Source organism: Equus asinus, chromosome 11, assembly GCF_041296235.1.
Source record: "Equus asinus isolate D_3611 breed Donkey chromosome 11, EquAss-T2T_v2, whole genome shotgun sequence".
Taxonomy (NCBI): Eukaryota; Metazoa; Chordata; class Mammalia; order Perissodactyla; family Equidae; genus Equus; species Equus asinus.
In genome coordinates, this window is record NC_091800.1 from 62,649,401 (window position 1) to 62,721,489 (window position 72,089).

At 35.4% G+C, this 72,089-nt stretch overlaps 1 protein-coding gene across 3 annotated transcripts; it reads left to right on the forward strand.

Moving 5' to 3' along the window:
* The first annotated feature begins 20,485 nt into the window (after positions 1 to 20,485).
* Positions 20,486 to 41,595, forward strand: SLITRK5 (SLIT and NTRK like family member 5). 3 transcript variants are annotated; one of them, XM_044779831.2, is made up of 2 exons: positions 20,486 to 20,622; positions 23,745 to 41,595. In XM_044779831.2, exon 2 carries the CDS (start codon positions 23,753 to 23,755, stop codon positions 26,621 to 26,623), a length of 2,871 nt encoding a protein of 956 aa, XP_044635766.2. In that variant the 5' UTR covers positions 20,486 to 20,622; positions 23,745 to 23,752; the 3' UTR covers positions 26,624 to 41,595. The 3 variants fall into 3 exon arrangements, with proteins under 3 accessions (XP_044635766.2, XP_044635767.2, XP_070376136.1); XM_044779832.2 differs by lacking the exon at positions 20,486 to 20,622 and adding an exon at positions 21,014 to 21,213; XM_070520035.1 differs by lacking the exon at positions 20,486 to 20,622 and adding an exon at positions 21,860 to 21,930.
* Positions 41,596 to 72,089: the final 30,494 nt, after the last annotated feature.

Consider the following 72,089-nt stretch of genomic DNA (forward strand, 5'->3'; position numbering starts at 1 on the left):
ACATCTGTAAATATTTAAATCTCAAATATTCCTTTTCCTTCCTTCTCTTCATTATATTGGTAGATTTTCAAAATACCCATATCAGCCTCTCAATGTAACTATTGATCTACAAAAAATACAGGGAGCATTTTAAATATCACCACAGAGGGCAATCAGTGCAAGCCCCATCAGAAGATCCACATTCTTCATCAGATCTTTTGCAGGAAAAGAGCAGGAGAGAGAGAGGCAAAGAGAGAGATAGAGTCAGACAGACAGACAGAAAGACAGAGAGAGAAAGGAGAGAGACAGAGACAGAGAAAAGAGAGAGAGTGCGCACTAGGAGAAGGAACATACAGATTAAAAGAGGCTTAAAATATTAACAAATTGTTATATCCGAACATTACTTGGATTTTAATTTGAAAAACAACAATACAAATTTGTGAGAAAATCAGGAAACTGAACTTTGGTTACTTGATGACATCAAGGAATTATTGCTAATTTTTGTGTGAGATAATTCCGTTGTTATACTTTAAAACACGAATCCATCTTAGAGATGCATGCTGAAATATTTGTGAGGAAATGAAGTGATGTGTGGTTTTTACTACAATATAAATCTGGAGGTTGAATAGGTAGGAGTATAGATGAAAAATTAACTATAAAAGTTATGAAAATCATGAAAGGTCATGAGTTATGGGTAAATGTGTAAAATTTTCAATAATAAATGTTAAAATATGCTTACATCCTTAAAAGTAAAGCATTGTTAATAAAGATAATATGTGGAATTTTTACCCTAAACATGACTTCAATCTAGTTTAATAAATGATGAATCTGATTTATATATGCTAAAACAGACAGCTTAAAAAACAAAGTCCTTTGGCACGAATAAAGCATTCATATAAGTCGGCATTTTAAGTGTTTCAGATGTCATTGATCATATATCAAACATGCCTTTTTACATGTCCTATTTATTTTTCCCTTTATTAATCTGTTTATTCTTAATTTTCTCCTCCTCTGAAAAGGCCAAGGAATCCTTTACTGCTTTTAGAATATAATCAGAGAACTTTTACTAACACAACTTCAGGATATAAAGTGTAATCACATATTCGTACTTAGCCAAACCAAGGAAAGCCTACATTCTTACATTCACATTCATTCATTAGAAATTCATAGATCCCTAGGAGGCCTACAGGCTAGTACAGAAATGCAAACTGGTTTTGTTCTTTTTTTTTTTTTTTTTGAGGAAGATTAGCCCTGAGCTAACATCTGCCACCAATCCTCCTCGTTTTGCTGAAGAAGATTAGCCCTAAGATAACATCCCTGCCCATCTTCCCCTATTTTACATCTGGGACGCCTGCCACAGCATGGCTTGATAAGCAGGGCATAGGTCCATGCCTGGGATCCTAACCGGCCACCCCCAGGCTGCCAAAGCAGAACGTGCAAACTTAATCACTGTGCCACGAAGCTGGCCCCTGGGTTTCATTCTTATTACTTAAATTCTGGCATAGTTTCCACAAATATTTTTCAGAGGAAAACGAAAACCTTCTATTTATAAATAACACTAAAGCTTCACTTTCATATAAAAATCCATCTAAAATCTTAATTTTTCTAATTTAATTTATTAACAGCTTTATTTATACATTTCATTTGGATATGGTTTCTTAGATGTAACAAATTGAAGAAATATGAATCAACAGATAACACTGATAAACAAAAATATGCCATTGATACCAATTACTTGTTCTGGTGGTTATACATTTTTTGTGGCAATAATATATTTTCAAATTTTCAGAAAGATGGCTTTACTCAATGTTTTAAAAATTATATATTAGATAGAAAATCTCCAAAATTATAAATTCTAATTAATCTATATTTTCTGAAACATATTGTCACGTTATTCTGTAATTTTCATATTAACATTATTGCTCATATTAATGGTAAGATGACAATATTCATGTTGGAAAATGTATTAGGGACTCATGTATATTAATTCCTAAAAACCAAGCCAGGCTAATGTTGCAACCATCCCATGGATTGCACCTGCTTGTCTTAAGGAATAATTATGATGGAAGACGTTTATAATTTATATGAAACTTATTCTGAAAGCGAAATTATTCACTTTTTTGTCTAGTAATTTACATATGTTTTTTATGCAGTTGAAAACCTCAAGAGTTTTCAAGAGGTATTGCTGCTTGCTCAGGAATACAATATTAATCATAAGATTTTTATGTTATTGACATACACTATGAGCTAAGAATTTTAACTAAAAACATGGAGAGAAATTGAGAGGACAGATGCTTACAAATTTGTATCATTTTCCATAAATTTTTAATTCAAGGAAACCTTAAATTAGGACCACATTAAGTCATAGGAAATATATCAAGTAATATCAGGTGTTTAGAATTGTTTAAAAATTATTGTTTATTTTTTAAAAGAAGTCCAAAATCTAGCTGTCAATGTATTCTAATATCTGATTTTTAGGCCCCAAAAGTATTCTAAAACAAGTCTTACATGATAGAATCCACTAGGAGTCACCTCTTTAGATTCATCCATTAAGACTGTACAACATCCGGGTTCATTGCCATGGCTATTGATGGGGGTTCAGGGCAGGCTGCCCCAAAATATGTCACTTTGGCATATTGATTATTTTGAATTAAAGTTACTTAAGAAATAGCCAATGCAAGAAGGATACTCCGACCCTCCTTTGTCCTCCTGAAAGCAGGAAACTTCACCCCATGTGAAGGGTACCCTCCCTACCCCTGGATGGTAAAAGGCAGCTAGGGATTTCAGGGTCCAGGGCTGAGAAGGCTGCATAAACAAACCTTGTTACTTCTCTAATTTACTAATTTACTACCCCAAGCCCAAACCTCTTCGTTTTGTCAATTCTTCACAAACTGTTTCCTTGTCTAAAAGATATAAAACTGCCTGCTTTAGTCACTTCTTTGAGCCTTATATGCTTGGGGCTTCTGCATGTACAAAATTAATTTTTTTTCTCCTGTTAATCTGTCTTATGTCAATTTTATTAGACTAATCAAAGAACCTAGAAGGGAAGGAGGGAAAAGTTTTCCTCCTCTACACTATTGTGTTGGGGGTATTGTGTTAGGGACATAATTGTCCAGCATTCACACACAACCTGATTAGCAAAAACATTAATCCTCAAAATGGTTTCTTCTCTGCCATAATTTGTTCCTAAGCCACTATCTGGTGTGTAATCACTTGGTATCATCTAATTAACAAGAGAAAAACACAACATTAGGTTTGAACAATGGAGAGAGCTTTTAGGCTAGAATACAGAGGAAGTAGATTTGAGTTCTGGAACTGTTATTGGGCAAACCGTTCAACCTTCCTGAGTCCTCACTTTTCTCTGTTGTCAAATAGTGATGAAAATATTCAACATTCATAACTTGACTGCTGATTTATTGAATTTTCATCCAACAAACATTTATTGATCCTTTATCATAAGCTGCTTATATATGATACTTGATTTTGGAGACACAATTTTCATTAAATTTTAAAGTTGAAAGAACTTATGTTAGAATAAGGCACTAAGACCAATAAATCATTATGCGCTGGTGTGATAAGTGCAATCACAGGGGTATGCGCAGTTTCTCTAAAGCAAAGGAAAAGCAGATGTAAATTTTATGGAAGGGAAAGAGAATGTCTCCCCAGGGGAGGTGATCCTTTCAGGTTTAGAAGGATATTTGAGCAGAAGAGTTACCTAGATAGAAACATGGCAAGAAGACTCAGACGAAGAGGAGAGCGTGTGAAAAGACAAGAAACCTGTCCTTCAGAGCCTGAGTATTAAGTCCTAGCCTCGACTCAGCTTAGACATTTAGGTATATGTTTTTCTCAATTCTAAGGCACACATTTTTTTTCACATTTTTACATCAAGGAAATAAGGGTGCATTTTACAGTCAATGGTGTCTTGTAATCACCATCAGTCAGATGGTTATTGTTAGAAAGTTCAGTAAAAACTTCCATTGATATTTTCCATTAGGATCAAGCAAGAAGCAAGATCGATACATCTTAGATTTGGTGAAATACAAATAGAGATAGAGATGGAGATGGGAGAGGGAGATGGAAATGGGAGAGAGGGAGGAAGAGAGAGAATAGATATGTGTTGTCTCATGGTGAATTTCTATTGGATTTTCTACTATACTTTTCTTCCTTCTTGTTTACACTGGTTTACCTTTCAGCTACCATCCACAAATAACTTTTAACACATCCTGATGGACTCGTGTGCTATTTTCACCTTAAATTATTTATGGAGAAGAATTAAGTGTACTCTCAACAAAGTATTATGCTTCCCTGTAAAATAAATCATAAATTAACTTAAAATGCAAGCTAAAATTCTATTCCTTCCAGAATGGTGATTTACAAGGATATGTATAATCAACAATTGACACATCCCCTGATGCTCACTGTGCATCAAATGTTACATGGTTCCAATCCGGTTAAAAGCAAGGGCTCTGCTTTCCTAAAATACTCAACTCTAGAATTTATTCTACATTGAATTTATAGCAGGATAAAATAGAACATAGGATATTCTGGATCTTCTATTGGTTCATAAATTGTTGGAAGACTATTTTTTAATGAGTAGAGGAAGGCTAATCAAGATTTCCTTTTAACTTACAGTCTTAAAATTATTGTCTTTTCTCATATTAGCTGAACTGTGAGTAAATAATTCACTACGTTTTAAGTATTTCTTTTTTTGTACGTTTCTCCAACAGACTGTGAACTCCCTGAAGGAGATGTCTTATCCTCCTTAATACCATTTGTTTCTGAAAATTGACAAAGGACTTTTCAACATATTAAGTGATTGGTAAATGATTGTTAAATGTTTAGTATATCAGAGAATTGAATTTCTGAAGATATAGACACACATAAGCAGTGTTACTTGATAAAGAGCAGGTTAGAAATTGAGGGACTCATAAGTTAAGACTGAGAATAAAGATATTTTTTCATTCATTTCACAAATAAAACTCATAAACACATATTAGCAGTATACATCTAATCAAACTACTTAATATGGAAAGTATCTAAAGATATCTGACTCAAATGGATGTAGCAGTCAAATACATAGATATTAAAATATAAAATTTCACAAACTTTACAAAAAAGGATTGAAATAAGACAAAATTACAAAATATAGTGCATGAACCATTGATTATGTAGCTTGGGCAGTGTTCTCATGAACAATTATATATAAAACCTACTTGTATTATTCACATAACAATTTAATACAATGGAATACTACTCAGCCATAAAAAAGACAAAATTGTCCCATTTGCAACTACATGGATAGACTTTAAGGGTATTATGTTAAGTGAAATAAGCCAGACAGACAAAGACAATCACCACATGATTTCACTCATATGTGGAAGATAAACAAACACATGGATAAAGAGAACAGATTAGTGGTTACCAGAAGGGAAGAGCAGTGAGGACTGGGCAAAAGGGGTAAAGGGGCATATATATATGGTGATGGATAAAAATTAGACTACGGGTGGTGAGCATGATGCAGTCTATAGAGAAAGTGATAACTAATAATGTACACCCAAAATTACACAATGTTAGAAACCCCTATGACCTCAATGAAATAATTGAAAAGAAAAGTTTAAAATTCAAAAGAAAAGGATAAGGAAGTAACCTGATAATTTAATATTTATATTGAGGAAATGAAATAATTATATGTAATAATGAAGTACTTATATTTGAGGGGGATGCTAAGTGTCATGAATGCTAAGAAAAGTTCCTCTATAATTTGCACTCAAAAGCAAATGCAGGAACTGAGGTCGGATTAAGGATGAACTGTGGGTTTTGAGGATAAGCGTAGGAACTCCATATTAAAATCAGATGAGGCAAAATGTAAAATCTCTGCAGGATGCCTTCTTCTCGGTTAGGCAGTATCATCCAGCACTTTAGGAATATCACGTTAGAAAGAGTAAATAGTTACCACGCCTAAAGCAAATAATTTTTTGAACATTTCTCAAATTTGACCAGTGAATTTACCCAAATTTACTTCTTTTATAATCATTTTTTACTCAAATTGCATTATCTTTTTTAATATGAGTGCCACAGATTATTTTAAAATAATAAAACCTTTGCCTACTGACTCTGCTTCCTCTTAAAGAGTAAATTTCTGGGGCCAGTCTGGTGACCTAGTGGTTAAGTTCACGCACTCTGTATCAGTGGCCTGGGGTTCACAGGTTCGGATGCTGCGTGTAGACCCACACCCCGCCCATCAACCCATGCTATGGTGGCATCCCACGTACAAAATAGAAGACGATTGCACAGATGTTAGCTCAGGGACAATCTTCCTCAAGTAAAAAGAGGAAGCTTGGCAACAGATGTTAGTTCACGGCCAACCTTCCTCACCAAAAAAAAAAGAAAGAGAGTAAATTTCTTTCTATAGTCTGCATGTATTGGCAGACATCCAGCTCTTATTTTGTATCACACAGTCAGAAGAATTTTCAAACAAACAAACAAACCAAAACTCATTTCAGAGTGTTTTATTTTGTGAAAGTATTCATCAGTCTCTCTTAACACTTACACTGCAAATTCAGGAAATCTGGAGGGCAGAGCACTTTAGAACCACCTATTGCTCAAGCAGACAAGGAAGGGCTTCTAGAAGTAATTACTCTAACAGCTGCCAGAAGGTTTCTGCAGCCTTTTAAGCGGGAACAGAGCAGCTTTAACGGCCATCTACAACCTGCCTGGTCAACCAATCAGGATTTACACGGCTACGAATTTCTCAAGGGTTTCTACTGGCAGAAGCCCTCTGGGTGACTGGAAGCATCCTTGGGCCCCCCAAAATACAGCTACTGTGGCCCCAGGATCTTCCTCTTCAGTACACTCAAGTGTGCCCTGGGTTATTCTGCATTCTGCAAGAATATGGCTGGGGGTGCAGGGAGTAAAACTTTAAACAGTAAAATAAAAATGTGTATGCAAATCCTTCCACTCAGGTCTTAGAAAATATCAAGGAAGAAATAAAACAGGCTTTGGGACTGTGTCTAAACATGCCATCTGAATATTGCCCCAATATGGAACCTTGGTACACATAAGCAAAGCAACATAAATATTTATAAACATCTAAACTCCCCAAATGTGGTAAAATCTGAATCACTGGATTTTCTCCCAGCAAAAAGTGTCTATTAACTAACATTTGGATATAATAATAATTGTTATTTGAAATGATGAGCAGATGTAGCAGATGATAATATTCATGTGAAAGTCAGTCAACAAATAGCCTAGCTGCTGGGAGATATAAATATTAGTACAATATAGTTGCTACCTACCATCAAGGAAATTCCAGCTTAGTGAGAACACAGGAAGAGTTTATTTGTGTCTATGTAGTGTCTTTTGAAACCGGCAGCAAAAAAGAAAAACAAGAAAAAGCACTGCTTTCAGGATGACATTCATGGTGAGTGCATTTTATTATGCTCTGATATTTGGAAACTGGATATTCCACATGTGGTATATACATTTATCATTTTCACTCACTCTCTGCTAGTACGTGTGTGTATGTGTGTGTGTGTAAACAAGGCCATCCATCTCCAAAGCTATGAGAGCAAAGTTATTATACAGCTTGCTGTCATGTGAAAAGTAGTATCTGTAAGTCAAATACACCAAAATTAACCTTTGTGGAATCAAACAAAATACCCATGGTCAAAATATTTTCTTCAAGAGGGAGAAAGTTTTTTCTCATATGTGACTTTCAAGGTTATAATCTTGGGCTTCAAAACTGCACTTTAACAAAAGTACTTGTTTAATAGAGGCATTTACAAAAAGTAAACATATTAAATATCAGAATTCGAAGTTAGTAAGATTGTGTGCTTAAAATACAAATTCAGGGATAACAGTAGTCATTTGAAATAAACAAGCAAAAAGATATACATATGTGTATGTATGTATATATTTTAAGTAACAATAAAACCATAATATTTCTGATATACATTTGCATACATACTGAAAAAAATTAACATAATATGGTAGATCAATAATTTGAATTAATGGTATGCATATATAATGTCCTACATACATGATAAACTAAGTAATTTACATTAGAGTTTAATATCTCTAGTAACTTAAATTGACTGTCCTATATTTTTCTATAAAAGTAACCTTCACTTTCATATCTAAATATTAACTGTGGTGTTACAGACTTATTTTAAATATATCCAAATTATATATTCATCATGAAGACAGTTATAAGAATTGCTTTATAATTTCTTTAGTGTATCAAAATATTTCACATTCACACCTGACAATTTCCCTTACAATACCACTACAGGTTTTGATTATTTATGATGTTGTAAAGCTAAGATACAAGACTGTAGTTTCTCCTCTATTCTGTCCTCCAGATCTTTCAGAGCAACGTCCATGCATGAGTTTTATAAAATTCATCACTAGGAACTGCTGTCTGGCAAGCACTCCCATTTTCTTATTCCAGCAGCCAAAAAGAGCTGGCAAAATCTGCAAGCCAGCAACCACTTAATCTATGGCAGACTCCTGGTGCCATAAATCCATAACCAATCAGGATCAGCTGATAAGAAACGCAACCTGGCTAGAACGACGTCTATTCTGGGAAAAAACCTTGCTGCCATCCTATGTGGCCATCTCCAATTTTTTGCTTTACAGCATAGACTCAAACTATGTTGGTGCCTGTGAAAATTAATAATATAAGAATAAAAAAATAATATCTAACACTCATTTAGTGCTTACAACGTACTGGGATGTGTGCTGAACATTTTACATGGATTATCTCATTTAATCCTCCCAAAAAATGTAGGGATTATCTGACGTAAATAAATTAACCAATACTTTAAGCAGTCACTAAAAGGCAGCGATGGGACTGGGATCCTGGGCAATGTTTATCGAAACCTTTGTTTTTAATCACTGCCCTATCTGTGGAAAAGTCCATCAAACGCAATTAAGAGCAACAAGGCAAGCCAAAAGGACTCATACCTCTGTGTTTGAAAACATGAAATGAATGTATTTTAATAAAGAATTACTGGATAAAAATCCAATGAAAAATATGCCTTAGTTTATACCTATTTTTTTCCTAAACAATGATTTGGAAGAAAAAAAAAACCACTATACACTTCAGAATTTTGTTCAATCTCCTTATATAAAGTATCTACCCCAAACACCATTTGGAAGAAACATTCTGCATTTTGATAATGCCTTCTGTTACAATGTTATTAAATTCACAAAAAAACCTCCAAAATACAATGTCCTTATAGTGCATTTATTGATATCAGAAATGTACAGCTATGAGTCGCCTAAGAGGAATACGAGTACCCTAAGCATGACCTAACATGCATAAATTAACATGCATGTAACCAGAAATGCGGGATGCTTTCGCCACAGGCCAACTTTTTATATCCCCATAAAGTTAACCAACCTTTGGCTTGATTTTTTTCTGTCAGTGAACAGACAGGTTAAGACTACAGCTTAATAAGTTATCTACTGCTTACCTTGTCTAACAAAGTTCTTCAATAAACCAAGCTGACGTTTTTTATGATAATCCGTTTAGTACATGAAGGTCTTATGCAAATGACATGAAATGCTGGCAAAATAACATAGAACCTGTGCTTGTTAGTGTTTTATTTTTATTTCGTGCCATTCAGAACGTTAATTATCAAGTTAACTCACATTTTTGTTCACTCTAAAAATGTACACTGACCAGTGAATCAGAAAACTGGGAGACCTAATTCTCCAATAACCAGATGTGCACTTTGATTAAAACATGTACGCTGTCTAGGTCCTTTAAATTAGGTTGTAGGACTCCGTAATCCACAAGGTCTCTGCCAATTTTAAAATTTAATGAAACTACTTTCCATTTTTCTTCATTATTTCTCATACCCACAACTCCAAAAACACGCTCAAAAACTGACATTTATAAAAAGCTTCTAATTGTTTTTGCTTTTAGATGTGATAAAATCTATTTCTCTTGAAGTAAATCTTCAATAATTGATCAGATTTTAGGAACCTGATCTTTACATTTAGGACTACTGATCTGCTAAGTGACTCAGCAATTAAAAACTGATACAATTTCAAAAGGGTTTCTTCATTCAATCATAAAGCTGAACAGTTACCCAAAGATGAGCTAATGCACTTATTTCCATTTGGACCTCACCTAAACTATTACAGAAACAGAGATTTATAGCTTTGTTTAGAATTTTCCAGATATTTTCAAAAAGCATATTAAGCTTTTTTTTCCCCAAAGTAATTCAAAGTCTGGGTGACTTATTACCTCCATATGAGCTTACAGAGTAATATAAGGCTAAATATTTTTGGCATAGTAATCATTTGTCCTGAAAACACTTGATAATAAATTGAGATACATTACCCTAAGTTGAAAACCTTGCAAATATAGCTTGTTTTTCTATCACTCTGCTCAACTGGATTATACATTTCAGAAAAAAAAATCAGTCTATTCCTTTTATCAAGTATAAATGGAAACAAAATACCTGTTCATGCATGCATTTCTCCAGCTAAGTATGTCCTCACGCACTCACACCCAGGACAGCTTTGCACAATTTAGTTTATTTCTGTGATCCTAAATCTTGCACACCTGCTGCTAGCAGGTGTCTGCAGGTGTTTTCCTACAAGAAGTTTATTGACAGTTTATTGCAGCAAGAGTACTTTCTCTGGTAGTGACAATTAGCTGCCAAACCACTGCAGGCTCAGTAACATAGGACGATGATGCTTCATGTGCCATGAATGCATAACTATTTATCATCGGTCAGGCAAAGATTAATCATGCTTCTGTGATATCTTTTCCATGGAAGAACTAGTTATCAAATTCTGGTTTCCACAGATATTGTCAGTGTACTGGAATCAATGCAGCTGTACTATGAGTCTCATGGACATTTAACTTCTGACAGCTGTGAATGCTTCTTTGTGAATGCAGACATAGCTCTTTGACTCAGAGTTTCTGGAAGAACTCCAAGATGCATTCTCAAGTGCTGCTGCAGGCTCTCCGAGTGCATATTAGGAGAAGGTGGTCAGAAACCTCATGAACTGCTAACGTGGACAGATACTGGTATTTTTTCTGTACGCATATTTATTTCAACATAATTATAAAGAGATTAAGTGATAGTCAATGATGAATCTAATATTTATAAACTTTCAATATTGGACAGTTACACTTATGTCAATTCAGTTCATGTATAATTTTACTTACATTGAGGAAATACTGACATATCCAAACACTCAAATATTTTCTTTGAGTTTTATGGAGGTATTCATGTAACATCCATAGTGAAATTGGACTATTTTGACTTGGCCAGTCAATAAAATTAAGGGCGGACACTTAAAGATAATAAAATAAAATGTAGCTATTTGTAATGGATGTTAGCCATTTGTGATTAATTTCATGAAACAAAGTGGTTTATCAATTATCAAGAAATTAATTTAGTCATGAGATTATTTCATTGTACGTATTATTTTGAAAAAGTTTAGGAAATGTGTCATGCCATTTTCAATTTTTAATTATTTATATAACAAGTTCATGTCACAAAGGGCTATGGGGTTGTATCCGTAAACTTATGCGTGAAAGGGGTGATATGATTCCTCCCCAAAGGAACCATTTTACTCTCTTACTGTTGACTTTTTAGGAGGTATATAATGCTTGCTTTGTTTCCTGGTTTATTAAATATAAAATAATTATAGTCAAAATTCCAAAAATAGAAAAAAACTATTATTAGAGACATATTCTACTTTAGGCAAAAGTATACTGTATGTATTCAAAAAGTACTGTTTTATGAATCTTCTGTATTCAAGTTACTGTGACAATAATTGCTGTAGTTAATGATGTCTTTGATGTCCTTAAGGTTCATCAATATAAAGACATTTCATTTAGAAATATTTTTCATGATTAACTTAAGATATATTTTATTATTGTAATACTTAAAAGAGTAGTAATATGTACTAGTAATTTGAAATGTATTTGTACTGTTGACTTTCTCAGAATACATTTGATATTGTAGAAATGATGAACCACTTAGAACATATCTTTATTGAAGCTAATTACTAAATATTGATATACATTATTTTCACTTTTCCCTTAAACAGAAATAAAAGTCCAAAAGTGTGTTTTTGAATTACCATGATGAAGTCAAAAGATGGATACTGAGAGTGCCTGTAATTCATATCATAGTCTGCATCTTCTATGCACTGTCTGCATGAAATGTGGAATATCAACAACTACCTTGAAACTCAGTTTTCCCATTTGTAAGAAAAAAATAACACCTCATGAAATTGTTGTAGTAATTACATATAAGAAGGAGACAATCTACATAAAATAGCTAGCAAAAAATAAATGATTATATGTATGTTGTATGTATGTATACTTTTTTTACCTTTGATTTTGAATTATAAATGATGTATAAATTGCCTGTTGATGCTTGTGTCAACTGTGGCTGGTAAATCACATTATAAATTGAAAAAATCTGGGCAAACAGATGATTATTCTTTGAGACAAATCAATGTAGGCCTCCCTTTCTCTATTTCTAAATGCTACCATATCAATACTATAATGAAATACTTTTAAATGGAAATTCTTAGAAATAAGGTCATGCATATCTTCATTCAAGTAAGCGGCAGTACAGTCATTGACAAAATCTGTCTACATAGCAGTCACTGCTCATATAATAGAGTAATTAAGGACACAGATTGATTGTACGATGAATTGTTCATCTTATCCTGATGATTCAAGTCCAAATTGGGTATGTGTTCATTAGGATATGTAACAATCAATTAAAATTGCAGCATACATTGTATACGTCTTATGACAATAACTACAAACCTAGTGTCACCATAAAGCTTCATTAGCTTGCTAGAACGTGTTTGATCACGGGAAAAAAAATGCGTGATGTCATATTAAACAAAAAGGAGCTGCCACAGATCTGTTTTCTACAAATGGTAGACTATTAACAAGTTAGCACTTGATTATCAATATTTATTTAAAGAAAGATAGCTTTACCTTTTAGGATAAAGTGAATAATTTAAAGTCTACAATTTAACGAATATGTTATTTTTCTTGCAAGGAGATTACATTTTAATACTTATCATTTGATTAACCAGTGTGGTAGTCATATGATCCACTGAAGAGAAAGCGCGGTAACGTCTTCATACTTAAAATATGTAATCTACTCCAAGAGAGGTCTTCATAAATGCAAGTGCACAGCTGGTGCAAAGCCAGAGTCACGAACAGAGCTGAGATCTCTGAGATCCACTCTGCTGCCCTGGATCAGGTGGCTTCCTACTTATTTTGGACTTAAGCTCTCAAACAATTAATGCTCCTTTTGAAGCTATATTGATTTTGCCCCTGGAAGAAGTATAATAGTGGAAATATTTGTCATTTTATTAATAATATTTTAAATACATTGATTAAAAACAAACAACATTTAATCTCAAAAGTTACAGTAATTCCTTGTAACTGAGACTGGTTACCAAGCTATTACACCTTTGTTTTAAAAAATATAAATATGATCTTATTTAAACTGAGATTTATTCAGATCTTCATGGAAATTAGAGGCCATATTTGCATTCTACAAATTCATTAATTACAACTTGCTGTCCAAACTCTGTCCACTCTAATTGTACAAAATACCACTAAATTTCAAAATAGTCCTTTTGTATTCAAATAGTGGAGTGCAAGAGTTCAAGTGCAGTTTTATTACTGACTGACAGATTTCTCTGCACAAAAAGCCTATTCTAGATAATTCCTGAAGCAAAACACCCACTTAGGACTTTCTTTTCCAGTTCTACTAACATCCCACTGTGTAATCTAGAGTAAAGCACTTTGGAGAGTAATTCATCATGCATAAAAAGGCACTTATCTTCTAATAAAATTCTATTGATATAAAATAATCTACCTTTCCTTCTTTATAGGAGTGTAATGAGGATGTAATAAGGAATTCTGAAATGCCTGCAAAATGCCTTGAAATCTTTAAAGAATGGTAGAGGCCCTCAACTGAATGCAATTTAAAAGAATTGAATGGAGACCCTCAACAGAATGCAAATCACGCCTCTTGCCAAATGTGAATCATAATTGCCCTTATTTATTGAGGGTGTCATAATCACCATCATTACTTATGAGTGCAGCTGTTCCTAGTGATTGAATTTCCAAGGTATCCCAGAAATTGCACAAGAAACACAGTTTCAGCCTTCTAGGGACTTACAGTCTAGACCCACACTGTCCATATGGTAGCCACTAGCCACATGTGGCTATTTAAATTTAAATAAATTAAAATTTAAAAAATTGCAATTGTATTTCCTGTGTCACATCAACTACATTTTAACTGCTCAACAGTCACACAAACAAAGAGAACAGATTAGTGGTTACCAGAAGGGAAGAAAGTTGGGGGGTGGGCAAAAGGGGTAAGGGGGCACATGTATATGGTGACAGATAAAAATTAGGCTATTGGTTAATGACGATCATGCAGACAGAGATACTTCCATCACCACAGAAAGTCCTAGTGAAATGCACTCTTGGAGAGGCTTGGTCAATATATGCTACAAGAAATATTATTCAACTATAGAATTTATGCAAGAGTATTTTTATATATTATATTCCATTTATTTTGACTAGAGAATACAGATGATTTGTCAGAAAATCAAAATGTCTCTGAAATCACCCAACTACCCTGATATGAATCAACTATATATCTCAAACATAACAGGGTCTACCGCAATTTAGGTACGAAATAAATATTTGTTGGATGAATAAATTCATAAATGACAAGTATTTCTTGTATATGCAAAGAGTTTTTTGGAGATCACTTTTCTCACTATTGAGGGGTAACAAGTAGAAAAAATTCTCAATAAGCAACGATAATCTAGTCCAGAAGAAAATGACAACTTTAAGCAGGAAATAGAACACTGTGCTAGATCAGGTGCTAGACAATGTAAGAGAATGTTTAGATACGCAAGTCTTCAATATTGGTTAGAGTGGAGAGAGAAGATTTTTTTGGAGAAGAAGGGTTTATGGTGAATCTCCAGAACAATAGATAAAAGAAAAGTGAAGAGCCAGTTAGATGAAAGGACAGTGCAAACCAAAGTTTTGGAGTTGAGGGAAAGGCTGATTTATTTTGAGGGGTAGAGAGATTATGGGGATCTCCTGTTGAGTGAAGAGTTCCGGTTGATAAAAGTTGAATAAAGTATCACCAATTCAGACATTTTTATACAAGCAGTGGTCCTTCTGAAAATTTTGTGACAAAACTGTGGTTTAGGGTGATAAATTGTTTTTCTTTGAAAAACCAGAAAGGGTACAGAAAATGTAAGCATAACACGATGCCTGTTAGAACTTGTTTCCTAAAAATGATTAGAGATATGCGAGAACCAAGAACCAACAGATCCCAAGAGACAAATCACAGCTCTCACAGAAGGATACATAGAGAAGCTAATCTAGCCATGTAATGAAACTGCCTCTTTTCCAGTGGAATTGTGCATATTTCAATGCAAGTATAAGCCAGATGGCAGCAGCCTTGGTTCTATCAGGGCCTGATGATAGTTTGTATATTTAAAATATGTCACAATTACACACTCATGCATCTTCCTGCAGATAGCCGTAAAGATTTGCTGCTGACAATTTCAAGTATAATCACTTGGCTTCTTCTTTGATCTCACCCTTCACCCATTAGAGTATCAAATAAAACTAATGTCGTCAGTACACAGCATGGTGTTCTACACAGTGAAGAAAAGGGAAGCTAGATTCTATTAATTACTAATCTATTAGCTAATATGGACTGCTAGAATTGAATGTCACATATAAGAGTTATGAAGAGAAACCATTTTAATGAATCAATTTACACTCATATATTTAGACACATATTTGGTGTCTCCATTGAAAGCAATGTATCATAAAAAAATAGATTTGAGAACTATGGGATAGAATTAATTTGGTGAAGTCATTTTCAACTCTTCATCACCTCTCCTATCATTCTTCCAAATATTATCCTTTTTTTCAAGTACTTTACAAATTTTTCTTTTTATTTTTTATTGGAAATGTACATGCAAATTGAAAATTTCAAGCAGTGAAAAATAGAATGCATGGTGAAAAATAAATTTCCATTCTACTCAGGACTCCCCAGTTTTCTCCCAAGTGGCACACATCACTACTGAATTTATGATTCCTTCCAGAAAGATTCTCTCCTTTTTTTCTCTCTCTCTTTCTTTCTAAACAATGTATATAGATGATGCTATATACACTACTAATAATGATAGAACCATATTCCTATATACAATGTTATGAAAGGCAGAAGTGTATTCCAAGGTATAGAGGGATGTGTACCACTTTTCTTTTAGTCACACATGTAGGCTGTCCTTAGCCATTTGCAAATGCAAGCATTTGTTACAATGAATATATTCTTACATATTGTTTCATACATTGTATTTTGGTCCACTTGTAGGCTACCTTCTGAAAATATAATTGTTCAAAAGATACACGCATTTTAAATTTTAGTAGATATTTCCAAGTGGTCCTCCAAATAAGAATTTTTAATACATCATTCTGGCAAAAGAATATCAGAGTGTATTTACAAGGAACTGTATGAGGCGAGGAAGAAGACTGTCTATTTTACGTATATCTTTCTTTCATGCCTCTGAGAGCATATTTCTAAGACTGTAAATAACTAATTAAGTCTATAAGTGAGTAAATAATCTTGGTGAAATTAGTCGTTTAGCTGCCCATTTGGATTTGATAAATATCACTGCATAATATGTTTGGCTGTTGTAATTCCAAATGTATCAAACTGATAAAAAACATATGCTATACAGATATTTAGTCCAGGAATTGCAATAGAGAAACAACCATAAAGGATGACTCATGTTTTCCTTTCCAGGAGAAACTTTTCTCCTTTTAGGAATATGTGGTATTTATCATTTCAATTTCAAAGATAGTAAAAATATAATTTAGGTCTGAAAAATGTATCATTTACTAAATAAGGTTGTATAGACATTAATTATTACTATCATAAAAGTAATCTATTAGAGTTAATTTGGGGGGAGTCTGGAATCTAGCATCAGAATTCTATAATCTTAATGCACCAGTTAGGCTAACAAAAAGAAATGCAAGATCTACTAGCTTTAGATTTCAAAGATGCTGATTGGTCTTTATGAAATCTCATTATTATTACCAAAGAATTTCCTTGTTTATAATCTCTGTTAGGTTGCTTCATGAGGGACTATAATCCTCAACTTAGCATTTTAATATTCTAAAGAATTCCCACAGTGATGCACAAATGTAATAGGATGAGATATTTTAAGAAATGCATTAATACAAGAATTTCTCCAAAGAGTCCACAAGGCACACAAACAATAATTCCAAGTAATAATATATATGAATTCACAAAAATACATGGTGAATTTCAAGTGACAATTATGCTAATTGTGGTTTGAGTTTAAATTTTAATAGGCAGGTATCAAATTGTGTCCCTAATTTGCACTAATTACTGCCAAATATATTGCCACATATGAAATGTATCTATGATGGTGCTAGACCATGAGCTAATTATAATATGCATAAATATATTCTCAAACATTTGGACAAAGATTCAAAGATTCTCAGCTTTTCATATCCAGCTAGATCAAATAATGTTTAATTTAGTATTAATGACCTTAATACTGGAGAGATCTATCTGCTCAATCATTTCATTTTCTAGCTCCCAAGTGTGTTTACGCAATCCTGTGTGTTCATCTGGGTACTGCATGAATGCATGTATACATGCCACATGACTGTATATTGTTTAGTATAGACTAAAACATAGATGCGTTTGTTCTTGTGGATGAACGTCTTGGCTCAAATTCAATCCCTGTTACATGATTCATTTATTTCTTTTCTAGGCAAATAGTCAACATTCAAAGCAAATAGGAGTCTACAGATGAATAAATGAGGTTTTTCCTTATTATCCTGAGGTTTTCCTTCCCATGTTCTTATGTTCTAGTCTCTTCATGTCACAGTATTTTCTCAAAATTCACTTTCCTGCAGAGTAGTTTATAGAGACACCTAGTGGTAAATGGTAATGGTGGCTTCTCAGGCCATCCCTAATATTGAGTTCACGGTAGAAAGTTGTCATCATTTATTTATTTGATCCACAAGAGGTAAACCGGAATACTTTTAGCATCAGTGTATCTAACAAAACTATAACCTAAATTACTTGCAAATATATTTAATACTTCTTAGCTTAACAAAATTTATTTTATGAGGGTAATAAGTATTTAAAATGAAAATAATACAAAATCAAAAATTAAACTAAAACTTGATATTAAATGCAATTGTTAAGATTTAGGAAAGTGATAAAATAATGAACTAAAATAGCTATATTTCACCTGCTTTGAGAAGTCCAATAATTGAGTAAGCCATTCCACACTCTTTCAGAAGTTCCATAGTTTATCAACATTGAAAATTATGTCTATGATAGAATTTAACATTTTTATGCCCAAAGTTTCTAACTGTAATTAATATGCAATTTTAAAATATGACACTTGAAAGCTTTCATTTTGAAAATATGAAACTGCTTTTATACTTCAAAAAATAAATTTTCTAAAATGCTTATATCATGTTAGAAGGCAATGACTAAATAAAAAACAAAGTAAAAAGTGAAGTTTAAGTTGTCTGTTTATATAATGTACCTGTAGCAGGTAGCTATCATTCCTAGGCCAAATGTTTCTAAATTTAACAAAAAGTTCTATTATAAGATTTCATTTTCATTATCTGATATTACAGATTACTTCTTTTCTCCCTTTGATGTACATACCCCAAATTTAAACAAAATAAACAAAATTGTTTCCAAACAAAGTATGAATGGCTTAACTAAAAAATATTTGCTAAACAGATTCAGAGGAAACTTCAAGAAATATTGCAAAACCTCAGAAGACTACGATATTCATCACCTCTAGAACACTCCTAATTCAGCATGCTAGAGGGAAGATACATTTGTGGCTATATATATCAGAATCTATATTAATCCTATGTTTAATCAGGATATTATAACCACAATATTATCCCAAATGTTACCAAGAAGATAATATCAATTATGTTTAAGACAATTCCAAAAGATACAACACAATTAATCCATAAGAAAATGGATAAAATATATTCAAGTAGTAAAACCACACAGTTATCAAAGGAACAGGCACATGTGTACTCAGCCTGCATCGGGCCACTTATGATGATCAACTTTTTTTCTATACGTGGGATGATCTAATATTACAAACATTGGAAATACAACTTACAAATGTAAAGACCCTCTTTTGGGGAGGGAAGTGTCTGGTTTCATGGAAAGAGCCAGGAGTACTTACTGTAGAGATGACGTTAGTGGAGTTTGGCAGGTGACTCTTCAAGAAACTCGTTTTCTATCCACACTGCATTTATTTAGGGGTTTCCAGCTTTTTAATACACATCAAATATATTCACATTCTCTCTGAAAGTCGTTCGCATTCCCTTGTATCGCCCAGACATACCTATAAAACTTAATTCTCAAAAAAAAAAAAAAAATTAGAGCCCTTGTTTGCGGCTAGGACGAACCACTCCCTCTTCCGGGGTCCTTCACAGTAAGTACATGAGACAGCAGCAGGGGCTGTATTATTCTAGACGGCAGGAGGGAGGCAGACGATCAGCACAGGGCTGGAATCATCTGTCCCTGACCGCCAACAAGCCTGGCACTGGTGGGGTTATTTCCACTCCTCCCTTTTTCAATCTGAGGATTGCACAGTCCCACGCTCGTGTTACGCACATGGTCCAAGACTCCTCTGTCTCCCACGAATGTGACATCCAAGGGGGGCTCTGGTTGCGCCGCCCGAGCCCAGAGACGCCTTCGCCCTCGGCTGCCATCTATTGGCCACGGAGCGCCCGCTTCGCCCCGGGCCCATCATGTCTGCTGCAGCTTGGCTCGCACCAGCCGCGCGACAATAAACAAGTGCACTGGACGGAGCAGATGTCTCAGAGACCCCTGCGATGCTTACCGTGTTGCCACCTCCTCAGCGCCCAGGAGGGAAGACGCGACTTTCTCTGAGTTTTTAAGAGCCACCGGGCTGCCGGGACACGCCACAGGCGTAGAACAACGCTGTTCCTGCCCCCCAGGCTCCCCAAAGGATGTCAAAGAGAGAGAGTTCCAAATAATGACGATCCTGCGCAGCATCTGGGGAAGGAATAGAGAAAAACCCCTGCAAACACCGAGAGCGATGAAACGGCCCAGAGGATGCAAGAGCCTTACAAATATTAATTAGGGGCCGCGGCGGCGGGCTCGGCACGGGGACAGCGGTGGCTGGATCCCAGCGCGGTGGTCGCCGCTGCGCTGGGGGCGGAGGACGGCGCAGGAGCCGCAGCCGCCGCCGGAGCAGCCGAGGGGCCGGTGCCACCTTCGCTCGCCCCCTCACTACCATGTACAGTGTGCGCTGCAAGAAGAAGGCGGGCGATGCATGCACACCCCCGCGCCCCGCTCCCTCTGGCTCGTCCTCGGGCGTGCGCCACTGACCAGGGGGGAATGTGGTGAAGACGGCGAGGAGAGCCGAGGGGGGAGGGGAGGGCCGGCCGGCGCGAACCCAGGCCGGAGGGTGCGAGGAGCCGGAGGCGGCTGGAGGGGGCGGCGGCCGCTGCTGGCTTGGAGAAAGTTGCCCCCTATGCAGATGGCAACTGTAAGTACTCGCCTGGGGGGCGCGGCGAAGAGTGCCGGGGTCCCGGCGATCGCGCGGTGGCGCGGGTGGGAGCGAGTGTGCGAGTGAGCGTGAGTGTGAGCGGGTGCGAGCGCTCGGCGGGGCTGACCGTCACGTTGGCGCGGCCGGCGGGGCCAGGCAGCCCTCTCCGCGTCCCCCTCCTCGGGTTCCGCGCCTCCCCCCTCCAGGAGCTCCCTCCCCGCCCCGCCCGGCTCCGGTTCCCGGCCCCAACCGCGAGGCGCCTCTCCAGCCGGTCCTCCGCCGCCCCCTCCCCCTCCCTTCCCAGCCGCCGCTCGCGATCGCCCCCCTCTCTCCCCGCAACCCCGCTGCCCGCTCCGACTACCGCGGAGAGCGCCTGGGAGAGCCGTTTGGGGAGCCCCGGCACCCGCGGTCGCCTCCGCGGCGGCGGCTCCGGGCTGGCGGCGTCCGGGCGCCTCTTTTCTCCAGCCGCTCGGACCGCGCTGCTCGCCGCCTCCTTGCCCTGCCCGGGCATCAGACACCCAGTGCACACCCCAAAGAGCTATCTTTTGTAAGGCTGGCTATGATGAGTGGGCCCAGGAGATGTGAGACGGGGTAAGTCGGCCGTTTACTTTGCAAAAGAGGCTCCTCTGTGTGTGTGTCTGTGTGTGTGGCGGCGGGGTGGCTTTCTTCCCCTCTCCTCCCTCCCCTCCTTCCTCCCTTTTCCCTTCCTTCGCTATGGGCGGGGTGGGGGAGGGGGAGCCTCGCGTCCGGGAACTCCGGGTGCTCCTGCCTGGGCCGCCGTGGGAGCTTGTGTGCCGGGAGCCGCGGGGCTGGCCTGGGTGCTGGGCTCCAGCCTGCGCGGCCCCACGCCGCTGACTGCGGGCATGTGCAGGGCGACGACTCCGGGTCTCAATTCTTTGGGGGAAACGAATACAGTTCCCCCGCCTCCGCCCTCCAAAAGAAAAAATCTGATAATCTGAGAATGTGCAGCGCACCCGCGATTTACATCGGAGGTGCGTTTCCCAGTCAGAATGTCAGCCTTCCTCGGCTCATTCAACTTTATTTTCTCAAATTTTCGGGCTCCTTTGATGGCAAGGAGGAGGGGAAAGGGAGTGGGGTGAGAGGAAGCTCTTCGACCCTGGCTAAGCAGAACTGAATTAAAGTTGTAAACGCTCGAGTTTAATACTGGCTGGACACAATTTGCCAGGGGCTGTCGGAAGGGGTGGGAGGTGAATGGGGGCGGGGAAGCGGAGGGAGGGAGGGGGAGGGGACCCAACCCCCGCTGAATGGCTGTGCAGATTTGATCCAGTGGACAACCGAAATTTCAAGGTAAATATTTTGCTTTCCTAGGGGGTGTTTTGCCGCTTTTAAGCCGAGAGATGCTTGCCATTGCTTGGGGAGGTCGGGGATACTTGCGAGGTTTATACACTGTGATTCCGACTCGTCTCGACACGTCTGGGTGGCCACACGTGAATGATTCGCAGGCACACTTGCACATGTGCGTGCGAATGCAGGGGTTCTTAATAACGCGGGCTGGAGTTGGCTTGGGGATCAAGATCGAGGTCTCCAGGCTTGAACCCGTGACTCAGAAACGTCTTGGCTTTAGTTTTAGGTTGCGATTCGACATCAGCCTTCAGTGGTGGTGAGGCAAAGACAACGTTGACCAGAAAAAAGGCATTGGTTCCCCGAGCCCAGCGTTTCTACCAAATGTTCCCTCCCCCTCCCCCCAACCAACGCAAACGCACACACACTCACACACTCGCTCCATTTATGTCCTTTCCTTTATGAGTGCTGCTGTCGACCCGAAGTAGGAAGTCGAAGGAAGCCTTTAAGGGGACAAAAAGAAAGCAAGAAAGAAAAGGGGGGAGGGATCACATTGATTCTTTGAGGAGATGAAATTCGGATATTAAAGCACTGACCAATGTCACTTGCTGTTCTTCCTCCCTTCCACCTTTCTATTTTGCCCCTTCATCAGCCCAAGTACCCTTTCCCCGAGAATAGAAAGGGCGGTGGGGTGAGTAAAGCATTGACAATTAAATGCTATAAGCAACTCCAAAGATGGGGATGCTGGCGAAGTGGTAGTTCATCCAAATCTTGCTAATTCACTAGGGTTAGTTTTGCATACCATGTCAAACAGACGCGGAGCCCGAGGGAAGGGAGGCTTTGGCGCTGGTCCTTGGTTTACTTTCAGCTGATTCCGGCTAAGCGGTAGGAACGTCCTCTTTAAACTCCAGGTATCGGGAGGCGTTCCGGGATTGCGGATGCCTTCGCAGAGTTCTTTGTAATCCATCGTGCATAACTATTTCAATGGCTTAAAGATGCGGTTTGGTAGCGTCGCTGACATGATCAATGAAGAGAAGGGGACGTAGGGCGCTCTCAGGGAAGCGCTGCTAAGTGGCACCGTGCATGCAATTAGGACGCTGATGTGCTTAATAGCGTGGTAGTGGAGTCCACCATCAAAGCGAACGCGCTCTCCTTTTTCTCCATACTCAAAGCTCCTGAAGACAATTGGTGATTTAAGAGCTTCTTCTGGGTCCTTTTAATGCATTATCTTACATCCTTTTTGCCTCTGAAAAGTATTCCTTAGGTTCCCACCCTGGCATTTCCAGCGACGGTTTAGAATAGCCCAAGTATTGTGGCTCCTTGCTTTTCTGTGAAAATGGGAGAGCTTCACGGTGAACTGTTAACTGTGAAGAGGTTCTGCAAGAAAGGCAAAGGGGCTGGGTAGAGGTGAGGTGGGGAACCTTGTAAAATGGTGCTTCTTTTCTCTTAAATTAGAACCATGAAACTGAACTGACAGCCATGTTATGTATATTTATGGGTTGGTTTTGAAAAGGGGGGGAGCGAGGAAGAACACTAAAATGGGACTTTATCTAACCTGCCCTTATCTTGTAAAGAGCAGCATGTTCCTGTTGTTCTCATTTAGAAAATGAAATCAACCCTTACATCAAAATGAATATCAGATTTTCATAAAGTCTGGAGAATGTTGATGTTCCACGGGGTGCGGTGGGGGGGGGGGGTCATTCATATCCCCTCCTTCTGGATTTCAGAGAAATAGTAGTAGGGAAGAGACAGACTTTCTGACTGATCCCTTAAATTTTTGTCATATTCTGTTGTTTCCTTTTTTCCTCTCTCCCTTGCAGGAGGTAAAATGCACACTTGCTGCCCCCCAGTAACTCTGGAACAGGACCTTCACAGAAAAATGCATAGCTGGATGCTGCAGACTCTAGCGTTTGCTCTAACATCTCTCGTCCTTTCGTGTGCAGAAACCATCGATTATTATGGGGAAATCTGTGACAATGCATGTCCTTGTGAGGAAAAGGACGGCATTTTAACTGTGAGCTGTGAAAACCGGGGGATCATCAGCCTCTCTGAAATTAGCCCTCCTCGTTTCCCAATCTACCACCTCTTGTTGTCTGGAAACCTTTTGAACCGTCTCTATCCCAATGAGTTTGTCAATTACACTGGGGCTTCAATTTTGCATCTAGGTAGCAACGTTATCCAGGACATTGAGACCGGGGCTTTCCATGGGCTGCGGGGTTTAAGGAGATTGCATCTGAACAATAATAAACTGGAACTTCTGCGCGATGATACCTTCCTTGGCTTGGAGAGCCTGGAGTACCTACAGGTCGATTACAATTACATCAGTGTCATTGAACCCAATGCTTTTGGGAAACTGCATTTGTTGCAGGTGCTTATCCTCAATGACAATCTCTTGTCCAGTTTACCCAACAACCTTTTCCGTTTTGTGCCCTTAACACACTTGGACCTGCGGGGGAACCGGCTGAAACTTCTGCCCTATGTGGGGCTGTTGCAGCACATGGATAAAGTTGTGGAGTTACAGCTGGAGGAAAACCCCTGGAACTGCTCCTGTGAGCTGATCTCTCTCAAGGATTGGTTGGACAGCATCTCCTACTCGGCCCTGGTGGGGGATGTGGTTTGTGAGACCCCCTTCCGCTTACACGGCCGGGACTTGGACGAGGTGTCCAAGCAGGAACTTTGCCCAAGGAAACTTATTTCAGACTACGAGATGAGGCCGCAGACGCCTTTGAGCACCACGGGGTATTTACACACCACCCCAGCTTCGGTGAATTCCGTGGCCACTTCTTCCTCTGCTGTTTACAAACCTCCCTTGAAGTCCCCTAAGGGGACCCGCCAACCCAACAAGCCCAGGGCGCGCCCCACCTCTCGGCAGCCCTCCAAGGACTTGGGCTACAGTAACTATGGCCCCAGCATCGCCTACCAGACCAAATCTCCGGTGCCTTTGGAGTGTCCCACCGCGTGCACTTGCAACCTGCAAATCTCCGATCTGGGCCTCAACGTCAACTGCCAGGAGCGCAAGATCGAGAGCATCGCAGAGCTGCAGCCCAAGCCCTACAACCCCAAGAAAATGTATCTGACAGAGAACTACATCGCCGTCGTGCGCAGGAGCGACTTCCTGGAGGCCACCGGGCTGGACCTCCTACACCTGGGCAACAACCGCATCTCGATGATCCAGGACCGCGCTTTCGGGGATCTCACCAACCTGAGGCGCCTCTACCTAAATGGCAACAGGATCGAGAGGCTGAACCCGGAGTTGTTCTATGGCCTGCAGAGCCTGCAATATCTCTTCCTCCAGTACAATCTCATTCGCGAGATTCAGTCTGGGACTTTCGATCCGGTCCCAAACCTCCAGCTGCTATTCCTGAATAACAACCTCCTGCAAAGCATGCCCTCAGGCGTCTTCTCAGGCCTGACCCTCCTCAGGCTAAACCTGAGGAGTAACCACTTCACCTCCTTGCCGGTGAGTGGAGTTCTGGACCAGCTGAAGTCACTTATCCAAATAGACCTGCACGACAACCCATGGGATTGCACCTGCGACGTGGTGGGCATGAAGCTGTGGGTCGAGCAGCTCAAAGTGGGTGTCTTGGTGGACGAGGTCATCTGCAAGGCGCCCAAGAAGTTCGCTGAGACGGATATGCGCTCCATCAAGTCGGAGCTGCTGTGCCCAGACTACTCGGACGTGGTGGTTTCCACGCCCACTCCCTCCTCCATCCAGGTCCCAGAGAGGACCAGCTCGGTGACCCCCGCGGTGCGTCTGAACAGCACCGGCGCCCCCGCGGGCTTGGGCGCGGGCGGAGGTGCGTCGTCGGTGCCCTTGTCGGTGCTGATCCTCAGCCTGCTGCTGGTTTTCATCATGTCCGTCTTCGTGGCCGCCGGGCTCTTCGTGCTGGTCATGAAGCGCAGGAAGAAGAACCAGAGTGACCACACCAGCACCAACAATTCCGACGTGAGCTCCTTCAACATGCAGTACAGCGTGTACGGCGGCGGCGGCGGCTCGGGCGGCCACCCGCACGCGCACGTGCACCACCGCGGGCCCGCGCTGCCCAAGGTGAAGACGCCCGCGGGCCACGTGTACGAGTACATCCCCCATCCACTGGGCCACATGTGCAAAAACCCCATCTACCGCTCCCGAGAGGGCAACTCCGTGGAGGATTACAAAGACCTGCACGAGCTCAAGGTCACCTACAGCAGCAACCACCACCTGCAGCAACAGCCGCCGCCGCCACCGCAGCCCCAGCAGCAGCCCCCGCCGCCGCAGCTGCAGCTGCAGCCGGGGGAGGAGGAGAGGCGGGAAAGCCACCACTTGCGGAGCCCCGCCTATAGCGTCAGCACCATCGAGCCCCGGGAGGACCTACTGTCGCCGGTGCAGGACGCCGACCGCTTTTACAGGGGCATTTTAGAACCAGACAAACACTGCTCCACCACCCCCGCCGGCAATAGCCTCCCGGAATATCCCAAATTCCCGTGCAGCCCCGCTGCTTACACTTTCTCCCCCAACTATGACCTGAGACGCCCCCATCAGTATTTGCACCCGGGGGCAGGGGACAACAGGCTGCGGGAACCGGTGCTCTACAGCCCCCCCAGTGCTGTCTTTGTAGAACCCAACCGGAACGAATATCTGGAGTTAAAAGCAAAACTAAACGTTGAGCCGGACTACCTCGAAGTGCTGGAAAAACAGACCACATTTAGCCAGTTCTAAAAGCAAAGAAACTCCCTTGGAGCTTTTGCATTTAAAACAAACAAGCAAGCAGACACACACGGTGAACACATTTGATTAATTGTGTTGTTTCAACGTTTAGGGTGAAGTGCCTTGGCACGAGATTCTCAGCTTCGGTGGAAGATACTGAAAGGGTGTGCAATTTCCTTTTAATTTTACACGTGGGGAAACATTTGTGTAAACTGGGCACATCACTTTCTCTTCTGGCGTGTGGGGGAGGAGAGGAGAAGGGCTTTATGGAGAACAATTTGCTGCGCGGATGATTATTAAAGGTCGCAGTCATATTTGTAGTGGTTGAAAGTGCTAAGTAGGGAGGAAGATGGCAGCCCATAGATTCTACTCTTCCTCTTTTGCTCCCTTCCGCCCCTTCTTCTTCTCCCCCTTTAAGCCATGGGTGGGTCTAAATGGCTTTTGTGGAGAGATTAGCACACCCCAACTTTAATAGAAAGTTTGTTCTCTCTCTCTTTCTCCCTCTCCTCCCCCGCCCCTTTCTCTGCCTCCCTGCCTCCCTCCTCTCTCATTCCTTTCCTTTCTTTTTAAAGGATGTGTTTGTATGCATTCTGGACATTTGAATTAAAAAACGAAAGTATTGTGATCTTGAAAAGGATCACCATAGATGTGGACAAATCATTAAAATTACAGAGCTATATGATCCATAATTGATTAGTCAAAATAACTTATTGATGAAATATACAAATATTTTATTGTAGCACCTATTTTTATATGCACATTTAGCATTTCTCTTTCCTTCACTATTTAGCCTATGATTTTCACAGAGGTGTCACACTATATTAGGAGCTGCATTTCCAAAACTGAAGTGATATCAGGAAAGCATTTTAAATAATTAAAAATATGAAAAACTTAATGGCAAAATCTTAAAGCCAATGCAACCCACCCAATTGGATCTGTAATTTAAATTTAAAAAAAAAAAACAAAACTGTATTCCAATGCTTAAAACAAAAAAATTGAGGGCAATTAATTGGGCCATTCATTCGAGGGAGAATCGTGTGCAAGTTTCTGTTTTTATTAGAGAAGATTTAAAAGTATTTTTATTAGTCAACCAAAATGATGTATTGATTTGACTACTATTGTAGCCGGTTTTTGATTGTTTAACCAAACCCAGTTGCATTTGTACAGATCCACGTGTACTGGCACCTCAGAAGACCAAATGATGGACTGTACAAATCTCTATACAATGTCTGTCTCTCTGGGCAGCAAGCAATGATGATAACCACAAACAGGATCTCTGTAAGATGGGGCTACTGTTGTTACAGTCTCATATGTATTCCAGCACATGTAATTTTTTAAATAGTTTCTGAATAAACACTTGATAACTATGTCAAATATGAGGGACTGAAGTAATGATTACTTAAGGTGCAAAAAGATTAACCATGTGTGGTTGACTGAATCTCCCTTATTAACAATTTAGGGCATAATAGCTAACTTTTACGCTTGATAAAAAAATTTTCCCCTAATTATCAAATTTTAAAAGTATATATTATATATATATATAATATTACACCTTTGTTGGTTCAGGGAAATACGTTTTTCTAAATGTGTCATTTAATGTGTTTATTAATGAAATTTCATTTGTGTACTTCCTTTCCTTACTGAAGTATTCATCTAATACATGGAGCATGGTAAGTAATATATTGCATATTCATTTTTCTCTCAATATTATGTATTTTGTCATGTCAGTATTATTTATTCAGTTTACAGTTTTCCATAGTTTCCATATTTTAACTTGTGTAAAACTATCTTCAACAATTATGATGGGTATTTTATCGGAAGTTGATCTGTATCCTAAATGTGCGAGATGTTAGTGGATATAAGCTGTTCACCTCTGAATAAGGATTGCCAGTGAATTTGGTTAGTATTTAAGGGTAGGAAATCTGAAACTTAAAGAGCCATGTGCTTCATTGCTATTGGTGGATCTCCCCATAATCTCACCTGGAATGTGTACAATATCAAGGGCTGTTCATGAACTTTATATTTAAGGAACACTTCCATGGCATTCTGCCACAAAGAGGCAGCATTCACCCGTAAGTAAATTGACAGTAACTGCTTGAATTCAGATTGAACAGGTGGTAACAGTTTCCCTGAGGAATTAAAAAAAAAAATAGTAATGCTACATGGGCCAAGCGAAGTAAGCTATCCCTCATTCTGTGCAACATTTTCTCTTCCAAAAATTTTTTTCAAAGAGGAAAGAAATAAACTTAATAATGCCATGATGTTGTCATGAAACAAGATGTATCTCTTACTATTCATCTACCTCCTTCATATTAGACCCAAGATTAGAAAAGAAATAGAAATGCTAGCATTTGACTTCACAATTGGGGCTGCTGTTAATTTTTCTTCACAATGTAAGTTATTTTTCTTTTAAAAAGACAAAATCACTTCCCCAATATGATTATATGTAAATATGACAGTTGTATAAATTATAAAATATTAATGCAAAGTGGAATCCTCCATGTAACTAAGTTTTATTTCTTTATTGATGCATAAAAAGTAAGAGATGAGAATTACATGAAATGAAAGATGTAGTTTTGGACAATATAAGTAGCTTCCAAAGAAAGTTTCTTGATATATTTTTCAAAAATTTACAAAATAATAATATTATTTTCAAACCAGTCCTATTTCACATAATCTTGTCACACTCTCTTTAGGTGGCCCATTTATAACTCTACTCTTCCTAATGTGTTCAACAGTTTTTTAATCTTAAAAATAACCATTATATGAGTTATGAAAAGAGATTACTTCTAACTTTTAAATTATATTTTTCCCAACTGTATTAAGGGATAAAAGTGACTTCATCCTTGCTCTAATAAACTTGAAATTTTTTTAACATGTAGAATTATGAAATTGTAGAATTGAAAATGAATTCTTCTCTCCTTATACATGGTTTCCTGCCAATACATTAAATATGCAAAGGAACATAAGTTGTGTGGTTCCAAATATTGATTTTTAGTTTTTCACTTGTTCACTGAATAAATAAATTGGATATATCAGAGGTATATGATTAAATTAAGGAACCCTGCAAATTCTCTCCATAGAATTTTGGAGAACAACAATATGTAATGTTTCAGGCATCAATTAAAGTTTGGATGCAAACTAAGCTTACTCTTTGTGCTTGTTCTATTTGATATATTGCATAATCTTATACAAATATATTTCCAGGTAGATATTGCAAAATTTTCTTTTTATCTATATATATGCCTATGGTGTAAATACTTAAATTATCTCAGAGAAAGTAAGTACATTCCATGTAAATGTAGATAATTTGTATGTTAATATTCAAAATAATTTACAGCTAAACTATTGATTGAAGTTATGAGCTAATCAACTTTAGCATAAATTTCATACTTGGAACACATCTTTTGTTTAGGCAAGATTACCAACTTTACACATGTAATGTAGAAAATTTTGGTATCCAGATCTGTCCCTCACCACTGTTCCCTCAACCTCGAGAGGAAAAGCAGTCTAGTGTGTAATGAAAATATCCACACATAATATAGAAAAACGTTAAACTTAATCTAAGATACCAGTGTCTTGCCCTACATTAGTAATTCTATCCTTGGTAATAAGCATATTATTCAGATTAAATATATATAATTTTCTTTTCCTATTCAGTTTTTTCTGACTCTCTTCCTTTTTCTTTACATCTCCCCCTTTCCTCCTTCCTTCTCTCTTCTTCTTTCTCTTCATTATTCTTCAGTAGAGCAAGGGAACGAGTAAGAATAGTTCAGTCCTTGTCTGAAATGCCAGAAACTGGCTACTTAATTTCAAGAGCTCATTGGATTGTTCCCAAAGTCATGCAACTCCAAATTAATGAAAATAAAGCAGACCACAACTATGCTTCTGATTCATTTGGAAATACGCTCTTGTTGAACTTTTCAGATGGCTCCTGATTAAGATATTTGCAGGAGTGGCAAAATATTTGGTATAACTAATTTTAAGAATAAATTTTACTCTGAAAAAGAGGAATTAAGAACAACAAAAGAAGCAATTTAAATGCCAGAAGACAGAAGCATTTAATTAATTGATTTTCAAAAGGAATAAAATGTTGTGAAAGTGGTAATCAAATTGTTATCAAATTAACTGTTTAACTTACAGATAATGTTCCTCAAACCTCTTGAAGTTCTCTATTGTTTTGCAATACAAATATACGACAAAATTAAAGTAGTTGGATGGATATTAGTCCTGTACATAAAAATAATTATCTAACATCTATATCCAAAAGAACCTCGTATCACCTAATATTGCATTTGCCAACTGTGCACTTTATCATTAATTTTATTTTAATTTAATTTAATGCCTTTCTATAACTATCCATATATATTTCCTCAATATATGTAGCATGTATATGGCATACAAAAATATGTATTATCAAAGAGAGCATTGCATACTCAATTTTCTTCTAGAGTTCTTTTAAAATTTATTTCAAATTATATTTTCATGTTCTATGGTTTAGGAATGTTAGAGTGGGGAAAAGAAAAGAATTTTATGCAATATAATAGTTGAGTGTGACAATAAATACAATACTCTTTTCTTCCCTTGTTCATAGCAGACCATTTGGCTTATAAGATATACGTCAAACATTTTTCATGGTAACTCTATCAGTATTATAAAATGAATAGTTTTTATACCCATTTTTTAAAAGAACAAAGTTTAAACTTAATTTAGTTTAAGAGTAATTTAGATTACTTATGAAAAGTACTTTGGAAGCTCAAAACATACATATTTCATAGAGAATTGAGGTAATGGAAATATAGAATAATTTGACTTTCTCATTTTCTATTTACTTTCAAAATAAAAATGCAATGATATATTGCATAATGATAAGTATATCAGACATATTTTTATTAGACACTAGAAAAACCATTTTATAGAAGAAAAGTAATAAAATATGTTAAATGGAAGTCTTTCACAGAGTTTTTTTCATAATTAGGTATCTTTGTCAGTGAATATGAAGGAATATTATATATTTCTACTATAAAATAAATGTATACTGTTTCAAAATTACACACATGTAATTCTAAATGTGGAAATTATGAAACAATGTTTTCAAGGATAAATTTTTTTTAATTTAACATAAAGAAATGAAACTGTGGCTTTATCAAATTGAAAGCTCATTAGTATCTTGGTCTACTTTTTTTTTTTTTTTTTGAGGAAGATTAGCCCTGAGCTAACTACTGCCAATCCTCCTCTTTTTGCTGAGGAAGACTAACCCTGAGCTAACATCCATGCCCATCTTCCTCTACTTTATACGTGAGACACCTACCACAGCATGGTGCTTGCCAAGTGGTACCATGTCCACACCCGGGATATGAACAGGAGAATGCTGGGCCACCAAAAAGCGGAATGTGCTAACTTAACTGCTGTGCCACCAGGCCAGCCCCTATCTTGGTCTATTTTTGACAAACTTATTTGCAGATCATTACATTTTAAGAAATATTTTCAACATATCACAATATAAATTCAATTCAAATTGAATTGTACTAGTTCAATATAGAATTATATGTATGGATGTAGCAAAATTGTGTTGCTTTTCAGTGTTCTGGAATATGCATATTTTAGGTTTTCTTACAAATTTATTCTACCACCAATAATAACCTCTAGCATTTCCAACTAACACCTTTTTTAAGAATCTTCATGTATGGTTCATTAAAAAAAACCCTTAATATTGGATATTGAAACCAAAAGTTACTGTTTATTTTCAATTTGTGATTAGGTACATGCCTATTTAAGTAAAACATGAAGGATGGCAGTAACTCCATGTTAAGTGATTAAGAAAGTTCTTTGTCAGATACTACAATAGAGACTTTGACCAGTGTGTTTTATCTATGAGAGATTCATCAGGTTCATGTAGACTAAAGTTTCAAATATTAAATATAAAAATTGATATGCAAAAATGAATACTTGATCAGTAAATATCTTATACTTGTAGCCATCTATCTACATAAATTATCTGTACAAAAGTCATGCTTTTTAACATTACAATAGAATGTTTTTCCTATTTTTAAGTCTAAAGTCGAAAAGGGCATTTCACTTCTAGAAATCCTAATAATACTGCAAAATTTATAGCTCTCAAGTTTACTTAAATCCTATTTTAACATTGACTTTAGATCTCTGTTCCCAAGTGCAAAGTTCGTGGTACGTGTGTTTGTTTATATTACTGAAATCTGCCCTTATTAAAGTCCCCTTAAAGCATACAAATATACATAATACTTTTCCTTCATGTTTTTCTTTTTATTTGACATGTAGGTAGCAAATATGAAAATAAACAGTTATGAACTAGCACTTGTTAAATTGTAAATTAAATTTCATTTCACTCTAACAGTATCCCTCAATTTCATAATTATTCCAAATTTTTAAAGCTAGTGAATGGTGTATTTACATAGAAGCCTCTATATGTGATCAATCAGATCAGAAATTACTCATATATGTCAGAGAATATTCAAAATCATTCACCATACCATCATTTTAACTTGTTCGATCAGTACAATGATCTTTTTGTTAGCTGGTTATGGATAAAGACCTTCAAGTCTTAGATGAAAATTAAGTATCTCATTAGAAATTTTAATAAAAAAATGCAAAAGATCAATATTGAGTATTTGGATTCTAAATTTACAGTATCTTCTACAAAGCTAACAAAATCGTATATACAGAAAACACTTACAAAGGGTCTTTGTTTAAAATTATACATTTTATGAAATTGCTAATTTCATATGGCTTGCATAATCTTTTGACTTTAAAGTTAATGAAGAACTCTTTCTTCATTTGAGAATTTTTATCTGAGAGACGATATTTTTTGCATAGGATGCCCTTGAGTCATCTTGTTGTCCCACTATGTCTTTGGCCTACACTTTCATTTAAAAGCTCTGTGCCCAATTTTAAACATAGTGAAAATAGTCTCTATTATTATGTTTAATCTTTGCAACTCAAATCGTTTTCCTACCCCCCAAAGAATTGAAAAGAAAAAGTTGGTGTATTTTCCCCATTTGCTTTAATGAATTTTAAATGTATCCTCAGTCAAATAAACAACATTCCCTCATATTGTTAAATTAAAAATATAATTAACCCGCATCATTCCTACTGTAACAATTCAAGTACTATGTAAGCATGACTTAATGTGAATGTGAAAATGTGGCTATTAGATTGTCACTATGGACTTATCACTCATTAATAATCACCTTCAATACACGGCATCTAAATAAAAAGTAAAAATTTCTTTGAATGTGAATGTAATTAAAATTTCACACTTCGATTAACTGGGTAGCTCATATAGTTTAGAAAGTTCCACTATTGTATGCTTATAAACACTAAAGCTATGCTTGCCAAGTGGCAATCCACAGGCTAAATTCTGAAAAAATCCATGTTTTGTTTGATCAGAACAATTCTATTTCCTTTTATAAAATAATAAATTTGAATTTGAGTGCCTTTAGGCTGAATAAGCACCCCCCTCCATATTATCTTAACCTAGCAGCTTCATATAATATTATATTGTCTGATGGACCATGAGGGCATTTGCACTTTCAACCATATTTAAATAAAATTTGTTCCTTTAATATTAAAATTTATGTATCATAATCATGGGCTTTCAGGCATTGTTCTCAAGGAGCTCAGATTTATTAATGCTTTATATATAATATATGAAGTAGCAGATTCCATGTAGGTTTATATTATAAGGAAGTCAAAATTAAATATAGGAAAAAATCGGAATGAATAATTTTACAACCAGAGGAAATTGGTTTACTGTATATGAATGTTCTATTGGAAATGTAGTTGTAAGCGTTAAAGATTTACGGTGACTTGGAGTCTCCCAGAGCAGGTTTTGTAAACTGCTCTGACTCTAACAGGAGGCCCTGGACGTCCTAAGGAAGGGGAGCTGGAGTAGTAACTTAAGAAGTATGTTCTTATCGAAGGAAATTATAATCACAGCTCACAACAGAAGCTATTCCCAGAATATCTAACTGCTGATGTACTTGAAAACAGTGCAAAATGTCAATTCAGTGAAAATATGTCAAACATCACATATTAAGAGAATCACTTCCAGGATGGAAGATATAACTTGGAAAATCTGATTCAATAGATTTAGGACCAAAAATTTTTTTAAATGGGGAGACAAAATTACCAAGACAATTTTTTCAGTGTGTTAAACAAACTAATGAGTAGAAGAAAGATATTCTTCAGTATTCCTGACTGTGCTAGTGTAAGTCATTTGTAAATTGATGTATGTCTTGAAGAAGTAATGTATAGCTAGAAGAAATAAGAGAGAATGTCACGTGATTCCTAAACTCTCCAAATCTGTTTAAGATCTTTTTTTATTTTTTTAAGACTAAACACCGACATACTTTCTAAAGAAATTTTGGATTTTATCTTCTCTATGATTTTTTTTAACAAAATGTGAATTCGCTTTGCTATATAAATATACTGTCAGTTGGATTTTTATTTTTACTGATGACTTGGTTTAGCGATCATGTAATCTTAACTTTGTCCTTCATTGAAAGTTTAATAAGCTGTGCCTGAAATAATGAAATAATAGTTGCACACTATTTGTTGTTATTTTATACCAAATGGTAGCCAGTCTCAACAAAGCAGAAAGATGATTCTAATATTCCCAATTGTGTTCCCTTTTCCTTTACAGATGGTGTGTCCTTTGGCAACTTTCTTTGTGTTTCTGCCTTCTTTTCAATTTGTAAAAATTAAAACAATGTGCTTGGTTTATGAAGAGCTTAAAGAAATTTAGATTTTGATTTTCTCTACTGGGTGTATGTCAACTGTGAGTCTTTCTAAAATTAGCAACATAGTAATTAATTATCATTGCTATATACCTATGAAAGTTATGAGTATGTCGTTCAGATGAAAACATCTCTCTCTATACACATATGTACACACACACACACATGTATATCACAGTAGTTTGAAATGTATTTTTCAATTTCTTCATTAACCGTGTTTGTTATGTTACAAAATTATATGGTCACTTGTAGATACTTTAAATCTAAAAGTACAACCTCTTTGAAAAGGAAATAACTTAGTGTAGTTTATTTAACTTTACCGTACATATTCTTAACCTTCAAAATGATAACATTGAACTTTCAGTATATTTAAAAAATGTATGATCAGTATTTATTTCTCGAAAAATTGAATGCTGTTTCTAAATTAGCTGGTAATCTTTTTTCTTACATTTGCTCATTTTGTTTGCATTTAACACATTTTGGAATTCTGTGTGAGATAATTTCTATTTTTTGGTTTTAATCCAAACAACCCTGGAAATACTTAATTTTTATTAGATAAGATTCCATAATAAATTCTATACAAAGATGTGTCAATAATATATACTATGTATAACATTTAAGTATAGTTGGCTTATTTTTTTGCAAAGTTAATTACAAAAAGTAGACTAAGCATGTGATATATCATTCATCATTTTAATATTCTAAACTAAGCAACTACTCTCCTACATAATGATTAATAATATAGACAGTGGTAATTTCCTTTCATCTGCTGTGCTATAAATTTAGTTGATAATCCAATAATGAAATTATTTCTATTCTCAATATTTTCAAATATCATTACAACTGTTATTTACTAGTCTCAGTAAAAATGAGTTCCTCTTCAAATGCTTAAAGGAATTTCTATAGATTGTTATAAACAGAGAACTCTAATATCTGGAATTTAAAATGTAGCAATGACAAATCCACTATAAACAACGTAATTAAATCATTACCTTCTCTATTAAGAAGAGAACAGAAACTCAAGTACGTTAAAATAACGTCTCAAAACGTTGAAAGTGTAGTAAACTGACAGTCATACGTAATCAAAAGGTCTTAGTAATATCACCTTACAACATTTATATTGTTCTATACAAACATTATGTTTCTATTCAGTGCAACAGAAAATTAAATAATCCAGAATTATTTTTATCACAAGTTTTCTCTCTAATTAACTTGCCAAAATTCATCTAGATAAAGGTATAGTAGGAAAAAGATCCATTTGGAATAACCGCTGTATCTGTCACCAGATCCTAGAACTGTACGTTGTACATAGCAGACACTCCTCTACTGAATTAACAAACATGTGTTTATAGATGTCTGCAGACTAAGGTGAATTCAGTGAATACTATAAACTTCCTAAGTTGCCGGTCACTACACCATTTACCTTGGCGTAAACTTCAAAGATGGCTGAAGTATCCACAAGAATGTTAGGTGACTGCTTAATATTTTGGTATGTAAATGTATATTAGAAAACCATCAAAGATGCTGTTCTTGAATTTTAAATATATCTATAATAAACACAGGAAATATTTTCCTAGTAGCTTCACTTTTAGTCCACTTTTCTGAAAAAAAATCTCAGATCATTAAGGAAAAATGGAAATAAAACTTGAACACTTAAACATAAAACTCATTTCAATTTTTAACTTTTATTATTAATTTTGCTTTGTTGGTGTAATTAGCTGTTTTTTAAATAGTTAAGGAAAGTCATGATTGCTGTTCTGTACTTACATTACTGTTCAGAGCCTGGCCTATACCAGATACTGGTGAACTTTTCAGGCATTTCACAGATGGGCTCCTGGTCTTTTAAGCCTGGTGAGGTGTTTATCTATTTAAAAAGCTTTTCTGGGCACTATGTGCTTTCCCTTGGGTGTGAGAAAAATCAGTTCATCCTTTTAATGAGAATGTTACCTCCAGGGAAAAAGTAATCCAGAAGGAATGATACATTCCTCAGGGCAGTTGCCTACACAGGGACACATTTTTCTCTGGGGCTGACTGCACGTATATTTCAGTGGGAGAGTTTAAATATTTTAAAATATCATTGCATTTAGTCATAAGGCACCGTGAACACAGGATACAGTATTTTTTGACTATATATTGACATATTTTTCTAAGCTTTTTTATACATCAATTATAATTTAAGGAATTTTATTTCTTGTTAAAATTTTAGCTGTCTTCATATTTGAGATACAATAAAATAGATCATTACTAATATGTACTTTACATATTTTGCTAAACTGAACATAACAAGAGGTTTAAAAGAAGTGGCTTTATCATTTCACGAATGAACCCCAAACAGCACAACTTTACAAGTCTTTAAACTGTCTTGTTACAAAAATATAAATTCTTTCTCTCCATCCCAACATATTTCATTTTTATCTTGATGGACACTTGGATGATGCAGTGTTTACTTCTTATGGTCCCTTCAAATATTTTGGAGAGTTTATGACATAAGAGTGTGAAGATTTTTGACTTTGTAGCCACATATTTTAGTTCCTCAATGTTATATTTAATATTCATATATTTCAAAATTCTGATCACTAACCATTTTTGCCCATTAAAGATTATTGGAATAGAACTACATAATGTTTTGGATTTTTAATATTTAGCTATTTTTTCTTTTACAAACAAATAATTTTCTTTCCAAAATAAGAAAGAAGTAGATATTAAATATAGAATATTAAAACATTGAGATATCTTGATTTTGTGCTTTTGTTTGTAAAACATACACATTCATAACCATCAACTATAGTAAATAATTTTTTGTCTCATAAGATATATCAATATTATCAAAATATTTCAATAGAAATCTGATGACAAATATGAGAAATGTATTTTATTTTAAGAATACTAGCCTCATGTAGAATAATGAAGAATAAAAATCAAAGTACCTTTTCAAAATATTTAAAATAATAAAAATGAAAGTTAGATGTTGGTGTTTGAGAAAGATCTTTTCCTCCTGCTATTTCCTCTCATTTCTTAATAGCAAATCAGTTTCCTGTTATTAATATTCATTAAAATTGCTTAATTTGAATTGCTATTTATTATGTAAAAATAAAATCACTATTTGTTATTTAAAATAAAAATCACAGCTTTACTGATTCATAAGTAAATTTGATGTAGCTATTTCTTTGTGCATTCAGACAACATTTAAAGTAAAATTAATTAAGATCAGCTATTTTTGAAATGAATTTCCTAAAAATAGAAATATAAAACCTATTATATTTATTGAAACTTAAGCCGTTTTATCGTATGCTAGAACAAAGTAAACACTTTTAAAGAGAAAAAATGAATCTTTTTTCAAAAATTTGAATCTCTTTAAACGTTTGAACTGTGATTCTATAAACAATACTGACATGCAGATTTCTGTTTTCTTGTCTTTTTAAATGGGAATGTGGGTATTCAGATGCATGATTTAAATACTGTCTTAACAGTTTAAACTACGTTATTTTTTGTGGAATTGGAAAAAAATAACATAACATCTAAACAGCTAATTGAGAAAATTTAAGGTCTTCATGTTGATATAATATTATCTCGCAATATATCATCAGTATGCACATTTTTATAAAGTAACTTGAAAAAATACAACCATATACATACTGGCAGATATTGAATATTTGTATTAAAGTTAAATAATGTGTAGATATTTTATTCAAATTTTATATGGTTAAATTTCTATTTGTGAATTTTTTTAAATAAAATTACCTTAAAGGTTAGTCTATTATATGTGCTATGAATAATACTAAAGGCAACATTACTTACAATGCCAGAGAATGAAGACAAACATAGTTCAAAAACAATTAGTAACTTTTATTTAAAAATAATTCGAGAAAATTCGTTATATGGCAAATTTTAACCTCAGTCTGATCTCTAGGTGTTTCGCACGGTGATCCAATTACTAGTATGTATTTTCACATACTCTTTGTATTCACTTATTTGAACTAATGCCAATGTCTGACATACATGCTAAAGATAACCCCTTTAATAATGTTATTTCAAAATAGCAAAAAAAGAAAAGGTGAGACAATTATTTGTGCATACTCTGTGCCATAGCTATGACAAATTTGTAAATATCACAATGGGAGGAGCAATGTTTGGTTTAGTTTTGCTCCCAATTTATTGTGTTTACTACTAATAAAGATTCCTCTCCATTTGAAAATCTTTCTGTGAAACAGGAAATTTCCCATGTGGATGGACTGGGGCTACAATGAAACCAAGGGAAATAAGAATGTGGTTATGGTCAAACTAAGAAAACTTTTCCAATAAAAAACCTTAAGTTAGTTTTAGGGAGTTCTGAATTTAGTATCTACCAGGTAGTAAATAAATATATACATAAATATGATAATCACATAAGAATTTTGAATAAATAGTTTTAAACTAATTCTTAATCCCACGACATCATAATCTGTTGTGACATTGCTATTAGATTCCCTATTCAAAATATTAGAAGCATTGGACAAAATTCCATTTGATGTGATTTTCTTCAAATGAATCATGCTGTTATTGCTGCTGCTATGTTTTCCCCTTAAAATCGTTCTGTAATTGAAATGCTGTGTAGGTCTTATCATCTAGAACTGTTGTTGCACTGGATTATGGGTGCTATGAAGAAAATCTCCATAAAATAAAGTCGTTTCTTATACCAAATATTTATTCAGTCATGAACTCTAAATATATATATTAACATATATATCTATACACCTATATAGATATATCTATACACATATATATGACATACATGTCTTCTCATATTTGGGTAGTACAATTGTTTTATAACTGGAATGGCACTATGTATTAACTAGGATTTGGAATTTGAGGTCTTACATTTTCTCCTTTAACTTTTTTTTGTTTTCCTAATGGATATAGAATTTTGGTGCAAAAGTTCCTGTATAGTGAATTATTCACAAGAACCAGATTCATGTTTTTACATTATTGTTAGACTATATTTCATGATATATTATTATGGTTCCTATTGTTTCATTGAATGTGGTTCGTGGATCTTTAAAATATTTACCTCTGTGCTGAGATAACCCTATTCTTTTCATTCACTGTATATAAAAGTGTCTTTGGCTGACAATTTTTTGTAATGCAATGAGCCAGGTAGCGTTGGTAACTGAATCAAATACAGTGCAAGGATATGGCATCTGTCTATGTATGTAAATCAAAGATTTCGAAATTGATTATTGATCTTTTTACATGTTGACAATATTCAACTCAGTGAAACATTGTATACTTTGATCACTCTAGTTGATTTACATTACTTTGAGTACTGAAAAATTTTTACGTTTACATTGTTCTAGTTCTTAAATTTAGGCATTCACTCAGTTGGCTTGGACTTATCTGCTAGGAAAACTGTGAAGGAGGTAACTCATATGTCCTTTTCAGTTTTCTTCTCTATTTTGGTTTTCCTTTTAACTTGCAGTTCACTAAGAAAGTTACAATCATGTCGCTTCCAATTTATTTTTTCTAAAGTGTTAATTAGTTCATGACATTGCCCTTCATGAGACTGATGTGATGATGAAGGTGCCTCAGAGATGAAAAAGAATTTCAAAGCTGTTAAACATACCTCTACCTATGAAACCCCATGCTCTGTGACAACAATGATAGTAGGAGGGGACACACCCAGGAAACCAAACTCGGCACCAAAGACAGAAAGTATGCAGATTAGCCCACTCATCTTGTTGGGGGCCATGCCTGCCAATCGCATAGACAATGTAGTCACCTAAGAGAATAGCTCACTTGCCTTTTTATGGTTTATATTTTCCATCTTGCATAAAAACACGTTGAAGGGTACAGTTGGGACTTAATCAAGAAAAGATATTTTAATCACCAAATCTAATTATTTCTAACTATTATGTCAATGTTTTTAAAAAAACTTTGTTTTAAACTGCATTTGCCACATTTTTCATGTGGGATATTAGTGGAAAAATTGGAGTGCATTTGCATCACTTATTAGTTTTTCATATATGCAACTAAATTTACTCTGACATTAGTCTATAGTTTTAAAAATTGTCAAAGAGAATATACACAGTTTTTTGGTCATTAATTGGCTGATATAGCAATTATGTATATTTATTTAATAAATTACAAACTTGGTTGAAATACATTTTGGTATTATACTATTCAGTTATAATTTATTTACTGGTACAATGAAATCTTTTATTTCTACCTCTTCAAATATAATGCAGTTTTGTGAAAGCTATATTCAAATGAAGAAACAATTCTTTCCTTTAAAATTTTCCTTTTAATTCTAATTTGACTAGCTTCTGAAGTACAAGCATAACCATTCAATAGTCGTATGGTTCTGTGATTCTTTCTTAAATAAAACAGAAAGATTTTGTGCTTATCCTTTTTAAATTTAATCTAAACAACAGTAATGCTTTTAGTCGTACAATTGGGATGTATAAAAATAAAACTCAAATTGAGGGCATTAAATAACTTTGCTATAAGATAATCTAACAAGTATGATAAAATGGTTAAGGACTCCTTATATTTTCACTATTTCGAGACCATTAACATCTTTTAACCGTGTTAAAACACTCCAACGGATAAACGATAAACAGGAATTTGCCTGGTCAGCAATTATAAACTGGTGCAGTAAGCTTATCTTTTGTGTCTGGAGACATAAGAGAGTTGAAGAAACAAATGATGTTTCCTTTCAGCGTGTATTTTAGGTTATGATATGTGTACGTATGTTTGTGTTATGCCAGGTTTACAGGAGCGCTTGCTTGTTTAATTCATTTTTGTTGGTTTCTTTTTTGTTTTATATATTGCGAGCTGTCGTGAACATTTTCATTATAAGCTGCATACACAAGAACATGCTGAAGATTTGAAGGAAGGGTAGGACAATCTTTTAGCAATCCTTTTATCCCAGCCATCACGAGCAGAAAATGATGCCAAGAAGACTTGTGAGCTATAATCTCTGTTGGTCATGTTCTCAAGACAGAGTGGGGTTTACCGGTGTTCCAGTGGTAGGGTCTACTTTGTTAACTGCACACATTTCTGATTTGGGGGATGATGGACAAAATATTAGTGATATCTGTTCATCTTCAAATATCATGGACAAATATACCAATTTTTCAAAAGAGAGTTCTGGTCCAGAAAAAATTCAATAAGATTTTGAGTGAGTAAACATAGCTAATACATGTCTGCCTTAAATAGAGATTTTTTAAATCTCTTCCTTTGTATTCTTTTTACAAATGATGTAAAGCTAGGTGTCGTGTACTTGAGATAAAGACAAAGGCAAAGCCATGTGAAATATTGACCTCTCACTGTGAGCTAATCTCCCTCTTCCACTCGTTTTGCCTTATTTGACATAGTATATTTCTAGTGTGCCACAGCAGGACTATTTTTGATGTTCTTTCTTGGAATAGTTATTTATTTGCATAATCTCATTTTCTCTACTACTTATCTAAAAAGAGAAATGTTTAAATTATTGAAGTATTCCAAAATACTCCCTATTATAAAATTCCAGATAATTATTTGACTTTATGCAAATTATGCTCTTGTGGATAATGATCCAGTATATAAAATGTTTTTTTTCTTGCTATGCATTCCAGTGCCTTACTTGCTATGTTCTATTTTAGTTTCCCTTTTCCTTGATATTTTGCTTAATGAAGAGGTCTTTTTTTTTTCTGAGGAAGATTAGCCCTGAGCTAACTGCTGCCAATCCTCCTCTTTTTGCTGAGAAAGACTGGCCTTGAGCTAACATCTGTGCCCATCTTCCTCTATTTTATATGTGGGACGTGTGCCACAGGATGGCTTGACAAGCAGTGCACAGGTCTGTGCCTGAGATACGAGCCAGCGAACCCCAGGCCATCAAAGCCGAGGGCACCAACTTAACCACTATGCCACAGGGCCGGCCCCCGCAAGAGGTCATTTTTATTACAGGATTTACGTGACAATCTGAAAGTCATTACTAGGTTGAAAAATGGAAAAATCAATTTTTTGAATCATGAATTTTTTTTTTAAAGATTGACACCTGAGCTGACATCTGTTGCCAATCTTCTTTTTCTTCTTCTTCTTCTTCTTTTCCCCAAAGTCCCCCAGTACATAGCTGTGTATTCTAGTTGTGAGTGCCTCTGGTTGTGTTATGTGGAACGCAGCCTCAGCCTGGCCTGATGAGTGGTGCCATGTCAGCACCCAGGATCCGAACCAGCAAAACCCTGGGCCCCTGAAGCAGAGTGTGCGAACTTAACTACACGGCCATGGGGCTGGCCCATGAATTATTTTTAAAAATTTTTGCTTTGTTTAATTCATTTGTGAGTGTTTGTAAAACTAAAATTTTGAAAATCAGGAAATTTTATTCTGCATTTTATTGCTTTGAGTACTCTTGAAGAGTTGAAACAATACTTAGGGAAATAATGTACAAGGTGTCATGTACAAATGAAGGTTGTATTATACATTAAGCAAGAATAATTCGTGTGTGTGTTTTACCCTTTGTTCTTTTCTGTAATTTTATGAACCAAACCTCCTAAAATTAGTTAAGTTTGGACTACAAATGGCTATTCATTTGGATAATTGATTTTTAAAACTATACTAAACCAGGAGCTACTTAAGATTATACACCTTGACAATTTCAATAATCTGAGTCACTCAAAGATCTCACCTTGGAATAACCACCTAAGAATCACTGCAGTTCAGTGTTTTTGAACCCAAGCATTTTTCTCCTTCTGCCCTTGGAAGCTCCCCCTCTCCTCACTCTCCATTCTCAAGGATGCTCCCTCGCATTCTTCTTTCACTTCTGTGGAGCCATTGGTGGCAAAATGGAGTTAACAGGAAAAAAAAAAAAAGGAGAGTAAAGAGAAAGAAATGGAGAAGGGAACCCTTCTACCATTGTTTGCACCAGCCCTGCGACTCTGCACATGCCTGCAGCTTTCCAGGGCCTGCTCCATTTCTTCATTCACGATTCCCAGAAAGTGCCCCAGGTGGGAGGGCAAAGCGCTGGGCCTAGTTTCTGTGAAGATGTTTCTTTGATATTTCCTCCTGACATGCGAATGGTTTTTATTTGTCTGTCTTTGTGTTTGATTTTAGTCCATGCATTGGGAACTTAGTTTGTGTGTGTTGGTTTTTACTACTCTCTGGCTGTATGAAAAAGAGATGGGCAGGTGAAGAAGAAAAGAGAAACATTTAACCCTATCTTTGTTTCCCTAACACTACCAACAATAGATAGATGGATGGGTAGATAGGTAGATAGACAGAGGACTGTGGATTTGTTTTGGCTGGGGAAGACACTGTGTAGTTGTAGCACTAGTCTATTATTCAGTGGACTAGGGAGGAAACAACCCTGATTAGAAGTAAAGAATAGTGGCAGGGGAAAGCATTAGTAAAAGGAAAGAAATCGGGCAAATAGTAGTTGGCCTAAGATGTGTTGTCTTCAGGAGTCTTATTTTATTCTCTATTATCTGGAGCTGCTGATCTTCCCTACTCCCTGAGCTGAATATTCATCTCCAGAATTTTCATCTCCACTCCTCAGTATTCAGCCCATCTTACCCACCTCGAATTCCTTCTGCAGGCCTTGAAAGGCATAATTGCTTTCTTAGAATTCGAGAAATCCCTTGTGCCTTTACATTTGGAGAAGGCAAAGTTAATAACCTGTAATCTGACTGGAAATATGAACCTGGTAACTTAGATTTTTGAATTATTTTGAACCTTGTCATATATGGTTCTCTGTTATATTCACATGGTGTAATAAATACTTAAGGGGCATTATTTATTAGATTATCTTTATTGACAGTTATAAAAGTATGTTTTGTTTTCTTTTAAAGATTGGCACCTCAGCTAACATCTGTTGCTAGTCTTGTTTTTTTTTTTATTCTTCCTCTTTCTTCTTTTTCTCCCCAAAGCCCCCGGATATGTAGTCGTATATTCTAGTTGTGAGTGCCTCTGGTGGTGCTATGTGGGATGCCGCCTCAGCATGGCCTGATGAGCTGTGCTGTGTCTGCGCCCAGGATCTGACCCAGGGAAACCCTGGGACACCAAAGCAGAGCTTGTGAACTTAACCACTCGGCCATAGGCCAGCCCCCTAAAAGTATGTTTTCACAGTTTCATTTATATCAGAGAAAAGTTCAACTTCAAAAAGGGACTATGAATGATAATGTTTTAAAATAACCTGTTTGTAAATTCATTTTTGTGTATTTCTTGACTAATTCACAGCATTGCATTTAATCCAATTTATTAGTGGCAGAAATATACTGTAAGAATATATCCATGTAGAACTAAAATTGGTAATGCTTTTTATTTAGTATTTGAAATGCTGAGGTGTTGGAAAAAAATCCTTGATGTCCAGGTAAAGTAAATGATATATTTAAGAATGTACATCCTTGAAGATATTCTGTCATTGTAAAAAGGCATAGCCACAACATTTTATGCAGCTATATGTAGATTCCAACAGAGCCATGGGACACTTGCAATAGGTATCTTTATCTTTTTAAAAGCACACTATGAATAATTTGTGTGAATTATTTTCTTTTCAGACGAATGCATATAAATATAAAGAATACTATATGTCTGAGAATGGCTTTTTAAAAAATTGATTTAATTTTAAAATGAGGGCTATATTGTTAAGCATTCATTAAAACAAGATGTACGTCATCAGTCTTTAAGAAATCATCATGGCCTTGGACATTTCTGGTTAGGGAACATTAGCTTCATTTGGACATCCTTACTATCTAATGGCTTAGTGAAGTCATAAATAAGGCAACTCGCCCTTAATAACTGAGCTGGACTGTGAATGGATTTCTAACTAATTATTTAATAATACCATGAAATTATATTGTTTCTATCATGTGAATGAGTCAGAGAATTTTTATATGAACATTTTTCAGCCTGATTTGAAGCAGAATATTTATGCCCACGAAATGACAGCAGCAGACAGATTTTGCTGAGAAGAAAGAATTGCTGCATTTTCGAAAAATCACTGTATGAAGACGATGAGGCAAAGAGAAAAAGTAGCAGATAGTGAAATGCCTTTTGAAAGTGAGAAGAGAGCCACCAATGGCAGCAAACCGTGGAAGGCAATAAACCATACATGTGACATGTCAGGTGACTGTCATTCTGACCATTTTCAGAAGAAGCAGCGTGATAATGCAGAGGGAATGTTATGTTCAATGATACTCATTACTCTTACTGTTAAAAATGAGAAAGGCTTGGGGCTGGCCTGGTGGTGTAGTGGTTAAGTTCCTCCACTTGGCTTCCGTGGCCTGGGGTTTGCAGGTTCAGATTCCAGACGCGGACGTAGCACTGCTCGTCAAGTCACACTGTGGAACATCCCACGTAAAATAGAAGATTGGCACAGATGTTAGCTCCGTGACAATTTTCCTCACACACACACAAAACATCCAAGTCTTCATATTCAGCTGGGAAATGAGGTGGGTGTGGGGTAAATCAACCAGAGACATTATATTCGTCACTTGACAACTGACAGTAGTCCTTGCTAGAAATTGGCCAATTTTGATTGACCTTTTAATAGAGTGGCCAGATTTTATATTCTTTTTCATTTTTAAATAATCAAATGAAAGAATATCTCTTGTCTTATTGGATTAATACTCATTCATACAGCACCAAGGAGAAACTCTACAGGTAATTCATATTAAAAGACGATGAAACAGAACCAGTCATTACTCTCAATACAATAGCTATCTGGACAGAGAAACGTACAGGAAAACAGATAATTTCAATATACCAGTATATAAATTTATAATCTCTTATCATCACTTTAATTTGTAAATTTGACCAGAAGGTTACTCTTAAAATATTGATCAAATATTGATTTGAAGATGATTACTTTGAATTATTTTTATTTTAACGATTCTGTTAATCACATTTATATCAGTAGATATTGCTGAAAACGTTATACATATATTTCCGAATTTTCTTCCCATCCCCAATTTGAATTAATTTTTACTAAAAGTTTGAGTAGCTTGATTAGTTCTACTACTAAAACCATTAAAGAAACCCTGTTTTTATTTATTTATTTGAATCCATTATTTATCATAGGAATCATGGCTTTTGTGCACATTTTAATTTTCTTTCTTTTGCACATAAAGGATTCAATTGATTTGGAATGTGGTGTGTTTGGGTACTCAAAAAGTGATTCTGCAAACAGAAATGATGGTAGAAATTGTAACCTGGACCTCATGCTAAGTTAACTACTCTCTGGGTATCAACTAGTTAAGTGGAAGAAATTAGTGTCTGTGAGGCGCCAGAGTAAAAATGCTCACTCTTCTCTTTCTCTTCTCCTTTTCCTTGTTCTCCCGCACCCACTAAGTGATTACAGAGAATTAACTGATTCCAGTTACAGGAACAGTTTACAACCAGATAAAACTTCACCACTTGATAGATCGGCCTTACTTAAAATGATTTACTAATATTTTACTGCAGCTAAACTATTCAGACTAAAGACATTCCAGGTTCTTTGGAATGTTTTCTTTGTCATTTCAGATGTGTCTCTGACTTTAGCTACATAAGTATAGCAGGGACATTTTTTTAAACAAAATTTACCAAAAAGTATTTGTTTGGTCAAATATAATGATTATATTATTCAATTCAATGAACATTAAGATATTAGAAAATTGTCAATTCCCTCCAAACCTGAGAAAAGCTTAGAATTTCAGATTTGTAAATTTGTAGAGATTCAGCCTGAATCTGTATCAAAATTCATAATGGTTAAAATTCAAGTCATCCTGGGAATTTTATGTAATAATAGAAGGTGAACAACTCAAAATGTATTAACGCAATTGACAGAATTTTAGAATTGTCCTCTGTACCTGTGTGGCATTCTAGAAAGAGATGAACTGCCTATATAAAATATTCAATATTGCAATTTTGACTAAAGTCAAGTTAAAATAAACATATTTTATGAGAATCATGAGTTACAAGGAACTGTGCTATTTATCTTTTTTGAGAGTTTTTATCCAAAATTGTGTATGTTTATAGTAAGTGCAGACTACAATATTCATGTAGATATAATTAGAACACTTTACTTTCTTTTGCCAAAAAAATGTTCACTCTCTTAACTCCCCCTGAAAATACTACACATTAATGCACTTGTTGGCAGTGAAAATCAGTAGAGTAAAATAAAGTGATATTGAGGCAAGAGAAATTTTATATTTATTAATATTCATGTATACTCAAAGTCTTATTTCCTTTGGATTTGGACAATTTCTTTTTATGAGATAAAAGAAAATGTGTCATAAAGTTAATTTCCACATCTAAATTTCGTAATTGTTGGTCCTTGAAAAATAAGATTTTTTTTTAATAGGAAATTTATCTATAGTAGTAAAGGCTTAAAACTTTCATTGCGACTAATTTTTGGAAAGTCAGCAAGGAAGAAAATGATTATAGTACAGCAGCAAAAAAAATACTGTATAAGTTTAGTCAATATATAATGCAATATGATGTAGCTTACTTATTTTAGGATTAATATAATACACCCCTTCCTACAAAGGGGAAACAAGAGGAATAAGTAGAGGAAAAAAATTAATCAAAACAAAATTGTCAGTTTACAAGCATCTAGATTCCAAATTTTACGTAGATTTGTGCTTGAAACCTTCAGGTTTTATTTTAATACCCAGTATTTGGTAGTCATGATATACTTTGGAAATAAGCCTTGATATAAATCAATACATTATTACATACGTAATATGAGCCAGGCACTTAGTACAGCCATGAAAAATTCTAGCATTGTCTATTCTCCTAGTGTATACAGCCATTGTTTTTCAAACTGTACTCTATATGTGGTTATGAATGCCTTGTCGATTTCTGCATGCACGAGCTCTCCTAATTCTGTAAGCAATCTATTCTCACTCTGCAGCGGGAAAATGACTCATGGAGAAGTTACCTTTCTCACAGTCACCCAGTAAGTGATGAAGTCTGGATTAAGAGTTGATCCCCTCTGACTCCAAATGCCTTTTCTTATCCCATGAATGCTAAAACTTAAAAATATGTAGAAAAGTAGATGTATGAAAAGATAATTGTGGGATCTCTTATAGAAATGGAAAGGGAGTTTGTGAGAATACAAATGAGGGAAGATACGCTACATTGGGACTGGAAAAGGTATCATGGAAGAGATAGTATCCTCAAATGCTTCAAAAATAAAGTTAAGATTTTGACAGGGAAAAGTAGGAATTTCTGATGAGCAGTAGCAGCCAAGGCATGGAAGCCATAAAACCCAGGGACAGACCTAGGAGGTGGAAGCAGTCCTGTTTAACATTAGTATTAGTATTCGTTCAGTGGCATAATTGGCAGAACATTCTGGAAAATCAAGTTTTTTTCCAAAAATGAAGAGCCTTAAAGCAATGTTGGGGAATTTCCAGACAATGGGGAGCAATTGAAAGTTTCTGAGGAGGAATCTGACATAACTAAAATTTTCATTTAGAAAATATAACTCGTTGAAGAGGATGGACTGGCTAAAAAAGGAGAAACACTGGAGAAAAGAACATTGGTTGGCTAGGCATTTCAGTAACCCAAGTGTGAAATAGAGAAAAAGAGACACAGTGGAAAAGGAAATGAAGGAGCATTTAATAAAGACTGCCTTGAATCTTACTGAGTGTGTGCAACTCTACCAAAGATAGAGAATGAAGCGTGGTAAATATTTTTACGTGTTATTTTTTTTAGTTCTTACATAATAAACTATTAACTATTAACAATTCATTACTATGAATTGCAGATGAGCACAGTGGATTTTAAAAATACCTTTCAGATATGCTTGTAGTTTTCATCACGAGTAAAGACATAACTGATTTTTTCAAGTGCTTTCCTATGATGGAAAAAGTAAATTAAAAAATAAGTATTTTCCAGTGAATATAAAGTACACTAAATATGTTCAGTATGAGAGTCACTTTGATAAACACTTCTGTTGGTTTTGTGCATGTATGTGTGTGTGCCCATGTGTGTCATGGTATATTTCATCTTCCTGTTTGTAGTAATTAGCTTAATTACTTGAATCTCCCGGTCCTCCAGTTGTATTAATCTGAGCAGGATTCCCATTTTTCGTATGGGACAAATTGTTTCTAAATTTCTCTAAGCCTGTCAAAAGTATTAACATACATCTTTGGGTTAGCACGATTCCTTTGGTGTTCTTTTGGGATTGGGGAATTTAATAATTTCATTCCACAGAAGACATCAGGTAACATAATCCACGTTTTTCTAGTAATATAATAGACTTCCTGCATCAAACTTTCAGAAACTAATTTCCTAGAGCATATTTTATAGTCTAAGTTGGATGGGCCCTTACTTCAATTGCTCCTTTTCCTGAAGAGGAAATGAACACACAGTAGCATAATTTGTTCACAGTGCCAGAGGTGAGATTTTCATTGCAGGGTGCTCTTTCGCATTTCTATTACTCCTGAAGCATTTCTTAATCTCTTGTGCAACTAGTGTGTTACAAATGAAACAACAGTAGGATCAAGATTCAGCACCTGAAAATGAAGCTGCCTCTGCAAGGACCTTATGATGTCTTGTAGGAGATGACTGCTCCAATAGCTTTGCTCTGGCCAGCTGGCCCCACCTTAACTCCTCACTTGGAAGAGAGCCACACATGCAACGTTTCCTTTCTACGTGCATGTATAGATGTGCCCCCGGGCACTCATCCTTAGAGAGGAAGTAAAATTTAAAAAGGAATATAAATTTTCCCAGGCTTCTATATGAGCCTCAAACTGAGGCAGAAAAGACGGCAAACTCTGGGATGATTAGAAATGTTTAGAATCTGAATTTCTGGAACATCTACCTAAAATTTGAAGCACAATGTAAGTGTTGTCATAGTTTCTTGGGAAAGAAAATAATTATGAGCTAAAAGGTTTTTCATTTTTCGTTGAAAAAAATGTGTGGCTTGGAACAGGACTTGCAAATCCAGAAGAGGCGTTGTCCAGATCAAGTCTGCTTTTTCCTTGGCTGTAACCTTAATGTTTCTCTCTCTTCTCCTTTCTCTTGTATGTATCTTTTTACCCTTTCTACTGGATTTCTACTTCCAGTCTATAAACATGCTCACATCCCATTTACATGAATTTAAAAAAAGAGTTATTTTTTTCTAATGAGTCCTCTAGCTGCTGTGTCTCTTCTCTTCTCTCTCTTCTCCTCCTAATTAAACCTTATTTTTAAACCATGATCTGCCCTTCACTACTTAACTCTTATCAAGTGATTTGATTTTTTCCCTAACCCATGTCAATTGGATTTATGATTCTACAACTGTTTTGACAATGCCGCTGCTAATGTTAGTAGTAATGGCCTATTTTTTTAACCCAGTAAACATATGTTCTATTTAGTGGACTTCCCTGTTGCATTTGACAGAGTTAATTGCTCCCGTATTTCAGGAACATGTCTGGTTAGCTTCCACCTACCTCTTATGACTCATCTTGCATCTGTTTGATCATTTCTTCTGTCTCCATATTGAATACCGCTGATCCCTCTTTCCCTTAAGCCTGGTGTTTTCCAGATGTCTAAATTCAATCTCCTAATATGTCTTTTCTCCTCAATTTTATGATTCTAAATCCTTCGAGTCACCCAGGAAGCTTATTAAAACTCAAAATGCTTTGGAGACCCCCCACCATCATTCTGATTCATCTGGTCTGTAGCTCCCGCCATATGAAAGACAACCCTATATACCCTCTTTGGTATATGTAGACTACTACTGCTGAAAATTGACAAGGAGGAAGGTAAAGTAAAATCAGCTCATACCAGAAGTATTCATTCACTCTTCTCTTTCCTCATTTGCTGCCATTTTATCTTTTGGATATTTCTCAAGTCATTTCTTTTTGTCCCTGATAGTACTTGTTCAAATTTAGCTCACAAATTGGTTTTTTAATTGTGGTAAAATACACATAACATAAAATTTACCATTCAGCCACTTTTAAGTATATAGTTCTCTGGCATTAAGTACAGTCACATTGTTGTGCAACCATCACCACCATCTGTTTTCAGAACATTTTTCATCTTCTCAAACTTAAACTCTATACCTGTTAAACAGTAATTCTCTATTTTTATTTTCCCCAGCCCCTGACAACCACCGTTCTACTTTCTGTTTCTATGAATTTGACTATTCTAGGTACCTCACATAAGTAGAATCATACAACATTTGTGCTTTTGTGACAGGTTTATTTCACTTAGCATAATGTTTTCAAGGTTCATCCATGCTGTAACTGTGTCAGAATTTCCTTTCTTTTTAAGGCTAAATATTTCCATTGTGTGTGTATATACGTGAAACACATTTTGTTAATCCATTCATCTATTGACAGATGCTTGGTTTGCTTCCACCTTTTGACTACAATGAGTAATGCTGCTGTGAACAGTGTCAATGAAAACAATCCATAACCAATCTATAAATGAAAATTTGGGAGAGTTTATTCTGAGGTAAAATGTGAGGACCATGGCCCAGGGCCTTTCTCCCCAAAGGAAGAAAGGGCACCGAAGAAGTGGGGTGCACAGAATGGTTATATACCCCCAAACAGGATGTTTCACATATGATTGAAATGTCCCTTTTACAATAGTCGTGAGACTGCTCTGTTGGCACAGTGATTGATGGAAACAGCAGGTAGGTCTGCTGTCTTAGTGAACACAGCAGGGTGGCAGGTCTATTGTCTCAAGCTGTGTGGTCACAGGTGAGCACAGCAATCAGTTCCTAGCCTAAAGAAAGATGCTTATCCTTAAGGAAATGCCAATGTGGGGGGGTGGGGAGTTGCACCTTTATCTTAAGGCCATTTGTTCTTGCCATAGGAAATGTTTAATGCAGATATACAATGCGTCCTCAATGGCCACAGTCAGGCCCTTTTGGAAAAAACAAAGTCAGGCCGAATTAGGTTTACACCAAATAGCTTCCTCATATACTCCAATATATACTATTGCTTGCCATTTCTATTTGTCAACATAGATATACAAATATATGTTTGAGTCTCTGCTTTCAATTATTTTGGGCATATACCTAGAGGAGGGATTGCTGCATCATATGCTAATTCTATTTTTAATTTTTGAGGAAATGCCATCCTGTTTTCCATATCAGCTACGCCATTTTACATTCCCACTAGCAATCCACAAGGTTCCAATTTCTCAACATCCTCACCATTTTTATTTTCTTTTTGTTTTATTTTGTTTTTGATAGTAGCCATCTTATTGGGTGTGAAGTGCTATCTCATTGTGGTTTTGACTTGCATCTCCCTAATAATTACTGATGTTGAATATATTTTCGCATGCTTATGGATCATATGTATATTTCCTTTCCAGAAATGTCTATTCAAGTCTTTTGTCACTTTTTTAATTGAGTTTTTTAAATTGTGGAGTTATAGAAATTCTTCATATATTCTAGATACTAATCTCATACTAGATATCTGTTTTGCAAATATTTTCTCCCATTCCATGATTGTCTCTTTACTTTGTTGGTAGTGTCCTATGATACACAAATTTTTTATTTTGATGTAGTCCAGTGTATTTTTTTTCTTTTATTGCCTGTGCTTTTAGTGTCATATCCAAGAAATCATTGCCACATACAATTTCTTCTAAGAGTTGTATAGTTTTAGCTCCTACCTTTAGGTCTCTGATCCATTTTGAGTTATTTTTTATATATGGCATAAAGTAAGGGTCCAACTTCAACAATCATTTTTTGACATGTTGTTGTAATATTGTCTAACTGCATTCATTATTCCACATTTTTATTAGAGTAATTTGTATAAGTTGTAAATCTGGTCATGCCATTTTCATGATTAAAACCTCTTTGATGTATCCCCTTTTCCTAAGGGAAAAAGGCTAAGTTCGTTAAGATGGTAAATAAGATGTTCATTGTTCCGGCCCTTGCCTCACTCTCGACACCCTCTGGAACATCATTAACACATAATATGCAGTTTATTGCCTCCCTACCCTTTTTCCTAGAATGCCATCCCTCTCTTCTAGTTCATACTGTACACAGGATGTCTTTCCACTCTCTAAGGACGGTATTCAGACAGAATCCATTTCATGTTCACCATTAAATCCGATGCCTATCTCTTACAATGACTTTATCAGTTACTATATAACAATAATATTTGTCACTTTTCCATGCTAGATCATGAGCTTTCTTAGGGAGAGGACTATGTTTTATTCACCTCTCTATCCCCTATGCCTTAGCATAATTTTAGGTTTAATGTTAAATTAGTGGCTAAGTGGAAACTTGAGGAGCATGTAGTTTTTGAGATGAGCTGAGGTGAAGGAGGTTAGACAAGGAGGTAATTGAGGAACTATGGACAAGGCAGGGCGGGACTCTCTTAGAAAGGGCCAAGTTTAAGAGGAAAGACAGCATTTGAGAGTGGTTCAATGTGAGTGAGGAATCTGGATAAAGGCAAGAGAATGGACATATATGTGGGATCAGAAAGGCTTTGAGGGAGGTCATTTGACTTTGGAGGTCAAGAACATCCAGGAAAATAAAGTATTTCTTTCTGGGCTAAATGTCACACAGAAAAATTGCTCAAAAAGAGGCCTAGCCACCTCCCCAGAAGGAAACAAAAGTCACTGTCAGTAGCAGTTGGTCAACAGCAGCCACGGACGTATTACCCGTAAGAGAATGAAATTATGACCATAGGGGAAAAACAAGTCCTGACGCAGCCTTTGAAGTACCTGGAAGAAAGGACTTGCTGCCATCATTTGGCCACTCACCAACCATTTGGATTGGGGCTCGTTCCTTATTATAACATACAGATTAGGTTTAAAATAATAGAGGAAAAGAAGTACTTATGGTGGATAGTCTTGGTTTTGCGAGTGATTTAATCCAGTACTAATCTCAGGCTACAGTTATTTTGGAAAAATCTCTCTGTTCTGGAAACTCTGAACCAAGAATTCTTCTGATAAACCAATTTAAACGTAATGCCACAATTCAGATTATATTTTTTTCTGACTTATTGAAATGGTAGATGTTTTGTGTTGCTCTGTTTATGCTGAAGACTTGAAATAATTATCTACTTCACTTAAAATATTTTGCAATACAATACACATTAGTTTTGTTTTGATTTGTTTTTTTAGTTTGACTTTGAAATTTTATATCTAGGAATATCAACTCCTCCTATATCTTTCTTGATATAAAAATATACTTGATAAAAGTATACTTTTCCTGTATAGTTGGGTCAGACTATAGAACCTACAATTGTCTATTATACTTATAGTCTGGTTCCAAAATGAACTAAAGTAGTGAAAAATAGAAAAATCATGCTATGGCCTTCATCATAAATTTGACAGGAACAAAAGAATCATGTAAGATAATATTATTGCATATTAGGTCAATATCCAATCTTCCTTCATTTATCAACTCCTATAAAAATGCCATTCTTCCTTGGCTACCTCCTTTGTACTTGGCTTCTGACTTGGAAGGTCTTCAGAAAATCATGTCACTGTATCATTAGCAGTCTTCTGAAAACAGAATTATAGCACTGATATTTCTAACATATTAGTAACAATAATATTCACAATAATATCACTATATCTGTAAGTCCTTTAACTTTTTTAGTGATTTAAATCAGCAATATTTACTTAGTAAGTATTTATTTTAGTTATTGTAAAATTACAGTGTCATATTTTAAAGATTGCTCGTGCATTCATGCCTATATCCCTTTTTTCAAAGGACATTACTTGGTTCTTGCAATGTTTCAGGCAGTGAATTAGGAATTAGGAAAAAGAAATAAATGGCCAGGGGCCAGCCCTGTGGCCAAGTGGTTAAGTTCACATGCTCAGCTTCTGTGGCCTAGGGTTTCACTGGTTCGGATCCTGGGTGCAGACATGGTACCACCCACCAGGCCATGCTGAGGCAGCGGCCCACATGGCACAGCTAGAAGGACCTACAACTAGAATGTACAACTATGTACTGGGAGGCTTTGGGGAGGAGGACAAAAGAAGAAGAAGAAGGTTGGCAACAGATGTTAGCTCAGGTGCCAATTTTAAAAAAAAAGAAAGAAAGAAGTGGCTATTTGAGACCCTAGAAAGCTTACCTAATAATACTATGACAGATGTAAGGAAAAAACATTTTTTTTCTTTTTGGTTAATAACATGGGAACGTAATCTACCAGGGGTAAAGAAAAAAGGAGAGAAAAGAAGGCAAAAGGAACTATGTGGAATAGCTGTCTTCTGAGCTGCATCTTGAATAAATAGTGAATCTTAGTAGTTTGGGACTTTTGCACTAGTTTTATGCTTTCTATGACCTTAATCTAAGTTTCTTTCTTCCTCTCTCTATCTCTCTCTCTCTCTTTTTTAATTTTGGGGATGTCAGTTATATTCTTTTAGTCTCTTTATTTCCAGGCTGAAAAATCATATAATTATTTTAGTGTCTCATCATTGAGTACTCCATCTATTGAATTATTCTAATTCCTTTCTTTAAAATTCCTTTAAGTGGGTCTTATTTTTAGTTCTGTCTAGAAATACATTGTTAAAAAATGTTCAAATTTTAGGGTATCGGTTGAAGAAACAGATGTCACAATCAAGTACAGTAAAAGAGTAGAACCTGTTATGAGCTGCCTGATCTCTACAGGTTGATGGTCTTGGAAGATCTGGACCAACTGTAATTAAAGTCACCTCCATAAATCTGTGCTCACCTACCAATTTCTATGTTTGTCTGTTGAACATAATTCCATTGTGATGCCTCCCATAAGATATTCTGAAATTTAATAATTTAAATAATGCAAAGTTATTTTTATGTTATATGCTTTTAGCATATTACCTATGTATCAATGCAGAATGTTGAATGATACTATGCAAAACTAACATACATTACATGCCAAGATTTTGTAATTTAGTTTTACTTGCAGATGACAGAGCAGAAGAAGAGTATCGTAACAATTTTAAGAATGCTGTATTATTAAGCAAATTTATTATATAGTCTTTCATATCTTACAGGTAAGTGACCTAAAGGCATTGAGCATTTCTCACATGCTAGAAAACAAGCTAGATGCTTTGCAAAACTACTTCATTTTATCCTTACAAAAAATAATCTGGAAAATTATCTATTATCCTTATTTTATAAGAAAGGAAACTGAGACTTAGAGAAGTTAAACAACCAGAGAATCAAGGTCATGATGCAAACTAAGTTTGTTTGGTTGTAAACCTCATAATGCTTCTACTATATCACAAAACACCCAGTTAGAAAAATTGACTTTTCCAATTAATATGAAACTACCAAACATACTGTACATGTGAGAAATATTTAGATTTAAATTTTTAGATTTAAGTAAATTGGGAATATTTCTGAAACAGTAGTAAACATGATGAAATCTTTCAATTTTGTTCTAGAAAACCCTATTGTATCTCGTGATATCTGGTAACATAATGCTAACTCAATAAATATTGAAGTAGAATACTAATTCTAATTGGCAGATATTTTCATAGAATACCAGTTAAATATTTTTCATAGGAGTGATGTCCCATATACTTTATAGTTTAAGTAATATTGACTGTGATAGACTGAACAAGGCTCTCTCCAACCCCACCAAAGATATCTACATCCTAATTCCTGGAACTTGGAACCTGTGGATGAATTATTTCACACAGTAAAAGAGACATCAAGTTAAAATGCTTGAGATGGGGAGATTATCCTGAATTATCTAGGTGGGCTCTAACTGTAATCACAGAGGTCCTGACAAAAGGGAGGAACGAAGTATCAAAGGAGGAATAAGGCACTGTAAGGAGAGAGGAAGGGATTGGAGGGATGTAGCGAAAGAATGCTGGCAGCTCTGGATTCTGGAGGAGGCAAGAAATGGATTCTGCCCTGGAACCTCCAGCAGGAGCTGGCTCTATCAACAACTTGATTTTAGCTCATAAAGATTCCTTTTGGACTTCTGATAGCCAGAACTGTAAGAGAATACATTGGTGTTGTGCTGTTACAGTAGCCATAGGAAATGAAGACATATTGGAAATATTATTTAATTTCTAATTGCTTTCTGATATTAAATATTGGATATTCTCAATAAGTTAATTGCTTTCTGATATTAAATATTGGATATTCTCAATAAGTTAATTCAAATTCCAACTGTTTTGTTGTCATTTAAAATAAACGGAGTTGAGAACTAAAAGAAACTAGAAAAAATAACTAGAATCCTTTATATTTAATTAATGCTATTGTAAAAGACAAATTATGCTACTGCAAGTACCAATCCCAAGGTTTGGAGGTAACTTAAATGGAACTATTTGTTGGAATAGTTACCCAGTGTATTGAAGAATTCTGATTTTAAAATATAACTTGTATTTACTAGAAGGAGTCCAAAAAGGATCTTGGCAACTATAAACCATATGTTTAAATTTTTGCTGGGAAAACTTAAAGAATATATAAAATAATTGAATAGAAACATAAAAATTGGTTTCCTAAGAATAAATTGTTTTTTATTAAATAGAATTATTTGAAAAGGTAGGTAACATTATCATTTGATATCTGCTATGATAATATAATTTCAATTTACAATCCTTTTTTTCCCGAAGATTTGCCCTGAGCTATCATCTGTTGTCAATCTTCCTCTTTTTGCTTGAGGAAGATTGTCCCTGAGCTAACACCTGTGCCAGTCTTCCTCTATTGGTATGTGGATCACCGCCATAGCACAGCAGCCAACAAGTGGTGGAGCTCCATGCCCAGCAACCCAACCCGTACCATCGAAGCTGAGTACACGGAACTTAACCACTAGGCAATGGGGCCGGCCCCTAAAATTCTTTTTTTTGCGATGTTTCTAAAAGCTGTCTCACTAGTAATAAGTCACCCTGTGAGTGAGAAAAAAAATTTTTTTAAATATGTTTTGTTTTTAAAATGGACAACTTACAGTAAGGAAGGAAATAGAGATTGTTAAGAGATATGGAGCACTCTAGCTATCATAGAGGTGGTGAGGAAATGACTTATACATCATCTACAGGAAGAGGTATACAATGAAAGGTTCACATTTGAATACAAATACTGAGTACTGAAACACAAAATCAACAGGTCAAAATTAAAAAAATAATAAAGAAAGGCAAAGTAAATTCTACCAGGCAATACACAGCGTCAGGATCATTATAAATTTAAAAATACTCTTTACTATAACTGAATTATTAATTGAACTGATTTGAGAAATATTGGAAGATGTAAGGAAAAGTATTGTCTCAATATATAAAACCCATTAATAAGTGGAAAACAATCAAGAAATTTTTTCTTTAACAAGAGTAAAGTGGTTAAAAGTACCAAAGAGCCCCACTAAAACTAAACACAACCGAAATAATTGAACCTGCAAACAGTGAATTATTATTACATGTACAGAGTAAGTCAGGGAGGAAATGGCCCAAGTGTTTATTAGGAAAAATATGTATCTGTCCATTTACAATCTATATCCCATTAACTTCTTATTTAATTTACTTTGATTTGTAGTTATTTTTCTGCATTGTATGGTGATTTTGAGATATATATTTATATCCTTTACATGGCAAATTCAAATGATTAATACAGAGAGCTGCTTCTTGAAAAGACTGCATCACAAAATACCTCATCAATTCTCTTAAAAAAACTAGGCAGTAACTCTATTGAAAGGGTTAAAAAAAGGGAAGAAAATTAGAAAAGGTGGTGCCAGAGGAGCTTCTTGACAAGCCACTCAATCATCTTCAATTTCTCTGTGGGATCATAATAAAAGTAAGATCTCCAAAATCAAGAAGGGTGATTCGTATTAGGTAAAGTTTGTAAATAAGGTTGTCATCCATTTGACACCTCTGAGCAATTGCCAGACATTGGTTAATAGTATTAAGGGGTATGAAAGCAGCAATTCAGGAACTGACCATCATCCTGAGTTATAAAGCACTGTTAAATTACTTTTAACAGTAGAGCACTTTTTAATTTTGAATTTTTAAAGAATATTTATAACATCTTACAACAAAATATATTTAGGCAATAATACCTAAAAACAATTTGAGAAACATCAGAGCGAAGAATTTGTTTATTTTTCTATGAGGAAAACTAGTAACTTAAATATTTAAAATTTATTTGTAAGTGAGATTTAATTTTCTATGTTTTGCAAAAGGTAAAAATATAAGAATGATTAAAACACATTCATTCAACAAATATGTATATTTCACCTATAATACATTAAGCACTCTGCTAGGTATGGGAGTTTAGGAATTAATAACCATCTAAACAGAGAGCTTGTGATCCTAGGATCCCAATCTAATGGGATCTTAGAGTCTATTAATATATCAATACAACTTAAAATAATTATTGTATTGATATCTGCATTCCTTGTCTTTTTTGAATGGCATTGTTTCTAGCAAAATGCACACAAATAAATTTGAAAACATTTAAACCACTTTTGAATGTAAGTATAATTTAGCTAATAATTATTGAGTGGTTGCCAAGTGCCAATCACCATACTAAGCATTTAAATTCACTATACAGTTCTAACTATGAAATAAGAAAACAACTCAATAACAAAAAGAGATTTATTTTCCTCATTTACCGTTTAACCTCTTGGAGACGGTAAATGATTTTCTCAAGTTCACAAAGAAATTAATTGGCAGAGCCAATACAGGAACCCACATGTGCCCATCCCAAACATTCTGCCTTTAAATACTTTATTATATTGATGTCAAATTTTATTTTATGTTTTTATCATCCAGCCTACATAATTGTTTACTTTAAACTGCTACCTTTCTGAAACATAAAATTCCATTTTATACTGAGGGAGGCAGTAGAATTGATGAACCGTCAATAAGGATTATTCCAAAAAATATTTTCCCCTCAAGTGTGTATAAATTAATACTGCTCTTTTCTGTGTCATCAGTTCTCCTTGTGATCAAGGACATAAGTTAAAAGTAGTCTGCCTCATGTTATATTGAGGTTATGGCTCTTGGACAGTGCAAAGTTAACTATGCTGGAGATCAAACTCAAGACTTTAAATATATTAACACCACGCTCAAACCTACAGGATTTTTTTTTAATATAAACATGCACTAAAAATGAAGAGATAAAGAGTTGCTTCCAAAGATAACCTAATCTGATTCTACTTGAATTAATCATGAAATGTATATAGTTTAGGATGCTCAAAAAGTTATCTGATCTCTTCATAAAACAAGGATAAAGTGTGTGGGGCACACACATATACAGCATCATCATCCATGGGTCATCATTTTCCTTCTGCCAACATGGTACTCCTTGATAATATTTTTTAAATGCCATAAAGATATATTTTGGGACTCTGCATAATTTCTACATCAGATGTCTACATAAAGGAAAGGTTGGTACATTTTTAAAGCTCTTAAAATTTGAACTCATTTAAATAAGTATATTTTATTCAAGACTGTAATGTTGGCTGAAAATGCAAAAAAAGTCAGATATTTTTAGTGATTTAAATATTCATGATTTAAAATTAAATGTTCAGTTTAATTGCTTTATACTCCATAGGGATTTTAATAATCTGTACTTTGCTTAGTATAAAACAGTCACAAAGACAAGAGTGTGAATACATCTTGGTCCTCTGTATCCAAATAATTCACAATCTTGCTAGAAAGTATTTGTGCCTCTAAACAGTCAATGAATTATAATAGAAAACATTGAAGTTTTTCTTAATCTGTTAGAGAACCACCATACAGAAGATTTCCAAACCTTTACATTTTATCTCGAATGTTTGATTTGAACCATTCTGAAAGCAAACTAGTTCTATAATTTACTACCTATTCTGTTAGAGAGAATGTGTGGTTTTCTTTCTTTAAAACTTTAAGAAATTTTCTTTATTTTTTTAATATCCTTCCCTACATTATTGTTCTTTCCTCTTAGCCAGTTTTTTGAGCTTCTGGAATTTACATGAAGTATTTATATATTCTGTCATGACTTGTCTGTCTCTTCCCACACCTGTCACTTGTCTGGTTAAGTGAACAGATGACTTTGTCTTCTCCGTCACCTTCCAGAACACCATCAAATTCTCCTAGAATAACTTAGTGGTTTTTCATCAGTCTGAACCGCGTACTGTTCTTCACTCAGCTGCTTTCCCCAAATTTTCTCTTTTACCACCTATTTCCATTTTCGTGTTCTCTGCATGCAGTCTATTCTTTCTATAAAGACATTACTTACTCCCTGAAAATGGCTCAGGTCTTAATAATTTAAAATCCTCCTTCTTTTCTTCTAAAATTGAAACTTTGAAACTAACAGAAATAAGATTCTCTTGAAAAACAATATTCTATCTCTAATTCACCTGAGAAAAGGAAGGAGAGAAAGAGGGAATTCAGGGCAGAGAGATTTCTTCTATGATTTGATATAAGAACAAAAGAACAAGAATCTCAAATAAATATATATTCATTTATTATTATTGATCCTTGTTATATTTATGTGTATATATAGCTTCTTGAAAAAGGACACGAGTTAAAACATCAAAACATAAGCAATACATTTTCTGCTCCAATTAGAACTAAAGTTATATATAATATTAGCACTTTTCTTCTTCAAATGTATATTTCCTGCTCATTTCTTTTAATGATTGTTTTTCAATTTAAAATATAACATTTTCTGTCTTTCCTGGTTTTCTTTTTATTTTATCATAAACTGTATTTAATAAAAAACTGTTTCCAAGTGATTAAGTAGTTAAGGAAAGGGTTTCAAACAAAAATCATAGGAGTAGACCAACCAGAATTTAGAACTATCATTTTCCTCTGGCATTATTCATATTTAGCTTTGCTAGAATCATCACAAGTAATAACTTATGGATCAAAGGTTTTACAAATAGTATTCTTAGACTAATCTTCATGATCAAAATACAAATATATAAATTTCTAATATGCTTTACCAGAACAAAAATCATTCCAAAACTAGAAACTTACTTTCTAATGATTTTGTCATTTTTACTGGACTAAATTACTAAAACAACATAAATCGATGTTTAAATATTTTATTAACTTTATATGTAATATGAGACTATTAAAAATGATTTCCATGTAATTAAAATTTATAATCTTGTGGATATTTTTCCATATAGATAGACATTATACCATAATTATAATTTTGTAAAGTGTATTGAACTTGTATATGAGAGAAATAGATATTTGACCAGATTTAGAAAATATCATTTTACGTCTGCGCCAAGAACTTTCCTAAAGTATTTAATTAAACTATCAACACTAGACATGTTTTGCAATTAGACAAACATGGTTTGCACTTTGAATTGCTCATAATCTACTAGAAAAATATTTTTTTATTAATTCTGCCATAGCGTTGACTCTCTTCCCTCAGTTTCCATGACATACATCACCTGATTAAATATGAGCTAAATGTTTTTGGCATACGGTCAATTGCCAAAGGAATTAGCAATGATTATATTTCTTCCTGCCAGTGGAAGATGAAATAAGATACAAATAAGAAGGGAAAGAAGATGGAATGCTGATAGATTTCAGTCGTAAGAGAACATTTGCCATTGATATGGCCACTAGAATAGTAACAGATGGCTAACATGTATAGTGGAAATCTATGAGTATCAGTAATGCACAATGCTGAGTACTTGTGAGCTAAATATTTTTGGCATCAGGGTCAATTTCTTCTGTTGATCCCCTATTTTAATGTGTTGCTATTTCATCCTAAAAATGATGGATGTTCACATCAGGAGCTCAGTTGATCTGGCAGAGAAAGAACTAAGATGCCACGTGTTGGAGTACCACATTAAAGCAACAAGTTAAAAATGAAAGAGTTAAGCCTTTAGTCACTGCAATGGTATAAATAAGAATCTAAAACCGGAGGAAGAGCCGACTCCCTGGATCCATTTTTCTCCAGAGTGGCATATAGGCTGAAGGTCAAGTGAATCATTGTAGATGTGGACATCATCCCACTGTTGAGGGAGCCTGATAAAAACACTTTGGCAGTTTTATGGAGCTTGAATGGGGTAGGGGAGGGCAAGGGGGAAGGGCTATGAGTGGGGCGGTTGGTGGCAGGAGTGTCTTAGACATACCCTCTCCTTCCCCCTTAAGGAGGCCTCAGCAGAGGTGCCTGAAGAGGACCTCTGCCCAAGGACCCAGATAAATAGACCTAGGAATGCATGCACAGAGGCTAGGAAGGCAAATATGCCATGAGATGACTGGCAGAGAGCCTGGGTCCTTCATTGCAACTCCTCTCAGAGACTGCAAAGCACTGGCTGTGCACCAAGCCTGTTGTGGCGTGGGGGAAGTCCAACAGGTAAAGCCTTTGTCATTGCCTGTGTTTGGGCCTGAAAACATCACACACAAGTTTTTAACCAGGAGATGGGGACTCCTCAGGTTGTGTTGTGTTCCCTACCACATTAATTATGAGAATCACTGTGGAGAATCATGTTAGCATTCTAGAAAAACGTGGTTGAAAAATGTGGTAGAAAAATAGCCTGCTTGAGAAGCTTCTCTAAATAATTCTTTACAACTGTGGGTCAAGACTCTATCCTTACAGGTAAAAAGAGAGCAACTAAATAGAAAGTTGAAAATATTGACTAAGTTGCATATTTTTGTGTTCCTGGATGCATAGGCCTGTCCTTCAGTCCTCTGGAAAATCCAGGTCTCAGTAATCACTGCACATTGCCTCCCAATTCTTTTAAAAAGGGAGAAAAGGAGGAGAGAAAGGAAACATAGCAAGGGAATGTGAAAGTGGATTAGGAAGGCTGCTTAGTGATAATATTAAAATTATGTAATAAACTGTTTCAAGTTTATCTTAAGAGAGGACAGAAAGAGCCATGTCATGCTGTATTAGACAGGTCTTCATCCAAGGATAGATGATAGTGTGAAGAGGCTTCTGTATTGATAAAAATAAACGTCAAATGAATGCCCCTGAATGCAAGAAAGGTAGTGTAGAATTGCTTTTGTCCCCCTTTTATAATAATTTTATGAGGTTGAGGGGAAATTCATTAAACACAGTTTCGATTATCTCTTACCTTCAAGCTCTTTGCCATTTTATAGTTGAGTGATAGTTGGAGAATCATTCATCCAGACAAAAAAATCCTACAGAATGAGAATAATTGTAAATGTTTATTGTATATGTATGTTTATAATTGCATGTCCTGGTTCCAATGGCTCCACACTTGGGATGAATAAAACAGAAGAAAGGAGCTGCTGGCTCCTGCTGGAGGGATGTGGATTCTAGGAGAAAGGAGCCAGTAAGGCTGCCAGGGCATCCTTTGAGGCAGGCCAATGCAAACGTGAATGAAAAACTCTGTTTTGAGGGAGTAGGGGCATGGCAATCGTCTGTAACAGCCAGTGTGGTTCAATCTCCCTTTAAAGGACGTTGCCCACCTGCATCCCACTGTTGCCTAGGTGAATGACTCAGGGTTGGGAAGCAGTTTGTCTTCCCTGGGGAGTCCCCAGTGACAGATGTTACTAAGTTACAGAGAAAAGGCAACCAGAAATGAAATGAGCCTGAGGGATTTTTTAAAAATAATGCTTCCACAGAAAACAGGGTAAAATATGAATTAATTTCGTATCATATTCATAATAATTGGGACAACACATTTAGACTCACCTGCACTGTAACATAAATACATACTTAAAATTATTTAAAACCATTTTTTATGAAAGAATTTAAATGGTTTTAAAAGATTAAAACATATCTTATAATTAGTTTGACAGTCAGGGCTTCATGCTATGGAAGTGAATCTTTACATCATGGTCTGAAAAGCTACAATTTCAATATATTTGGTCTTTGTCAGATCAGCATTATGAAGAACTTCAAGAGACCAACACTGAGATTTTATAGATTTATATGTTTATGCACCCTTAAGCACTTTCGCTAGAGTCTCAGTCCTGCTTGCTACAGAAACGAGTATCTGCCTGCATGCAGCCATTCTGTAAGTTTTAATCTCAAAACAGTGCATGTAATATAATTTAAGCTTTTCTCTCTATATTTTACTTTCTTTTTGTACTGTGTATTATGCAAAGTTCGAGTACCTTGGATATGAGGTAAAAATATGAAACAAGTCATACATGCTAGTCAGTGGCTTGAACTTTTTTTTGAAGAATTTACTTGTGTAATGTACAGAGAGATTTCTAAAGTGTAAGAGACACAAAATGATATGTAGAAAATTGTATGCAGTTATATTACAGAAATTGGCAGAGCTTATGAACTCAAAAATTCCAGGAATGATTCTAAACCTGAGTAAAACAGGTGCATGAGACATACCAAAATAAATTTCAAATTGGTGAATGACTTAAATTTTAAGTGTAAAATCATTAACATAACAGAGGGACACATAAGTAAGTATTGCCCTGGTTTTTCTAAGCATGGCTCCAAAAGAAAATAGTCTGAAGAAAATAAATTACAAATAAATAAAAAATATTTTTATATATCTGAGAAATGATAAACTAAATTTAAAGGCGGATCAAGAAACACTTGATTCCAACAAACATTAAAGGTAAAGTGCGTTTCCTTAATGAGTGAAAAATTTTTGCAAATCAGTAAAAAATGGGCATCTCAATAACAAAATACATAAATTATATGAATAGGCTATTCCTGAAACAGGATATATGAAACCATTTCAAACTTAATTGTCCAAAGAAAGTAAAGTAAACAATAGAAATATCATTTCTTCTTCTTATAATAGTACCAGATATTAAAAATTACGTATACAATACTGGGTCTGGTTCAAGTAACAGCTCGTGTTCTCATACAGATATTGAAACATGAGTAGCAAGATAAGTGAAAAAAGTTTGCACATCCTTGTATGTACAATTTTAAGAACATATTGTAAAAATATAAATAAAATATAGAAAAAAGCTTAATTCTAATGATTTTCTCATCTTAATGTTATGTACTGTACCAAAGAATTGCAAATATCTTGAACAAATTTGGGGTAATTTGTTTAAAAAAGTGATGGTATTTCAGAATAATAAGAATTTTAAAATGATGTAGCAGATTAACACACTTTACATTGAGTATTAAATTTATTTTATGTACATTTTTAGTTAAGAAACATTACAAAAGATTATGATTGAGATCATAAATTCTTTATCGATATATAACACATTAAACATTTTCAGTGTTTTTTATGGGTAGTAAACTTATGCTGATTTTTATTCTTTGTCTTACACTTTTTCTACAACAAATTTTCCTTCTAAAATAAAATGTATTTAATTCCAAACCACAACAAAAGTATTTAGTGTGGACTATCCTTATGAATATTTTTAAATGTATTAAATAAATATCAATTGAATTGCTGATTTAAAATCACATGGTGCCACAAAAACAGACACACAGATCAATGGAACAAAATTGAGAGCCCAGAAGTAAACCCACACGTTTATAGACAGCTAATATTTGACAAGGGAGCCAAGAGCATACGATGGAGAAAGGAGAGTCTCTTCAATAAACAGTGTTGGGAAAACTGGACAGCCACATGCAAAAGAATGAAAGTAGACCATTCCCTTACACCATGCACAAAAATCAACTCAAAATGGATTAAAGACTTGAATGTAAGACCCGAAAGATTTAGACTTCTAGAAGAAAACATAGGCAGTACGCTCTATGACATTGGTCTGAGCAGCATATTTTCAAGTCCCATGTCTGACCGGGCAAGGGAAACGAAAGAAAAAATGAACAAATGGGACTACATCAAACTAAAAAGCTTCTGCACAGCAAAGGAAACCATCAACAGAACAAAAAGACAACCTAACAATTGGGAGAAGATATTTGCAAACCATATAATCAGATAAGGGGTTAATATCCAAAATATACAAAGAACTCATACAGCTCAACAACAAAAAAACCAAGAATCCAATTAGAAAATGGGCAAAAGATCTGAACAGAGATTTCTCCAAAGAAGAAATACAGATGGCCCACAGGCATATGAAAAGATGCTCAACATCATTAGCTATCAGGGAAATGCAAATCAAAACTACAATGAGGTATCACCTCACTCCGGTCAAAATGGCTATAATTAATATGACAGGAAACAACAAATGTTGGAGAGGATGTGGAGAGAAGGGAACCCTTGTTCACTGCTGGTGGCAGTGCAAACTGGTGCAGCCACTGTGGAAAGCAGTATGGAGTATTCTCAGAAAATTAAGGATAGATCTACCATATGATCCAGCTATTCCACTGCTGGGTATTTGTCCAAAGAACTTGAAAACACAAAGGCATAAAGATACTTGCACCCCTATGTTCATTGTGGCATTATACACAGTAGCCAAGACTTGGAAGCAACCTAGGTGCCCATCAATGGACGAATGGATAAAGAAGATGCGGTATTTATACACGATGGACGACTACTCAGCCATAAGAAACGACGAAATCCAGCCATTTGTGACAACACGGATGAACCTTGAGGGTACTATGCTAAGTGAAATAACTCAGAAGGAGAAGGTCAAATACCATATGATCTCACTCATAAGTAGAAGATAAAAATGACAAAAAAACCCCACAAAAACACAGCATTGGAGATTGGACTGGTGGTTACCATTGGGGAAACAAGGCGAAAGGGGTGATTAGGGTCACATGTGAGGGGATGCACTATAATTAGTGTTCCGGTGGTGAACATGATGTAATGTACACAGAATTCGAAATATGATGTACATCTGAAAAAAAAATTAAAATTAAAAAAAAATCACATGGTGCCAGATAATAATTTTTAAAATTATGTAACAGGAGAAACATTACACTTAGAATTTAACTTTTTTTAAACTCTAGGCAATTGATAACCATTAAATGACAATGAAAATAACTAATACATGAAAACTCATCACATCGATTACAATAAGTATATGTATACAACAATTGCAAAGAACACACGTGCTATCATTCTTCAACTGAAAAATGAACATGAGTCTGCCACAAGTGTTGGTCATCTGAGTAGGACAATTTTCCTGGCAGAGATAATTATGGAGATTAGCTATCCTTGATAGCTAGTTATCAAAAGTGACACTGGCTTTGAGTGTATAAATGGGAAGGAGAAAATAAAGAAGTACCTGTTAAGATAAATTATAATCACATAATAAAAGAGGATAGATTATTGAGTTTATTGAAATAAACCAGATGATATAGTGTGATTTCAATATAATGCTTTAGTTTGAATATTAATCATATTTTACCATTTATAAAAATATTTTCTTGAAACTCATCTTTTCCCCATGAGTGAAAGGTAAAGACTGAAATGTATTATTCTAACAACACAAGTTTTTAAATCATTTACTATTTCTCAAACTTGTATAAGAAATTGTGTAAAAGTTTTTTAAATAAATCAAAAAAGAAGAAATAAGTGCTTGTTTAAGAAAAAATGCCAGGGTCCAGCCCCATGGCCAAGTGGTTAAGTTCACGTGCTCTGCTTTGGCAGCCCGGGATTCACTGGTGCGGATCCTGGGTGCAGACCTACACACCGGTGGCTCATCAAGCCATGCTGCAGAGGCATCCCACATAGCAGAACTAGAGTGACCTACAATTGGACTATACAACTGTGTACTGGGACTTTGGGTAGGGGAAAAAAAGAGGAAGATTGGCAACAGATGTTAGCTCAAAGTCAATCTTCCCACAAAAAAAAAAGAAAGAAAGAAAGAAAGAAAGAAACCTCATTGCGTACCAAAACCCTGAAAAGTGTTTCTTAATGTACTTTTGGTCTACTTGTCATGGTAAGAAATATTTCAAATAATGTACTCATTCATACATTCATTCATTTATATCAAAAACATTATACTTTAGAGAATATAAAAATTTCTTCTCTGGCTATTTATGCTGATGTAATGTAAACATGTCATTCTTTATCTGATTGCTGGGTACATGGAAATCCAAGTTTGGCCAGGAGAATACCCATTTTATATCTGTTGGAATAGTCTGGGCCATATAATTTAGCATTTACCCTTTTCGTTTTCATTTTTTAACTATCTTAGTACAAGAGCTGCATTAAAATAAACCGCACTGGGTTTGATAGGACTCCACTTTGTAAAACTAGCTTCTTCCCTGGTCTTTTCTAGTAATCCCACTTCGAAATTTAGTTTTATTTGGAAGATTACCTGGAATCACAATCCTCTCCTTATATGACCACTTTCATAGAAATGATACCAACACTTCAGTTTGAAATATGGCCTGTTTAGTTGTTCACTGGTAAGACAAAATGTGGACATGTAGAAAGAAAAAATACTTTTTAGTAATAATTTTTAATCAAATATGTTATAAAGTAATCAATATAAGTAATAAATATTTGATATAAATATTTATAGTTATATTTTATTTTTCAAACTTTGATTTTCAAAACTTTGCTGGTTGATGATAAATTATGTAGTCAACCTTACCTATTACCATCATACAAAAGACTGACTTCTTATTGTACCCAAAGTTCTGTGTTAATAAATATCTCTCATAAATCTCTGAATACTCTTCAACAATTAAATATAAAAATTTCCTTAACTCTTCCTACTATCAAGCTTTGTAAAGTTATTGGCATAATGTTACATGTAATTAAAACTCAAAATAACTTATGTATTCAAATTCTTCTAATTTGCTCTTTTATACATCTAAAATATAGCTTGTTTTTTCATAACTTTTTATATTACTTGGCAAATACACCAAAGGTCTTGTGTGGCTTGTTCTTTTGTATGATGGATGAAAATGTACTAAGCTCACTGTCTATTTCTTTTTTAAGTCTTTAAATACAGGGATAAACATCTCATTCCTTCAACTGAGTTCTCATGTAAAAACGTTTTTATTAAATTTGCTTTCATTAATTTATCTTTTCACTATTGTTTGCAAATGAGAAGCAGGTGATTAAAACATAGATGGCAATGACAAGAGAAAAGAAAAGCAGGTTCTGATCACACCAAACAGACATTTTTTATATTTTCAGGGGCACTTTGCACCAGACAATTTGTTCCCTTTAGGAGTAACTGATGGAGCAATTTATAAAAGTGACTCAAATGAATTCCTATGATTTCTAACTGGCTTTAGAGATCTAATTCAAGCTGGTAAGAATTAAAGAGAAGCAAGACATAACCTTCAAACTAGAAAATGGACACCCAGGAAAATCTGAAATTGATGATAATCTGATGTGTGTGGGATGTATGCCTCATATATTTGTCATAGATCCATTTAGGATATTTAGAACAAGGCGCCAAGGCATCACTGTGGGTGGAGAAGGAAGAAAAGATGGAAAATGAGTAGCATCGTCTTGCAAGAATTTAAGCTTCTGGAATGACTTCAAGGAAAGCAAAATTAGCAAACTATTATAGTAATTAGGCTTAGTTTAAACAAAAGAAGATCTTCCCATGGCAAGGTCTGCATCTGAGTAAGATGAATATTAGTAAGATATTACATTTCCTATTATTTTTGTTACTAAGTTGCTATTGTCATCTCCCCACATTTTGGAAAAGCACTGAAAGTAGAACATCTGCTTTTGATTAAATCGGTGTCCCAGTATTTCTATGCAAATCCCAATCATAATTAAAGGTTGCTATTCCTATCTTCTCAAAAGATGTTTTGGAAATTACATCTCATTTAGAAAAATTACTTTCCTTTTTATCTAATACTTACACTTCTTTTTGTTTCTCAAAATAAAATAAAATAAAATGACCTGTTCTATAAAGGTTAATGCTATTGTTCTGAATATTCTTTAGCTCATGACAGATTTTTTGTAATAGTTGTCTTGATGGGTTTAACTAAAAGGGAGTCTTCTGGACAACTTTTATATGCTTTTCTTTCTGAAAGTTTGTCAAACAGCAGCATTGTCCAAGAGCTCAGTCCTTTTATTTATGTTTAATAGTACAAGGGAGGACTCTGCTAAGTTTAAAAGAAAATGAGAGATTTTAAAAAAATAGCTTCC

Coding starts and splice junctions, on each gene's coding strand:
- SLITRK5 (XM_044779831.2), top strand. CDS start 23,753: ATGCACACTTGCTGCCCCCCAGTAACTCTGGAACAGGACCTTCACAGA.